The sequence below is a fragment of the Dermacentor andersoni genome, chromosome 11, assembly GCF_023375885.2.
Source record: "Dermacentor andersoni chromosome 11, qqDerAnde1_hic_scaffold, whole genome shotgun sequence".
NCBI lineage: Eukaryota > Metazoa > Arthropoda > Arachnida > Ixodida > Ixodidae > Dermacentor > Dermacentor andersoni.
This window is the reverse complement of record NC_092824.1, coordinates 31,076,188-31,148,276: the sequence shown is the minus strand read 5'-3', so window position 1 is coordinate 31,148,276 and position 72,089 is coordinate 31,076,188. Positions and strand designations below refer to the sequence as shown.

General features: G+C 46.6%; 1 protein-coding gene across 3 annotated transcripts; it reads left to right on the top strand.

The window, feature by feature from the left end:
- The first annotated feature begins 34,201 nt into the window (after positions 1–34,201).
- LOC140214262 (uncharacterized) lies at positions 34,202–70,040 on the top strand. Of its 3 annotated transcripts, XM_072285621.1 has the most exons (10): positions 34,202–34,449; positions 36,841–36,911; positions 44,843–44,969; positions 47,941–48,017; positions 52,106–52,232; positions 55,035–55,108; positions 56,700–56,841; positions 57,966–58,039; positions 65,233–65,359; positions 69,130–70,038. In XM_072285621.1, exons 1-10 carry the CDS (start codon positions 34,328–34,330, stop codon positions 69,446–69,448), a joined length of 1,260 nt encoding a protein of 419 aa, XP_072141722.1. In that variant the 5' UTR covers positions 34,202–34,327; the 3' UTR covers positions 69,449–70,038. The 3 variants fall into 3 exon arrangements, with proteins under 3 accessions (XP_072141722.1, XP_072141724.1, XP_072141723.1); XM_072285623.1 differs by lacking the exon at positions 65,233–65,359 and having other exon boundaries at positions 69,130–69,431; XM_072285622.1 differs by lacking the exons at positions 44,843–44,969; positions 47,941–48,017 and having other exon boundaries at positions 69,130–70,040.
- Positions 70,041–72,089: the final 2,049 nt, after the last annotated feature.

Below are 72,089 nucleotides of genomic sequence, written 5' to 3'. Positions count from 1 at the left end.
TCCAAAACTGACAAGTTTCCCTTCACGGAGCCCTCGCTGTCGCCATTTACCACGTTCCTCGCGAGGTAGTCAAACTTACGCAAGCTTTCGGCAGTGAAGTTCGCTTCTATTTTTGTCTGCACAACCCTGACGAAGCGTTGTACAATTGGTCTAAAACGTCTTGCGAATAAGAACTCAGTTGTTGACAGTGGTTTGGCAGGCGTGAGGCCCACATGTGCATAACCATCTTTTTCATCCACTCCGGCATACACGTAAAGAGGCATGTTGAGTCGGAGCTGAATACAAAGCATACCGATCAGCCTTATGACGTCACTCTCAGTATTTAGTTTGTATTCTGAGTGAAACACTTTAAACATATTCTGAGTGACTTCCTCGAAGTTCAGTTTGCCAGCAGCAGCTTTATCTATGCAACTCGAGTAGTACGCACTGAGAAGCTGACTCCTTTCATCCTTAAGGTGACCCTGAAAATAAAGCGTTGGCGGTAATTTTTAAGTTGCACTTAGTCTTCAGTAGAACAAGGATCTCAACTAATGCATGAGCATAATTCTGTGAGGGGTTTAGATTTGGCATGGAGGTCAATTTGGCACTGCAGTGGATGTGTAAATTATGTATATATGTATGAGTTGAAGCTGCGAATATATATTAAGTAAAATGGAGTTACAAGAATGCTTTGGAATATTTTGTATTTTGTTTCCTATCTTTCTCCGGAATCAACCGAGTCGTGTCATTACTGCGCAGCTGTGAAAACACGTAGCGTTAGAGCCTACACTTGCTCGAAGATAAAAAGATCACGAAGCGTAGATGGTCACTTCTGCCTCTGGTGTGCATCCTACAAGAAAAATGAATAAACATATACACATACGTAAACAACATATATACATATACACAAAACATATACATATACACAAAAACATATACATATACACAAAACACAAATATTTTTCTCAGCCTACAAAATATGCTCGAGTTGCACCACCGTAGACGAATAAGCTGCGCATGCGAGCATCATTTGGCAAAGTGGTGATTCATTAGTAAGAAACTAATTGTATACATCGATTCTACCGTGGTTGCGATATTTACGGCACATGTTTATGCTGCAAAGTTCAAAGAAATCGTCATGAAATCTAAGTGCTGTGTTGCTTCATTTGAACACGGCCAGACAAAGCAAGAAAGGTCGCAATTTCAACCGAAACGCGAATCATTGATAGCGATAGGAAAGTATTCAACAGATATGCGAAATAAGGTCGGCGGGTTTTATCGGCTGCATATATCGCAGTAAGTACTTGCTTAGTTATTCATCAAACACGCGTGGTGTTACGCGCGCACAAATAGAAACCTCGCTCGATGAGCGTAACCATAGCTGCCACGACGCTGGCGCGAGGAAGAGCGCAAATTAAGGGGAGCGAACGCTGCTGCTGCCTGCTGCTTGAGGACATCTCCAAAACATCAAACAACGTGACATTCAGCAGGAGGTGCGCTGGAAGATAGAACACGTGCAGTCACCAGCATGAGAACCCGTATCCCGCAGTTACATGATTCTTGTGCCCATGCGTGAAGTGTGAGAGAGAAATGTGCGGACTATTGCTTCTCCAAATGAACCTTAGCCTAGGTATCATACGCAGTAGCATACGCTTTGTCCCGTTTGTCCCTATGTTTGAAATGGTGCCGAGCACAGCATGCGCGGCAATAGAATGATGATAATCATAGCATCATAGAAAGCATCTTCAGATGTCGACGATTGCAATGCGCGGAGCGCTGCAATGGAAAGTGGTTCTGCGCACTAGGCGACATGGGATAGTGAAATTCTCCGCACGAGTCTCGTGCCGCATTGCAATAGTATTGCCCTCGGTTAAGCTAACGTGTTGAACAGGCTTTCTTTTTTAGAGCGCAGCTATTCCGCGCTCGTTGCTGCGCCGACAGTTGGCGTTGTCCCCCATAACCAAGTGAACGAACAAAATGAACGATGAAAGCGAATGTGGAGCGCAGTGGGAGATGAAAGAACATGGAGCGAGGATGAAAGTGGAGGAGGAGCCTACAGTGAAGGCATAAGACGGAAAGCGCAGCACGAAAGTACGCCGAAAGAGTGAGAAGGAATGCAGAGTACCGCACGAGACTAAAAGATGGCGCCATAGCAGTTGTAATCTGATTGTATGTGCGACGCGAGTTGCGTAGAACTTTCTGGACGCCACGCACGCATCAGCGATTACACTGAAAATTTAAACGAACCATGTCTAAAAGCCGACACATTTGACCTACAGATCAGATTTTCTATGATCGCTGACTCTTATCGTCGCTATCATTGTGCTTGATTTTTAGTTGTTTCGCAATGATTCGCTCCGCTTGCACCGTGCCGCACGCGACAGGCTGTCCGGGCCAGCCGATATATGGCTAAATGAAAACACATATAGAACTGCGCTCAAATTTCACATTAGGGAATGCGGTAATTGTCACTGAATTTTGTTCTTATACATACTACAACATTCTAATTTTGCCTCTGTTTGCATCTTTTTAGGTCGATGGCGGCGTAATTAAATTTTCAAAACTGTAGGTGACGACCACCCTGACATTGGCAGTCCATGCGGCTCTGTCTACATAGTAAAGAAACTGAGATGCACCCCGAAGAGCCAAATCTTAGGTTATGTCAGCTCCAGCTCCAGTATGATTGGCGCCGTTGCGACAAATATCTGCTGCTTCGCCATTTAGAAAAACAGATAGATAAAAGCGCGTGCTCCTCCGCTGTACCTAGGTCAGGGCAGATCATAAAAGCAAAAGTTCCTACATTTCTCTTTCGCAACTCTTACAGACTCATGCAGCGCGCAAGAGTCGGGCAAACGCGACAAATAAGCACTCGTGCCAGCAGCCATCCCAGCTCGCCCAAACTTTGCAGCGTCCCCAGATGACATTCAAGATAGGGAACGGGCAGACATGTGCAGTACCGGCTGAAGCAGCGGAACTGACGAGCGCTCTTCTGCAGCCCGTGGCACTTGCTTGCTCATAGTACTGCACAATCACCTCCACACCCTCCCGTCGCTTGGCCCGTGCTTTGTCACGCGATCTACAACGCTGGGCTGGCATCAAGCCACCGTGCTTCTCAGCACACTCTCGCTAGCTTTCTCTCACACCCGCAGAATACGACGCGTGGGGTGCATTCGGATCTTGGTACCCTTGCACTACAACCGAAACCTCACGGCGACGCTGACGCCGACGGCTATAAACAAGTTAACCTGGAGTTCTCATACTACTTCCAAATTATTTGTACATTAGTATGAATACGGCCGTAGAAACGCGAAGCGTAACGCGTGCTTTAACACCTTTGTGATGAAGAGCGGTGCGACGTATGAAGCTGCGCCATGCCGCGCAATTAGTCTCACGCTCCATCCTTTCTTCTTAAGCAACTATTCGACTTCGCAGTTATTAGACGTAAGTTTTGTAATTGTGAACTTAAATGATGCAAGTAGCTTATTAATCAATAAAGGACTTTGTTTTTTTCTTTTGTCAATATAACGATTGGACAGACATTCGTTCAGGAATGTCACTGAAGCAAACGTTTCAACAAGAGGAGTTGTCTTGGTCAACACGCATTTACTTAGTAGGGTTTTTCGGTACGTGTAGCTGTCTCTCCCCCACCCTTAATGAGGAAAAAGGAAGATAATAGGCCGGTGCGCCTGGTAAGCGTAAGTCAGTTTGTTCAAAAAAAGGCCAGCGAGGAGAAAAGAAAAACAAGGGGAAAGAGGGAGGGCCTAATTGTTATAGCACGGCAATATTGCATAAATGAAAATATAAACTGAAACGGGGTTACACAATAGATTTCCAAGACACGGCTTCCAGAAGATAAGTTGTACGAAAATAATCAACTTACGTAATAAATTGGGAATGGGAAATCGCCAGCTGTGGTCTGATAAAGCGTAAGAACGTAAATAATTAGAAGGCCCTAGTTATATGTATGCCGTTGGTGCAACAAATAGATTCTAGAGCTCATTTTCAAACATTTTAGCCAGTTGAGGGCAGTGTATTGAACTTCTGAACAAGCTATGATTTTCTGTATTTTGTGTTCCCTGGGCGAACGAAAGTGTGACTGTAGGTAGGAAGTTCATCGAAATTGTGACCTGCCAAGTTAAAATGCCATGCGATTGCTTTTGGGAGTTTATCAGACGTGTCGATTCTAGGTACGCGAAATCTAACTTTCATTGTCTATCCTATTTCAACAATGTATTGTATGTGGCAGAATGAATATCCTTACAAATAAATGACGCTAGAACGCGTGCATGTAAAACTGGATGTCCCTAATTCCATCTAACTCTCTAAGCTTAGCTAAAGCTATCTAATCTTAACCCAGGCTAACGTCCTTCGAGAGTACCTGCAAGATAGGACTGATGACGTCCTTTGAGTACTTCTGGCGGCCGGCACTGCGGGCGTCGGGGTAGCCACTCTTGTTGCAGACACACTCGTGGAAGTCGGTGCACAGGTTGCTGTCGGTGTCGATGTAGTTGGCCAGCTCCCTCAAGGCGCCCGTGACGCAATTCATGGACTTCTGCGCTGGCCCAGGTGTCGGCTGCTGTTTCGACGCAGCGCTGTAGCAAGTAACCATGCACCAATTCCTGCAACGACGAACAGCGCGCAGATTGAGTCCGCCACAAACAGCGGGAAGCAGTGATGGTGCTTCACTCCGCAAGTTTTGGGAGCAGAGACCGACATTTTTGCTACGGTTGCCATAACACTTACTTCTTCATCGTCACTAATGCTCGTGTCGTCTGGAGTATGGCGCCTCCTGCTTGAGGTGCACCCACTACATTGCCTCGAGAATATTCGCGAAGAAGGAGACAACACGTTATCAAATAATAAAAAAAGATGAATCGGCGTACTCAAAGAAGTATTTGCGGAGGGGGGGGGGGGGGTCCCTCTACTGTTGTAATAAAAGTAGCGCATATTGTTATTGATTTTTGATCACAGTATATTCCTCCAACCTCTCAATATGGTTTAACGTTACTTGATAAGGTCGGCTCTCTCACAAATAGTGGCGGCGCTGTGATCGAGATGTGCCCTGTTGACGTGACTGGCAATAAACGTGTCGTCTGCTTGCCTGCAGTTGCCAGCATTCAACTCGCGTTAACCGCCACAGCCTCTTCAGAACTCCACCAGCTCTCCGAATTTGATTAGCGGGCCTTATTGTGAGAGGAATGTGTCACCTTGTCACCCGCACAGTAACTTTCTAACTCAAGTATTAACGTCTGAGCTGATCTAGGGCAGGAGGAGCTCTCGACTTGCGGACTGTGGCTATTACAAAGTTTTGCGCGATTCCAGTGCTGCTTAGGTGCGGTGTTTATACTGAATAAGTCCTTGTGAACGCACAAATTTATAAATTTTCTATTGAATTTCTTATGTTACTATTAAAATTGCTTGGTCGCATGCTCCACTTTTACGATTAAACACTAAATAAATTGTGCGTTTAACACGAACCCAATTTGTAAATGTAAGAGCATTACAAGTGCCGCAACCAGTTTAGTGCTGACATAACAGCACCATCGTTAAAGTTTCGCCATCTGTTGTTTTCAAACGCCCGGTCCCGCGCGGTATCGTATTTTTGTTGTGTATTAATTAACTGTAAACATTCTGTTTGCGAAAACAAGCCTTAAGGAACCTTGAGAAATATAGCATGAGTGAGCCATACTAAGGAAGAAAAATATGGAAGGTACGCAAGATTGTGTTCCAATGAAACGGGAATGTATTCGCCTTCTCACAAAAGCTTTTTTTTTTTATGACGCGGCCACCCAACTGGCCCGGTGCACCTCACCACTACAGCTTTTCGCTCAAAGTGAGCCACGAGCAGCCATATCCACTCGCATTTGCTCATCGTCTGCGTCTGATCAAAAGAGCAAAACCGCACCAAGAAGTCATCTTCTCAACCTCTGTCGGGTGTGAAAGGGTTGAGCGCGTTTGGTAGGATCGCACCACGGCTTTTCTTCAAATTCTTCTTCAATGCAGAATTGTTCACTTACAAAAAGCAGAGGCCTTTATTTGCCTCCGAAAGAGCTTGTCTGAAGGCGCACGGTAACCACGCTTCGTCGTCTGCTGCACGGATGATGCCACGTGACCTGGTCGCCTGTCGATGGCAGCGACACCCTCGGATGAGTGACCGGTTGTACCCATCTCTCTGAGCGAGTCAACTGATCGCATCTAGTAACGTTGATATTTATCATTCATTGCCCTAGATTATACGATCGAGTCAAGAAAAAGAAAACTTGAGTGTATGGCCGTAAGTACATCTTACGAAACACAACACGAAATGAAACAATTACCGAAAGGCACTCTACCGTCACTTAGTTTTTGGCCGTTCTCAGATCATACCCTTCATCGATAAGGACAAGCAAGCCGGTGACTTAAAATTCCATTGGTTGTCGTCATGAGGCTCTACCACATCAGCGACATACTTAAGGTTCGTGCGGATGCAGAGGACTACTTTGGAGCGCACCGCGTGTGGACGAGACGAATGATTCGTAATCAGACAGTCTGAGTGGACTTGATGTATTTGGTTCGCGGCCGGATCGGTAAGAGTTAAATGCAATTATGCACGTGTGCCGTGCGTTAGGTGCAAAGAAATCCTGTGACCAAAATTAATCCGGAGTTCCCCACTACGGTGTGCCTCATAATCAGAGACTGATTTGGACACGCAAAACACCAGGATCAAAATTCCTAATAGCTCGAACGCTCAATTGATGTTTGCTGTCGAGCGAATACGATGTCGCGTGTGACCTGCTGTCGTTTGCCATTATCAGATCTAAATGGCGAGAATATTTTCACCACGTGTAAGAGACTGCTGAAAAGAAGATTGAGGGTAAAAAGAAAAAGAAATTCACCTGAGGAAAAAGTGTCCGACAACCACTATATTCGCTTTAAGTACATTCTCCCGAATGCTTAAACCCGCTTCTAAACGCCTCTTTCGTTTGAATAGAACATATGCACGTATAATAAGCAGCTCTGTGTGTATTTCAAACAATGTATTCTGAAGGTAACGAGAAGGAGCTAACTCGATCCGCAAATGTGCGATTCATTGAAATTCAAGTATTTAAAGTGTTTCTGAATCAGGCGCTGAAGCTGAAAATTCTCGGCGAGAAATGTTCACCATCCGTTCGTTTGAGAGGGGCTTTTTTATTACCATAGCAATTATGTAGAAACCGCAGGCGCATTTTGATGTTGCCGTCGTCGTGATGTTCCGTATAAAGTTCAAGGACGATAATACGTGTCGCCGCGCGTCGTATGCTGTATGCATGCGACACTTCCCTCGAATACACTTGTGAGCTGTATACGAGGGATGTTGACGCTCGCGGCTCGATCTGGCGAGCGCGAAGCATGAATGCGGCGAAAGGCCGTGGGGAGAGAGCAATAGCGCATTTCGCGACCCAAAAGCGGTGAGGCAGCGCGGGAGGGTGGCTTTGACTTATCCAACATGTGCGCCCTTGCACGTCGGCGCGCGGTCGCGCGTGCCGCATCTGGAAAAGGATCTGCAGACGGCTCACGCTTTTGTAGGCGCTGTGTGCTCGCCGTTCTTGCGTTGAAGCGATGTACAGTACGAAGGTCATTTCGCTTTCTGCTGCCGCCGCGCTTGTTCACACCAGCGTTTTGACACCGAGTGTCCGCGTCTATTGCGTGTGATGTGTTCATATTTGCTTGTGCGCGCTGACGCCAAGCTTGTTAATTCAGTTAGTAAGTGAATGTATGCAAGTTTCTTACGGCCCACAAAACTACTATTCTTACTTCGTATAGCTGTCTACTAAGTTGCTGTCGTAATCGATGCTTCGCCTTTCGGGCGAAACTGCGACTTCTTTAAGTATTCCGCTTTTGCATCTGATTGCTCTGCTTGCGCAAACGCCGAGGCGATCGGTGACAGCCCCGGATTATTCCATATCATCATACCACCACAAAAAGAGGTTGCCAGTAATATTTACAATGTATTACACGTTACTCACAACAGTTGTTTATCGAGCGGGTCCCTTTGCACAGACGTCTTCAGAATGCAAAAGCGAACCACGAGCAGAAACCTGGTTGCTTCTGTGTTCACGTTTGTGTACGGGCGCTCCGTTCCATCTCTGTGTGTGTAGGTTATCCGAGATGCATCAAGCTTTTGTGCCGCCGCAGCTGAGATGTTTGGTTTTCTGTGTGCTGTCTTTCAGGAGAGCCCGAGAAAGACAGCCTGAGTCCCTCCGTGAGTGGAAGATCGAAGCAGACTGCAGCGGGAGAAGAAGGAATGCATTGATTTTGGTGTGATCAGTCGGAACACAACCAGAGCTCAAAGCATCCTTTCTACTTCACGTGCGCGGGTCAGAAAACCAGTATGGCTGCTCATACATGCTTTCAGTCACTCGCTAATGCTTCTTCAAGAGGTACCGACAGGTCGCTTTGGTGCATGTGCTAAAAGAGGTGACGGATGCGTTTAAAGCGCTTCCGTCGAAGTGCATAATGTGCTTATGTGCCTGTAGTGAGGAGCTTGTTGACCGTGTGGACGTTGCTTATCCCTCACCCTCTCGTGGGCAATCTATTACTGGACAGTTCTCCAGAGAGGCTTTCTTGTTTCGTCCGAGACAGCGTACGCAAAAGATGCATAGAGCCGCTAAAACGCTTCATCAAGGTTTGTCTTTGTGTCGGAACTCCATACTTGTGTTTGGTAGGTGCTTTACGTGATCTAACTAAGCACCTGTCTTTAATAATGTTCACAGGAAGAAGTTAACTTGAGAAAGTACATCTTGCCAAATGCAGCAGTCCTAAGTATCCCAGCTAGAGACTTTCACACGAGAGCAGGTTGTGACAGGAGGTTTCCTACGCTCATGAGAGCATTCTGGCATTCTGGTAATCGATAGCGATGCATTCGGAATACATCAGCCTCCATGCCGGGGCCTCTGAATTTAAGGGTTGCGCGCAGAGGATGGAGACACTGCTTTTCGGGGCGGGAACCAAGGCCCATATTCACAAAACGTTCTTACGCTAAAAGTGTTCATGCCAGCCAGTAGTCATGTACGACGTATATTATCGATCAGCCATATGAAAAGCAGCACTTACGAAGAAAAAGCTTTCTGAATTCTGAATCGGTCTCAAATGTTTAGCATTAAGGGAGCGCAGCTGCCAACAATACCAAGCTTCTGCCTGGCTTATTCAGATGGTCAGTTGAATGCGCTGACAAAAAATGGGGGTATTCGAATTTCGAATAGCGGGGAAGGGCTAGTTATTCTGTATAGATTTTATCGATTATACGTCGATGATTTTCTCCGAGAAAAGTTTTAAGTTCGGCGTTTGTAAACTCGTGGAAAATTACAAGGGTCCTGCGACGCACTCGTCATCAATACAAAGTTTCTGAAAAGCCTGTTCGATTACCTTGCCTATAATTACGGTGCCGTTGCTACTGTCTTGTACAGCGCATAGCCAGCATATATTTACAGATGACGGCTGCTAAATAAAAATGTTCAGACAAACTAAAACAATTGCCAGCAACACCACGGATTTGAAGAACCTTTTCTTTGCTTAAACTATGGTCAATAATTAGCAGTAGCATTGCTCTTGAAGGAAAAAGTCACAGTGTCGCCGCAAGGGAGATTCACTGAATGTGATAGCAACACATCGTAATCTTCTACGAAGTAAGGCTAGCAGCTTTAAGACCGACATAAATTGTAGAAACCATGGGCTCGCAATGTAAGCAGGTGTGCCTCGGCGTAGCCACACCGATATGAACAGAGACTGGGTGACCACGGCAGGGCGTGTGTGAAATGGCGGCGTTGGGAAGCCGCTCACGTGGGCAGCGCATGCAGGTGCGAAGGGCGTTCTGTGTGGCCGGTCCAGGATGCATTGCATGTGGGTCCCGCGTCGGAAAATGAGCAGACGAGGAACAGTGGTCAGGCGGTGAGCCACACGCCTTAACGTATTTCCATGAGCACGAGAATCACGTAACCACAGACTTACACTACAACAGTTACACTACAACAACGTGCGAGTCAGAGTGCTAAAGACGTCAGACCTATTCGGGCCGACGGCGTATGTTGAAGAACCGCTTCTTCATCCTTCTAACATCTTCTTCTAATCTAGCACTGCCATGCACGAGATATACGCGCCCGAACGCGCCATATGTGAAAGGCGGCTGAGGAAGATGACGATGGCTGCTAGGCAAAAAAAATATCGTATTAACAATTTTCTCACCACACGATAAACAGCTGATCCCTAGCATTTGTTGCGCTATTTGAATTGGAAACAAGAACTAAAACTAGAAGGTACAGTTGAGCAGCATGACGTGACGAGGTTAAAAAACGCCCACACAACGGAATTAGCACTGACTGCAATCGGAAACTTGTTTGAGCAAACCACCAGCCATTTAAAGTTTGCTAAAGAAAGACTCAGGCTGTGAGCTTCAAGTTGAACCTACTCCCCCAGATGAAGATGCTGCAACTAGAATTTTTTTCTTTTTAACAAAATACACGTTGTTTGACGTAATAGTGGTTCGTTTTGTACCCGCATGCCACCTAGAACTTAAAAATAAAAAAAATCGATAAAAGAAGCGAACAGTAAGTTCATCCACAGCGACAGACATTCTTTTTTTTTTAGTTTGTCCGTCAAAGAGAATAACCCTGGCCCGTAGGCACAGCTGCTTCTACTTAAAACGAAGCATAGTATCCATATCTTTGTTTCTTTTATGTGTGCACAGTCAAATTACCGTTACTATTGTGCCAAAAAAGTAGAGCGTTCTGCGAGGACTTGCTGCTTCCGAAGGCATGTAAGGGTGCCCTCCAAGGGGTTTTATCGATGCCGGGAAATTCATTTGACGTTAGAATATAATATTTCACAAACACTCAGGAGCAGGAAGCACTGCAATTGATTAAAAAAAAAAGACGACTATTGGCAATCATAGATAATTCTGATTCCCTGCGCAGTGCTCCCGCCCCTTCTTTAATGCCTTGCAAGGCTACAGAAGAGCTGGGTGCTACCCACAACTTTCCGTCTCTGAACGTAACCATGAGACGTAGTTTAAACTTGATTTAGAATATTAGAGTTGAGGCTACTACTTTTAATTTTGGCACTGACGTGTAAAACTCTGAGGCTGCTCCTAAACTTACGGTTGTGGTGTCGAGTACCGAGTATCGAGAGGCGATGACGATTGCGCGCTGATCAACGGCAGGAACGCTTGTCACCCAGCAAATCACCCAAGCTAACAAATTGGCGACATTAGAAACGGAAGCGGCAGCAGACCGGTCGGCTCCGCACCTACCAATATTACCGCTGTGGTGGGATCGTCGCAAAACGGAGCTGGCAAACTGCCCTACCAGTGGACGACGACATGATAACTTCATAACCGTACAGCATCGCAATGCGCAAGCATGCCGTAACGCTAAGCAGCTGACCAGAGGTAGGTGGAAACTGCACTGCAGTATTTTTAACAATCGTACGGGCCAAGTGCGGCGTATTCCCTTGTAAATATTGTCACGGCTCACTGGAGACAAGAGCGGAGAGCGGTATTTATTCGAGAGAGTTAGGGCAAGCGCTCAGTCCAGACTTCTTCTCTAGCGCCTCGCTTGCACAGCGAGGTCGTCGTCGTTATCGTCAACGTGGTTGGGCACAGATGGTGTCGCGGCAATAACGTAACATATCTGGTGGAGGTGGATGTTCCCTGTAACTCGTCAAGGAGCTTCGCAGTAGACGGTACGACGAGCGTACCTTATTGGGTCCCGGCGATGACAACTCAACTCAGCCGCCTCCGACGCCTGCTGCCACTTCGACGACCTCCGTCACTCACCCCGCTCCCCGTGATCCTGGCGTATTCTCGGGGACTGGATCAGCCTGTACGAACGCGTCAGCCACAATAACCGGTGGGACCCTACTATCATGCTCGCCAACGTAGTCTTTTACCTCGGTGGCACACCTTGTTTGATTTTGGACGCACGAAGATGAGCTCACCAGTTGGGATTCGCTTAAGCAAAAGCTCCGAAACTTCTTCGGCAACCCCTACGGTCACCAACTTGCCGCTTAGAAGGCGTTATCCAGCCGTGTGCAAACATCAACGGATCCCTACGTCACGTACATTCAGGACGTCTTGGCTCTGTACCCCAAAGTTGACGCACACATAACTGAGTCCGACAAGGTTTTCCACATCCTCAAAGGCATTGCCGATGACGCGTTCAACTTGCTCGTTTACAACAACGTGGCGACTGTTAATGCAGTTGTAGAAGAGTGTCGCTGCCTGGATCTCGCTAAAAGCCGACGTATCGACCAGCAGTCTGCCCAAAACCCTAGCGATATTTTCTTGTGCCGACGCTCCTCATCCCACCAACACTGGCGATGTTACGAAGATCGTCCGGCGTGAGATTGAGGCCGCCTATCCGGCTGACTTCGACTCCAGCTCCTCCCACGAACCTGCAGCCCCGGTTTCCCTGATCCAGGCAGCTGTCCGCCAGGAGTTCGAAAACATGGGTCTTTACACCTATTGCTCGGTCCTTCGCCCTGATACCCACCCGGCTTCTTCGACTCCGCCCCGTCCCACATCTTATTACCCACCACGTTTCCGCTACCCATCTGAATGGCGCACTGTTGACGACAAGTCCATTTCTTTTCACTGCCGTCGAATCGGGCACATTTCTCGGCACTGTCGCAGTCGCTGGAGTTCGTCGACCCGATCCACTTTACTGCCTACTCTCGCCCCTCAAGTGGCCCATCTCCTCCCTATGCCGCACGCTCCGAGAATGTCGCCACTCATTCTCCTGCGCCGAACCGCCCCTATTCTCGTTCGCCTTCGCCCCAAAGACGACAATCTCGCTCTCCCCAGCCCCGTCGCTTCTTTTCGCCGACTCCCTCCGGACGCCGCTCCAAGCCGGAAAACTAGACGATGCAGCGCCTCGAGGTGATGCTGCATTGCTCCCTACGCCACCAAATCCTCTACTGACGTTGCCCACTCATCTGAACCTTCTTGACGTGCAAGTCGACGGTCTTTCTGTATCTGCTCTTATAGACACTGGGGTGCATTTGTCGGTAATGAGCGCTGACCTTCGTAACCGCCTGAAGAAAATAATCACGCCCGCCACGACGCCTGTTCTCCGTGTCACCGATGGCAGAACATCCCCCATAATTGGTATGTGTGCAGCCCGCGACTCCTTCGCGGATCGCTGCACTATGGTGCTATTCACAGTCATCACCCACTATCCCCACGACATCATCCTCGGCTTATACTTCCTCTCCGCACATTCTGCTCTCGATTGTTCCGCCAGTACTCTCCACCTTGACATGCCTGTTTTGGATCCCGCTGAACCACGCCCCAGTCGCCTCAGTTCCGTCGACTTCGTTTGCTTGCCACCTTCGGCGCTGACCACGTTGACTTAGTGTCATCCCCACCAGTGCCCGACGGTCACTACATCGCGGCTCCTATGCAAGACGTACTGCTTACACACGGGATCACAGTACCTCATAGAGTTTTATCTACTACGGAGAGTTGCGTCTGCCTGCCAGTGGTCAATTTTGGATTGCCGACACAAGTGTTGCCACAAGGGATGTCTCTGGCCCAGTTTTGCTCATTCGAGGATCACTCAGTAGCATCTATTGCAGTAGACGACAATTCAGCCCGTCCTCTTCTACCATCGCAGTCTCCAACTTGTACCATCGTAGACTTACAGAAAATGATTGCACCCGACATGCCGTCCGAGCACGTTCGTGAGCTCTACCGCGTTCTGTTTTCCTACCACGATACTTTTCCCTTGAACGATCGTCCTTTGGCTCAAACTACAGCTGTTAAACATCGCATTAATATGGGCGATGCCCCTCCTATTCATCGCCGCCCGTATCGAGTGTCACCGGCTGAGCGTCAAGTTATTCACTCAGAAGTTCGCAAAATGCTTGCCAAGAACATCATTGAACCATGATGTAGTTCATGGGCGTCACCTGTTGTACTGGTAAAAATGAAGGATGGCTCATGGTGCTTTTGCGTAGTTAATTGGCACCTTAACAGAGTTATGAAAAAGGACGTGTATCCCCTACCTCGCATTGATGACGCCCTTGACTGCTTCCACGGTGCTCGCTACTTCTCCTCTATTGACCTTTGCTTCGGCTACTGGCATATTGCCGTGGACGATCTCGACCGCGAGAAGACTGCTTTTATAACACCCGACGGTCTTTATCAATTCAAAATGATGCCGTTCCGTCTATGTAACGCTCTTGCCACTTTTGAACGCCTGATGTACTCCGTTCTTCACGATTTCGAATGGTCCACGTGCGTGTGCGAGTTGGACAACGGTATAGCCTTCTCCCCAACGTTCGCTACGCACCTCGAGCGCCTCTCAGGAGTCCTGAACGTTTTTCGTCGAGCCGGTCTGCAACTGAATGCGTCGAAGTGCCGATTCGGCGGTCGCCAGATTACTGTCCTTGGGCATCTCGTTGACGCGAACGGAGTGCGACCGGACCCAGGCAAGAGCAATCCCGTTACGCACTACCTTGTTACGAAGGGGGTCAAGGATGTGCGTAGCTTTCTCGGCATTTGTTCGTACTGCCGCCGTTCCGTGAAAAATTCCGCTGCCATAGCACGACCACTAAGCGCGCTTTTGAAGGAAGACGCCCCTTTCCAGTGGGGCGATAAAGAGGCCTCTGCAATCTCGCATCTAATGGGCCTTCTCACAACGCCTCCCGTTCTGGCCCATTTCGATCCTTCTGCGCCTACCGAAGTCCGTACTGATGCCAGCGGTCCCGGAATTGGCGCAGTACTGGCACAACGCCAGCTCGGCAACGACCGTGTTATCGCTTACGCCAGCAGGCTCCTCTCACCCTCGGAGCGCAACTATTCCATCACTGAGCGTGAGTGTCTGGCCATAGTTTGGGCGGTTGCGCAGTCCCGCTCATACTTATATGGCCGACCCTTTTCCGTTGTCACAGACCATCACGCGCTTTGCTGGTTATGCTCACTGAACGATCCTACAGGAATACTTGGTCGCTGGTCCTTACGCCTCCAGGAATATTCGTATACTGTCACCTACAAATCTGGCAGACTACACAAGGACGCTGATTGCCTGTCTCGCTACCCCGCAGACGAGCCTGACGACGCCGACAGTACTACCACCAACGGCATTTTCTCTGTGTCTGCCTTCGCTAACGTCGCTGATGAGAAGTACCGAGACCTATCGCTGCGAGCACTCATCGAGCGTCTGCGCTGTACACCTACCGATGCACCCGTTCGCCGATATGTCCTCCAGGGCGGCACTCTGTACGGAAGGAACTTCCTCCCTGACGCATCTGATCTTCTTGTCGTGCCAAAACATCTACGACAGACTGTGCTCTTTGAGATGCATGATGCACCCACTGCAGGACATCTTCGGGTAACCCGCACGTACGACCGCGTCCGCCGCCGCTTCAAGTGGCCTGGTCTCGCTCGCTCCGTCCGACGCTATGTTCCTCGCTGTGATCCCTGCCAGCGTCGGGAAACACCTTAAGTGCTACCTGCCGGTCATCTCCAGCCAATCACCGTCCCTGTGGAACCGTTCTTTTGTGTTGGATTAGACATCCTCGGTCCCTTTCCCACGTCATCCACTGGGAACAAATGGGTAGCGGTAGCACCTGATTACGCCACCCGATACGCTATCACGCGCGCTCTCCGTACCAGTTGCGCCACTGACGTCGCTGACTTTCTCTTGTGTGACATTATCTTACTTCAACTCGCGAAAACTGCTTACTGACCGTTGTCGTAACTTCCTCTCGAGAGTTATCGCCGACATTCTGCGTTACTGCTCCACTCAACACAAGCTGACTACCTCATAGCATCCTCAAACTAATGCCCTGACAAAGCGGTTAAACCGTACTCTTACCGATATGCTGTCCAAGTACGTTTCGAAGGACCACCACGACTGGGATATTGCCCTTCCTTATGTCACAATTGGCTATAATTCCTCCCGGCACGGCACCGCCTGCAGTTCCTGTACGCGGGTCATCCTGGCGTAGAAAAGACCAAGATGGTGGCCCGGTCCCACATTTGGTGGCCCGGCCAGTACCAGGACATTGCTCACATGGTGCAGAGCTGCCAAATCTGCCAGGAGCATCAGCGGGCCTCACGTCATGTGGGAATCACCCTCTGGCCGTTCCCACCGAGACGCTGGTCCCGCATACAGGTGGATTTCGGGGGACCCTTCAAGGGCCATTACTTCCTGGTGGTTGTGGACGCCTTTTCGAAGTGGGTGGAGGTTCTACCTGCCACCACTCAATCAGCAGGCGCGACCATTGCAGCGCTACGACAGGTCTTCGCCGCCAGGGGTTTCCGGATGTCATCATGTCTGACAATGATCCAGCTTTCACCAGCGCAGAGTACCTGGCCTGGCTAACGAAGAACAGAATCCGCCGGATGATAGTTCCGCCCTACCACCCTGCTTCCAATGGTGCAGCCGAGCGGGTGGTGCAAACCATCAAAGACAAGCAGAAGAAGAGCCACACTGGGGATTTCCGGACGCCGATTGCCCGGATACTGTTTAAGTACCGGACCACGACCCACGATGTCACTGGTGGTGCCTCCTGTGAGCTCCTGCTGGGTCGTATGGTCAAGACACCCTTGGACGTCTTGCATCCGGACCTCCGATCCACAGTGCTCTTGAAGCAGCTGAAGCAGAAGCTGGCTGCTGACGAAGGACGTCCCGGGCCTTTGCCAGAGTCGGGAGCTCCAGTTTTCGCCAGGAACTTCCGTCCAGGCCCACCCTGGTCTGCCGGAGAGGTGGTGTCTCCTGCCAGCGCTTCATGGCCGCTCGTCCGCATGCCAGACGGGGCCATGTGGCGCAGACACGCCGACCATGTCAGGCCTCGCCTGGGGACCTGGCCAGCACCCTCGACTGCCATTTCTAAGTTCGAGCCCGCACGAGGACTAGCGACAGCACGAGTCGCTTCCAGAGCACACCACACGCCCCGGAGGCAGCAACCGTTGCCAGTGGTGCGGCGCCCGTTGGACCGGTGTCGAGCCCGGCACCACTCACAAGGCCGATCACTACGAACCTTCTGGTTGGAGCGAGGCTAGCTCAGGCAGCACCCGGCGTTGCCACACCCAACCCATCAACACCGGTGCCCAGGTGGAATACTCAACGACGGAGGCCACCGGACCATTACTCGCCTGGCTAGCAGGTACCGTCGATTTGGCTGGGACGGTGGCAGAGCCTTCTGCTCTGAACGTGGACGTTTGTTTCTTTTATTTAACAAACGAACTTTGGGTAAGTGGGCGTACCAAGTATATGGCACCCCCTCAGGCATAATGTTCGTTCGCCGCCAGGCTCAGTCACCCGCCAAGCTTGGAAGGCAACATTGGTCACCGCACCGCAATAAACATCGACGAGCACGGCTGCTCGGCGGTCAGTCATCGTTCAGCACCACCACGCTGCGGAGCTTCCGTGTACCGGAAGGTGCCTGGAGCCCTCTCTTGTTCATGAACACGGGTGGATCGACACATCCGAGAGTACATTTCCTATTCGTTTAGCTTTAATACATGCTGTCACATGAGACAAAGCTTGTTTTACAACCAAGTGCAATACAGATACTCTGTGGCAATGCCGATGACGAATGAGAAAGTGGGGCTTGATTGTCCATGGAGGCAGCATTTGTCATATTCGCACTCATGCTACGTTACACAAACTCCTTTCGTGGCCTGGGGTCTTTTCATATGTTTATCTTTATATCTCAGGAAGTGTTGTACATGTGCAAACGCTCATCAAACAGTATGATGTAAAATATCCGCAGCGTACATCTTTATATGAACAGTTTCTTTTTGCAATTGAACAATGCTAGTGTCCTCTCTTTTTATTTGGAAAGTATTCTTTGCTATTCACTAAGTACCTTGATCGCGCAAGGTGGGACACGTTCATGATCTTATCGCTAAACTATTATTAAAAACCTGGGCGGATAAAAACCGTCAACTGCAAAGGGACCGCGAAGTTGCTACCTACAATATTTGTGATGCCCAAATTTTGCGAAAGATCATGTGCGAGAGCTAGCATTTTCACGAGCAAGTACGACTGGACAAGGTGCCTATACCAAACCCAAGGGGAGGAATCCGCGACACATTGAAAAGGCACATGGAGTTTCCAAATACCAGAAAGCTTGCGTACCATGATTTATAGGATTACGATACGCTCTAAGCAATGAAGTTTCAGTATAATCAGATAGGGGCGATGTGCCTACTAGGCGGCGGCAGCTGCGCCGTAATTCCGTGTCTAACAATAACTACTTTTCATTATTGACACTTCATTTAAACACACTTCCTCGATTTTCACAACTCTGCATATCACACCAAAGCGCATCTAGCAGCAGAGCGAGACAACCATTCGAAAATTCAAATATGTTTAATAAGTTCCCTTTCTGTGGTAACTACCAAAGTCGAAATCGTGGTACTCCTGAGGGCTGTACATATAGGTGCCCGTAAAAACGACTAAACCTTGCTCACGCTTACAAGACTTGCAGAAAACCTGAACCAGCCGCCGGCATTGGTGAAAAGAAACATGCCAGGGATGGCATTGGTTGTGTTGAACATCTCAGCCGGATTTAGTACCCGTGCGCGACGCGTGGGGGTCCCCAACGAAGCCTAAAGTCACCCTTTTCTCGAAGAAGCGCGACAGTGACCTGTCGGGCAGGGAACCGTCAGATTCGGTGTCAGTGGTGTAAACCTGTCCAGCCTGTTCTACCGGAAAAATTGTGAATAGCGAATTAACATTTTTTATAGCGTGCAGCTACCACTTCTGTTGAAAAGTAACCCGCGTAAATTCTGGGATCCATTTTTCCTCGTGACAACTCTTGTACATCCTTATGCCTGAAGAACGAAATGACTAGTGATTCACTGTTAATCTCCAACGCCTTAAACGCATACTTTATGTCCGTTTTTACTTGCGATAATCATATTGTTCCTCCTTTTCCAAACATTCATCCGACTTGCCCCAATAATGATGTCTTAGTTAGCGCAGAAGGTCTCTTGAACCTCATACTAAATCTTAATACAAAGAGAAGTGAAGGGCCTGATGGAATCCCGAATTTGTTTCTTGTTCGGTATGCCTTATGGACTTCCCGATACCTTACTCTTATCTTCAATAAATCACTAACTTCCGGCATAGTACCTTCATCATGGAAGATGGCTAAGGTGCTTCCGTTACATAAGTCAGGTAGTAAGCAGCATCTTTCTAACTACCGGCCAATATCTTTCACACCATATTCATGCAAAATACTAGAGCATATAACATACAAACACATTATGGAATTTCTTGAATCAAATAACATTCTCTCTAATGTACAACAGGGATTCAGACGCGGTTTTAGCACCATAACACAACCTCTCGAGTTCACGCATGACATAGCTTCTAACCTGGATAAGGGATTTCAGATTGATGCTATATTCATAGATTTTTCCAAAGCTTTCGATACCGTACTTCACTCGAAACTACTGTCCAAACTAAATGCCATTCTTAACAACCCTCAATTAGTGAACTGGATAGAAAGTTTTTTGTCTCACCGCACTCAATTCGTAAGCTTTAACTCCATCAATTCTTCGGTGGTGGATATGTCATCAGGCGTCCCTCAAGGCTCGGTCCTCGGACCTCTACTTTTCTTACTATATATTAATGATTTGCCACACGAGATATTATCTGAAATTCGAATGTATGCAGATGACTGCGTATAGTATGACATCATTTCATCGCCCTCTCAGCATGTTCGCCTTAGTGAATCATTCGTCAGATTTTCTAAATGGTGTAAAACGTGGCAAATGAATATTAACTTCCGTAAGACTGTCGTTATGTCCTTCTCTAATAAAGCTAACCCGTTCCTTTTCAGCTATGGATTTAATGATAATTTAATTCAACGCGTTTCTGAATATAAATATCTTGGTCTCACGTTCACCACTAACTTGTCCTGGTCAAAGCACATTGATTCCATTACGACTAAAGCTCTACAAAACCTCGGTTATTTACGTCGTACTCTGTCTCATTCTCCACGCGACACTAAATTACTGTTATATAAAACTATTGTTCGCCCTATACTTGAGTATGGTAGTATCGTTTGGAATCCCTACAAGCAGTACGAAATAGACAGAGTTGAGGCCATACAAAGGAGAGCCATTAGATTTGTCTACCGACGTTATGACCACCAGTTCTCACCATCGTCAGTCATGTCTTCCCTCAACCTGACATCTCTCGCCGAACAGCGACACGTTAACTCTTTAAAATTTTTTCATGGCATTATTCACTCATCTTTTCGCCTCTCCAGTAATGAATATATCACCTTTGCAAAAATCTCTTCTAGTAGGACACATCACGCGCTTAACATTACACCATTTTTTGCACGCACTAATACTTTAAAGTATAGCTTTTTCCTTAAAACAATTGAAGCATGGAATTCGCTACCAGGAACCAACCGTTCTCTCCCATTAAATGAATTCTTGTCTGTACTCCCACAACACTGCGCCTCAACTTTCTTTGTTGCCTATTGTATTTCTTTCTTGTATTGTATTATCCACTCCTGCTATAGCCCCAGGAGGGGCTGCAGTATGTGTAAATAAAATAAAAATAAATAAAATAATAAAACATCAAATCAGACCATGACGTCATCATGAATAGGAATAACGCGTCGTGCAGTTTCAATATGTCGCCAGAGTTGCGCGCCCGGACGCCGCGTTTTCTGGCCGCTGAAATAATTTGGTGTATGAAACCGGAAATATTTTACAGAAGTGAGCGAGCGGAGTCGACAATTTGTCGCATAGTAACACCTGTCTTGTGTATGTTTGGTAGGCCATAAAGTGCAGGAGATGATTCGTTGTGGCACAGCCGTCAGTAATAAAGTGTTTGGGCTGAGGCGGGATCTAACGGACGGCGTCAGCTCAAAGTTGCAGTTTTCCTGTGGTATCAAGTGTCAGGCCAGTATAGGTTGTGGGGTTACTTACCAGTTTCAGCGTCGTCTTCGTCCAGTTGCCGTAATCAAGCAAAACAGTTGCGCTTCCTTTATCAGCCGGAAAAATGACGATGGCTGGATTGCTTCGAATATGGTGGGTATCCTCAGGTTCCTCTAGCGAGTGCGGAATTTGAAGAAGCGTTTCGAAGCCTTGAAAGTACATTAGTAACACGCGTTCCATTTCAAAAAAACGTTCTAGAAAATCATCGGGCTTCGCTTGTAAGTAGGTGGTTTGAAACTATTGGTGTTTGCACCAGAAAAAGCCAAATTCAATATATGGCAAGCATGACGGTCATGCGTCAAGATTGCGGGGAGTCCCTCAAGGTAGACTAAGGGAACGATGAGATTGGTGAGAAAATTGAGTCAATAGACAGACACTGTGGTTTCCATGCTAGGTTAAAAAAGGGAGGGTGTCCAGGATAGGCTTGTGAAGCGGATCGAAGAGCGGAAAAATGAGCTCAATATGTGGTCTGATGCACGGAAGACGGTAGAAGAAAGACTCCAAGCAGCCGACGAAAAAATGAAGAGGGCCGTCATCACGAACGAAAATGGAAGTGATGGTGGTACACCGGATGTACCGACAAAGTGCGTGGAATGCAAAGAATAAGTTTCTACGGCACGTTTCTAAGGGAACACGGCATTCACTAGAGGCGCTTTTATCCCGCTTTGAATAATCGATCTAGTGGCTCAGTGGTTGCGTCTCCGTCTCACACTGCGGAGACCCTGGTTCGATTCCCACCCAGGCCATCTTGCAAGTTGTTTCTTTATTTGTGAAGTGCCTTCCGGGATTTATCACTCACGGACCGGCTTTTCTGCGACACGAAATCCTTAGCGCTATCGCGTTAAAAATAGTTACTGATTGAGAAGCAGTTAGAGACTGAATAGGTGTGTATGTGATTACAGAAGCGCACGTTAGAGACATGCAAGAGTAACCAATGATTGATAATCGTGTTTGGGCACATTGTAAAAGAACAAATTGGGAAAGAAAGGGAGGGAACAACTTGGGAAAGAAAGGGATGGAGAGTCCGAATGTTCATACATGCTGGAGCCAAATGAGAAAGACTAAATTCAAAGTATCAAGATCATTTTTGGTTATCAGGCGCAATCAGCCGAAAAGATTTGTCTAGCCATGACGTATTTATGGACGCGTAAAAATTGCCATAAATAGAATCAGTAGTTAGTGCAATGCCTAAGCGGTCATTTTAAGTGTTTCGTGAATGAGAGCGGAGTTATCCTGTTGGTTGACATTAATGCTCACATAGAGGATCTAGACGGCATACCGACAACAACGTGAATGTTATGCTAGGTTTATGTGAATAACATAACATCGTTGTGATGGATACGTGGCCAAAGTGTGATGGCGAGATCACGCGGGAAGGTGGATTTAGGCAATTCGATATCGATTATTCTCCAATAATAGTGTTTCTGATCCGTTGGGAGAAATGATCATTGAGGAAGAAGGATGTAGCAGCATAGGGTATGGACAAAAACGCATAATTTTGAAAATTGTATCGTTGTGGGAAAAGAGAGCAAAGAACGAAGAATTTCCTGTCCAAGTGGGAACGCTGAACTAACAAATGTAATTGCAATAGTCGAGGAAAACTTCCCACATGGTCAAGCAATGTGTAGGAATACAGTTAGCTTTGAAGTCTAATGACGACAGAAATGATGACAGGGACGCAACATGCTTGTTGGAAAGGAAAAAGGAAAGCGGAAAGTTAGTGGACCAGGGAGGTACGGGAAGCGATTGACCAACGGCAGATAGGATCACGAGAGCATAGGGAGGCAAAAAACACACAGTTGCTACAGGATGCACCGACAGTAAGTGAGAAATCTACTGAGAGAAAAAAGCTATGATTTGAACACTGTTTCCATCAAACATAAGAATGAAAGTGGAAGTTGGTTGTGAGAAATACGTTAGAAATAGAATGCCGCACCTTGCATATTTTGGAATCGCATTAACTTAGTAGTGAGAGAGATGGGTGCAGTACATTATCTAGACGCGCACGGCAACAAACTGGAAGGGGATGCCGAGTTAATTTAATTTAAAAAAGAACAGCCGAATCATTTCAAGACCATTGCGAGGTGGCTTGTAAGGTAAGCAAGATAATGAGCCAGAACCAGATGGTAAAGCAGCCGTTGCTGAGAAATTTAAACTGGAAGTTAGCTGAAAGAAAATTCCTAAACGCACAGTCACAGGTTTAGACGAGCTTCCCCTTTAGGCTAATTAATAAGCTGGTACAAAAAAGTAAGGAAGCTCTGTTGAAAGTGATAGAAAATCAAGCTTATATTGTAGGCGAATGCCTGACTGTTTGCGATAGAGGAGAATGAAGTTAATCTATAGAGGTAAGGTCGAAACAAAAATCACTCATGTATACCGTTGACCACTACATCGGTAGTGCACAGGTTGGCAATGCAGGCGAGTAAATAAAAACCGCAAACATGGGCAAAACAAAATGACGTATTGGGAGAACTACACGATGGCTTGAAAATCTGTTGGCGTCGGCATGATAACTTATTTGTTCTCCATCTTGGTGTATTGAAATATCGAGAGTACAAAGAAGACCATTACATGTGGCTTTTTTTTTCTACATTACCGGAGGGTATCACAATTCTACGGTATCACAATTACCGGAGGGTATCTACATTACCGGGTGTTATATTCTGGAAGGAGAAGGTGTAGGCCACGACTGTATAGAGCTTTTGAGGGGGATTTAGCGAGAAAATGCCGTTTGCTCTGAATTATGAGAGATGAGCAGCAAACAGGAAGCTGATACCACCAAGGGACATAGACAGGGGCGCCCTCCATCAGCGCTGCTGTTCATGGTGTATGTGGTAACGACGCTAGAAGGAATGACTATTGGTATTAGCCACTGATGCAACCAAGAAGGAACCATACTGGAGAAGCAGGTTCCAGATTTATTCTATGCGGACGACAATGTGTTGCTTTCTAACATGCAATATGATATGCAACGTTGGGCTGATACCTGTCGGCGAGAACGTGAGAATTTAGGATTAAAATCTTGCGTCCAAAAATCAGTTTCTATGGTATTAAATGAAAACAGTCAACGGACAGTGTTAACACTCTGCCGGGAAATACGTCGGGCAAGGAAATACAAGTACGTTGGTGCATCGATAAACGAAGGTGATAGATCTCTGGAGACACAATCATCCCAAACGACAGCTTCCGCGTCTTCGACCTGAGGCAGAGCGTCTCATCGACCGCATCTCATACCTCCAGCTGTCAAGAAGGAAGAATGTGGAAATATTTCCTTAGCATTCTACAATATTATTATTATTATTATTATTATTATTATTATTATTATTATTATTATTATTATTATTATTATTATTATTGTAAGTCTTTGTTCTGAAAATATAAAGATGCTAGAAAAGAAGGCAGAGCGAGGGGCGGGCCAGAGACTGCCACCGAAAGGGGCACACCAGCTGCCTACTCTTAGAAAGAAGGGACAAAAACAAAAACGTGGAAATGGCAGAGAAGAAGGAAAGGAGGGAAGAGAAAATAAGCAGGAATATGATCAAATTCAGAGATACGCAGAACGCACAGAGTGCAGGTCAAGCACAGTAGCGCCAGTCACTGCAAGTTGCGCCAGTAAATAAGGCATAAATACTGGGAATTGTGTTTCAGGGCCGATAGTTAATGTATAAGGACTCTAGAGTGAAAGGTATCAGGTGAAAGGCGAATGAAGCAATAAACTTAGTGACTTTGCACTGCCTGAACGCGCATTACGCGCAAGCGAATGGACGCAGCGAACACGTGCAGCGAACTCCACGGCGTCGGTGCAGAAACGGGAAGTGCGCGAACGCGGCGAATCCCTTCTCCGCTTTCAAGCGCTTTCCTCCTCCGGTGCTCGCTTCTCTCGCGGTGGCAAACGTAATTTTGTCGTTTTGACAGTCGGGGCATCTGCACTTTCTCGTAGAAAAATACGGCGGAGACACTTAAAAATTTTACATGTGCGAACGCAGAACATAAGTCACTTTGGTGAAATGCTTTCTTTTTTTCGCGCGTTCCTGGTCGCAGAAAGGTCTAGCCTACGTTCCAACTACGCCTCGGCAATGGCAAAGGACAGTGTCGCTGCAGACGTTCTCCTGGAAAACAAACACGAGGGAAAATTATGTGCGAATAATAGAAACCGATTCTTAGTTAAGGCAAACAACATGTCAATGGTTGCATAAGCCGCAATAAAAACTCCCCCCCCCCGCAGGCGAACTCTTATTTACTCTATTTCTGCAATGAGGGGGGAGAAAAAATTGTAGAATGTAGCCCTAAAGTAATCCAGTACCTTTCAGCTATTACTCAAGTATTGTTCGACTACTTTTTGGTAAACGTAATCAATAACGAATTGCTAAACAAGTCAGCGTGATCGGTTACATTACTTAGGTCACGTGTACAAGTCTGGCTACCGGACACCTTCGAAAACAGTGAGCAGGAGATCATACATACTAATGCATATGTATCATTCTTCGTGCACTTTTAATGCACAAATATCACTACTTGTTTAGACTACACATAGATAAGTAGTCTTAGCATATCACCATTCATTTCGGGAATGCATAGCTTCCACACATGAACACGCGTCGGTGTCAATACTGAAGCCGTTCGTAGCTGAACGACGCAGTTGTTGAACGCTGCTGTTATAGAAGGGCCCCCACTTGTTGCTCATTTGGAATTCGAGGCAAACATTGCATCTAGGAAGTTAATTAATGAGTAACCTTAACAATACCTTCACTTTCACTTATTGGCGCAGCCAAATTTACTAAAGCAAGTACTGGGAGGGAACACGTGTTGCAGCCGTCGAGAACAGCAATGTACGGATGCTTAATGTCTGCCGTGCCACTACTTCTACCTTTTTGGCTATGAGCGCTACAAAATAAAGAGCGGTTTATTTCAAATCGCTACGGTGAAAGCTGAACTATATGAAAATAATTTTTTAGTGGCACAAGCAACGATTGACCCTCTTGTTTCTTGCCGAGCGCTTCTAGCTCACCTGCGGAGAGGGCACGGGAGAAAATTAAAAATAAATCACACAAAAATACAGAAGACACTGAGGTAAAATATACGCGTTTGGTTATAGTGATCATATCAGAGCATAAGTTTAGCCACAAGTTGAATTTCTGAAGGGCCTGGCAATAAATAAAATTAATCAGAAATCAGTGATCACCGCACACTGAAGCACATAATCGTATAGTCTGGGGACTGTTGGAATCTCAGCGCTGACACCCGTTGTTGCAAATGGGTCGCAAGCCCCAAGGGTAGCGTTGGCCTGGCGGCCTGGGGCACAACTGGAAGCATCCGCAGGTTCCGGCAAAGCATGAGTCGACTGGTAACAGAACAACTTGTTTATTCTAGCATCGCAAAAGAGCGGGCGGTAAGGTCGGCCGAAGTAGAGAGACGGGAGAGCACTTAACTCAACGGAAGAAATCGGAGCCTCTCGGCGTCCGGGGGCAGCTGCTTTTATACTCTCGGAGTTGAGGGCAAGAGGGAACGCCTCGATAGTGGCGCACGTGACGCGGGGCACGGACAGGCTGAGAGACACGTTGAGACGAGTGTAGTGACGCATCCGCCGTGCCGGCGCCGGTCAGACCTCCTCGCTTCACACTTGGGGAGCTCCTCTCCCCGGCTGCCGCGCTTTGACAAGCGTGGGAACCAACATGCACACACACACACACACGCACACTTGAAGACACGTGGCATTGAAACATGCCTGGACGCGCTTGGCGGGGAGGCGTATCGGCGGCGCTGAACGGGCCAAAATGTCCGCCGCTTCGAACGAAGCCCCAGCGTCCGTTGCATCCGCGCCGGCTATACCGCGCGTCGTAGGCGAAACGTAACAGACCGCCCCGCCGGGGGAAGGAGATCCCGATGGTCAGGGGACTGCATCCGCTGTCCCGGAGGGATGTCGCTCGATGATGCTCATAACCGAAGTCGGGCGTCCTTCGGCGTTTCTTGAGCGTAGCGCACAGAGAAGGCCTCGTTCTCTCGTTCAGGTTCACACAGGACACTGCAAAGTGACTTCGGGAGAGTTGACATTTTTGTTCTCGTTCCCTGCAAGCGATAGAACTACACCGAAACTCAACCGCTCAGTCAGCAAGCACGAAACAACCCTCACCAAGTCCTGCCAGGCTCTTTCCCCTTTTATACCACTGCCTAGTTCCTTACAGTAGTCTAGCAGCACTGAGAACGCGTCCACAAATTGGAAAATTGCACTAGAAAGCACGTCATCACTTTGAAACACTACACAAAAGCAATATGTTAAAAATCCTGCCTCAGGAAGAAAACATCAGTAACAAATAACTTTGAGGGTGATTCTTACGTTAGGGGCTTCGACTTAAGCCATCGGCGTTACCGGTGAGACTCCCCTTTTTGTAACGCACCTCAAAGGAATATTGCTGCAAAGCGAGGCTCCAGCGCAGGAGGCGGCCATTTGTGGAAGAGATGGTCTGCAGCCATTGGAGAGGGCAGTGATCCGTCTCGAAGCATGCGAAGCGGAGATCGCAGCGAGCGACCGTACACTAGCTCAGCTGGCGAAAACCCCGTAGCCGAAGTGCCGAAGGGCCTCCACCGTCAACGCGAAATCAGTCCCCACCAAGGAGAAACGACGCGCTGCAATTTCGACGAAGCTCTGAAGAAAAACTACGGTGCCCAAAGGATATCGGACGACGACAGAAAACAGTGGGACAGTGCCATTGTCCCATGATCAGACACCTCGCAAAACCTAAGGTACGATTAGGAACCACCAACATCGACGCTGTCACCGCACTGTGGCCGCTTTCGTGGACAGAACCCGACTACTTCGTCATGAATGAATCCTTAACTACACAGTCGATGACATTTATGACTGCATGGAAAGGACCCCTAAACCGAGCAGCTGGACTTATCTCACAAGGATGACTGGAATAAGCACGTACGTCGAACACAAGAGGTGCTAGACACCCTTGCGTCCCAAGAATCACCCTTGTGTCTGATGATCACGACAACTCGCCCGCCTACATGAAAAGTCAGCGGATGCGTGCACGTCCTGTAAGCCCGTAACATGCTTGTAAGCAAGCCAAGTTGTGCACCAGTAAGCGGTTTTACCGTAGCTAACCAACTATGATTTCGTTGCTTTATTTTTCTTTACTGCGTGCTCTTTTGGTCTTCGCTCTTGTTTGGTGCTCGTAGCCATGGCACGATACTTTTTAAGGTGGGCGCATTAACACGTGTACTTTTTGTCTTTTTCCGGTGAACCGGTTTCACCGCGTAAAGTGTTTCACCGCGTAAAGTGTTTCACCGCCTAAAGATCTCGCTCCGCACATGACGCGCTTGAATGTATCAGAACCTTCTGCGTCATCCTCCCTGATTTTGTCGGCTGTCTATGCTATAGTGGAACCTTGTTTAATGAGATTGCTTGCGTGACGAGAATAGTGTCCCGCATACTGTAAGGAGCTTAAACTCATGCGGCTAGTCTGGAATCTTCGACTAAACATTTTTAATTAACCGACTCGCTTGAGCCACAGATGAGTTTTTCGTAGGTTGACGCATGTGCTCGCTGCTTTCATTCAGCCTGAGTGTAACTCTTTTTGTGGGCATAGCTTCGCTCAATAAAGAGTTACTTTTGTGACTCGCGGTTCTTGCTACTGTGTTTTTCACTGAAGGTCACTGCAACGTAAAAATTTGGAAGATTAAACCGTGTCTTAGTGAAACTTTCGTCGACAGTAACAGAAAATTTTGCGTGGCTCTGCTATCGCAAAAATCGCAGACCAGCGAAGCTGAGGAGAATTAAGGCTACAGAAAAATTGATGCCGTCTTCCTATGTGGGAGGTTTCGCTTCGGACGGCGCGCCATTTAAGGAGTCTGCCCCAAAAGAATCGATTTGTTGAGACGCCATGTGCGTGGGTGCCGTATACCAGAAGCAGCACCACCGCCCCTTAGCTCTGATGCATACTAGCTCCGACGCTGTGTACCAGGTAGCTTTTTACTAATCTAAAGAAAGGTAATCAAGCGTCTTAGTAATCTAAGACGCTTGATTCTGCAACCCGTGAGGGAAGCGTCGAACCAAACAAGCCCGTGGTTTCTGTTTTTTGTTTTCTTTAAATCTCAGAGCAATGACGTCACGCCACCTGTGTCCCCGCAGCGCAGCTCCTTCCCCCTCGCTAGACTCCACCCACCCTAGCCGCGTAGCTATGCTGCGCGAAGCTGTTTTTTATACTCTGCTTTCGCTATCTCTCAGCAATCGCTCCCCCAGCACGGCGAAGCCGCGAACGTCAAGAGAAAACCAGCGAAGTTGTAACAGCTGCACTGCAAAAACGACTTATCCAGGTTGACTCTATCTGTGTTGACTCGCATTACTTTACTTACCGATGTACCATCTGCATCAAACCAAACGCGAGCAGCGGATCCCGTGACCGAAGCCTAACTGAAGGCGCCGTCGAATAGTTATCACCATTGACAGGCTCGCGCTTCCGGTTTTACTGGACTATGCGACGGTGCTTGCCCTATACCGCGATATTTTCGCATCCTTTCTTTTTGATTTATGTTTTCTCTGTTTGAAATTAAAGAGGAACAAAGGAGAAGAGAAATTTCGCAATATAAGGCGAGCATCGTCGCCTGGTGAGGTCAAACCAGATGTATCTGTCAATGCTGATGACTGGCAGTTTTGCACACTAAACTTGCAGTTACACTTAGGAAAGACCCTCCGCTGTCCGGCCTTCCCATTTTCGTCTCCCCTTCTTGGATTGCGTTTTTTTTTCTGACGTGCTTCCTTTTACTCGTAACAACTCCAACCTTCCTATTTGTTTGTAGGGCTCACGTATGCGTTCTTACATGTTAAGTCTTGCAACGTCTCATGGTCATTCCAATCTAAACACTATACAAGGCTATGAGAACCCGATCTTCTCCTTCACTACCGTAACTCTCCAAATAACTTGACGCACTGATGGAGGCTTACGAAGTCGTTAACTCGTCCGAAAGACTTTCCGCCGTTTCTATGTAGCAAACCGCGAGAAAACTGAAAACCAAGCTAGGATACTTTCTCTTTTTGTTACGGGCAATTCTTTGAATTAAACCCTAGGCACGGGCTATAATGTGTTAAAAATGGTCAGCGGAGACCTTCTCTTCTTTCGTGACAAACAAGAGTACGAGATGCTAAGCAGTCTTGTGAAAGTTGGAGGAATTCTGATCACCAGCATACCACAGTGATGCATAAAAAGCGCGCGCGGATAAATATTGCTGCAGTGGCCTGCCCACCTGAGCAAAAGGTGGTGTCCAAAGCCAACGCTCGGACCAGTGTGCTGACACAACCCATAGCAAGAAGTCATCTGCGATGGTGACCACGCAGCATAACCAGGATCACGTGCGAAATGAAAAAGACGGAAAAAGGTCATCACCCTAATTGTCAAAGAGAATATGTCGCTTGAGAAATCCCATAAAAGGCGCAAAATTGTTTACTCACAGCCTTTGCTGATGGGATGCGTAAGGGGGAGGGGGGGGGTGTTTTTGAGACCAAGTGGGGCATTTAAACTCTGACCATTCAAACTTCCGGTGATCGGCCATCTGCAGATACCGTGACGACGTCATTGTCTCATTGGGTTGTATGGCAATAATTTTGAAGACAAGTCTGTCACTTATAATACACAACTTAAAGCCACTCGAATCAGTGTCAGCACAAGTAATTCTAAATGATAGATTGGTCACAATTCCTTCTGTTTACCTTCAATATATATATGCGTATTATTAAATATGCGTTTTTGTGGCTGATGAGTGAATGCTGGAGGTGAATGCTCAACAATTTGTAGCGAGACTCTTGGTGCGATGCCAAAGGTAAGCACATGCAACAAGTTCTTGTAACCTAAGGTGAGTGGTTAATAAAGAGGAGGCCATGTAATGTACCACATAATTAATATTGTTCTGTTTATTAGGCGCATGGCCCATCTGGGCTTCTTCCCTACTTGGAAAGGAATTTTTTAAAAAACTTTTTAGGCAATGACCACTTCACACTAGCGTCTACTTTAATGCAGCAACAAGCCTATCCTCGGCATATTCCTATGTTGAAGCTAGCTTCGGCAAATTGGTCGTATTAAAAAAAAAAATCAACATGTCTAATTCGTTATTAGTCAAGCCAACTTATCATAGACGACGCAATAACATACTTTATCACTTTTATTACTAATGCCATAGGATACGTGCAAGAGTGAGGAAATGAGGACGCGAGAAAATCAAATGAAAGAATGGGGCACACTTCGTTGATACCCAAACACGTAAACTTATATCGCATTGAAGAAGGTAAGTCATAGGATAGACCGACGCAAGGACAAGCTAGAGAACAAGCTCTGGCAGTTTCTCTCTAGCATAAGGTCCTGCATAGAATAAATACAAGTCTGGTATGGGATAACAAGTTTACAATGGCAGGAAACTCATCCGTAGGCCCTGATGAATGACTGAGGCAGGAGCCTAGAAGATCACGCATATACTATTGGTAGACACTTCGAGCATGAGTGTAGCTCTATGCCGAAAATTCAACCGGTTTTAACTTTTGCTTAAAATCTATTACAGCTTCTCTAATCTTCGAAGAACAATTCTCTAGCTCCGGCACACTCATTTTGCAGCGTTTTCAACTGGCTTACTTGTGCATTAGTCAACTAAGGATTTTAAGCAATCGTTCGTGCACCCTGCAAATCAATCATGGTGATAGAGAGAGGGAAAACTTAGAATAAAGTTCTGGTTTGAGTCAAGGGAGACGGGCGGCCGTGATGCTATAGCCCGACCGGAGCCTCCCTTCCTCAGCTTGTGGCCGCACCTTGAGTCTTGGCGGCGTCGTCGTCCAGGCGAGCTAGCCAGATGTGATCCTTCGGGCATTCGCCGAGCAGCATGTCAGAGCTTGTTTACTTATTTATCATTTTAGGTATCAGCTCACTTCACTGGTGCTGAGTGTGAAACGTAATTAACCACTGTGGCGTCATCACTCCCAAGGCTAGCAACCAGGCTTCAGTGGCCACGGCTTGGCACGTGTTGTTGATTCGTAGCGTAAGACACGGATAAACACAGAAACATGACAAGCGCGTCTCGCATGTCCAGGAGCCGTAGTAAAACTTTACGCACAGGCCAAGTAGGCATTCATGAAGCCTAAACTAAATCAAAAGACAGTTCAGGGTGAGCCCATGCAATTGTGGTCTTTTTGTTTTTAAACTGAAGCTTTTTATGCGAACCATCCCGGAATTGGTTGTTGATTGTGGCTGCTGCTGTGTTACCGAAAATGTGCGGGCTTCACGTCGCCTCGCACGCATGCGCTGTGCATTTGCCATTACACGACAAGCACAAGGATGAACCGAGAAAAAAAGGCTACCTTACACCTGTCATTGGAGTCTTATAGTTCATCCTGCACACACCTGTCCTTACACAATGCCAACATGCGTAATGGATGGGCGTAATTTCCTTTTGCTTTACTTCTCTTTAACCATAAGCAGGCACAGCATTGTAGACTGCTTCTGATCAAGATTTGCTAACACCGAAAAAACAAATCTTTAGCGAAGATAACTTCTATGGGCATCGCCGCGTACGCGCGTGGGCGGCGCCAAATACTTACATCCTTGAATATTAGAGCATTAGAGGCTTAAATTTTCAATATAATAAATTTAGCGGCAAAGCATGAATCTAAATAAATCGCCCCTATATGAGGCACACAAAGTAGAAGAAAAGGGAAAACTTAATTTGCGTTAATGTACTTCAGAGATCGCATGCTTTGTCAAAACGGTAAGCTCTTCCTGGAAAGGTCCATCATTTGACAAGGCGGAGAAAGATGTCATTGAGCAAGCAGCAACGAAGTTTACTGAAAGGACAATGTTTACTACAGGTGTATATCGTTGTTTTAGCTTTCTTACGATGAATCAACGTTAATTTAGAGCACCTTGTACCTTGTAGAGCACCTTGTAGATTCGAGCAAGCTCGTCCTCTGGGCGAACTCCGAAAGCTGTCTCATCAAAGGCACTTACTGAGGCAACCGTTTGGTCTTACCGCAAAATGGCCTCATTGAACAACGCTCGCTAAATATACCTGTAGATTTACTTCTTGAGGCTGGCGTACAGAATTCCCGCGTGTAGTCAACTTCGACGCTCTATCTGCTCTGGTTGCCACAATAAATTCCTTCTCTTGTCCGCGATTGGCATGCACGTATTTTGAAAGTTTCTTTCATACGGCAGCTGAGTATGACAAGCATTAAACTTGTATCGCAAGATACCGTTGAGAAATGTGGTGCTATCTGCACGGTTCGGACATCAAGATTTTGCAATCAGGATTGTTCCTCTGACCATATGGAGAGGATTATGATTGTCTAGTAGAATAATGTGGTGACGCAAACACATGAGAAACGTTCATTCCTTGCGCAGGACTTTTGCAATTCACGCAGCAGTGCCTCGTGCTTGACGATGCAAATTGATGGTAGGGCCTGTCATACTAGAAGGAGGAAATTCTGGCAGCCACAACCCATATTACATTCTGAAGTGAAAACGGTGACCGCTGTAACGTGGTGCCAGCTGGTCACATGTGCGGAAGGCATTACGTGGTGGTTGTTGTAGATGAAATATTTTATTATATTCGAGTAACGTCGCTTGTCGGCTCGGAGCACCTATCGTTGACGTTCGGTAAATAATTTTTACTCCAGGGTGGCAAGAAGGGTCTGTGGTGTCTGAGCCGCATGACTGCAAGTGGCCTCGGGGCGCTTACACTTAAGTTCCTCGAACATGGTTGAGTGGAAAAGACTTTTGGGATGAGGCATTTTCGCGAGAAACCTTCCTGTAGCATTACGTGAAGGCTCTATGTACAACCCAAAACACACTGAAACGAGCAGGAGCGATACTGTGCTAACGGAGAGCACTGACGTCACTTATACGTGCCTTAGATGTCTAAAGTCAATCGTCGCTCGAACACCTACACGCCCAGGGATAAAGCCAATGTTGACTTCACGTATCACATTTATCGGCATAATTTGGCCTAAAATATAGGGGAAAAACTTTCGGATTCACCCTCCTGAAAACGTCGTGTTGGCTTTGGCTCATTCTATGTATCAATTACTTGCGCCACGACTGCCAATATCTCCCGGGGAAGCCTTAGCAGTTCTCCTGAAAGAAAGAAACAGTAATAAACACATGTTTGTGCCTTACTGAAATTTGCTTTGATGATTCGGTGTCAATTCAGCAACGGTCACTGGGGCGCCTCTTTTAGTGTTCGAATATTAGCACTTTAGCGTCGACATAGTGGCGCACTCTATCGTCTCTTTTTTCCAGATCTGTTTTACGATTTCATTCGAGTTGCCCAAATGCCCGACGTTTTACTGGTTCTATCATCCTTGGCACAGACTGCGCATGCGTGATAATTCAACAACGTTCTGTCTCAGAAAGAAGCTAGTGCTCCGGAGCGTCGTCACCAGCCATGACTGAACAACGAAACGGTGAACAAACGCCTCCCGCGTTTGCTTTCATCAGAGAAGCAACCCCGGGTACAAGCCGTGAAGGCGGCGAGGATGCCTCAGGCACTTCGGACGATTACCCTGCGTGAGTATTCCCACTTGTGAAAGTTTCGTTGGATATTGTCAGCTGTAGAAACAACCTGGAATACAGACTGTAACAGTTATACATTTGTTTCCACATCGAAGTGGGCGTTTTCGAGGACGACTTAGATTCAGCGTGGCTGCGGCAGTTTATGACCATGATAAAGAGAAGTGCCTGCTTCCGTTTGATGACGGCTTCGCACACTTGTAGCAGTAGCACATTGGCTGGGATGTTGCGCTGCTTAGCTCGACATCACGAGTAATATTCCAGGCGCAGTGGCATTTTATCAGTGATTGTGAAACGCAAGAAGGCTCCGTAACTTGGATTTACGTGCGCATTACCGAAACCCAGGTGGTGAAATTTAATTCCGTCATCCGTCCAAGAGTTTGTCATAGCGAGATCATGGTTTCGAAACGTGAAATACAAGGATATAAATAAATAAAACAGTGTCACACTTCCATTGGCGGTCGAGTGAGCACACTCCAGGAGCTTCACGAAATATCGCACAAATAGTACCATTTGGTAAAAACCCAAGAGATGTGTGACCAAAGAACAACACTACTGAACTTCTTGTTGTTACTTGTTTTTCAGGAAATATAAAAGGTGCGCTTGAAGAAAAGAATTAGCTGGAGCTTAGCTAAGGTTAAGCCTGGATATCTCGAAGCAAAAATGTTCGGTGATGCTTATGGTTTATGTTATGGTTATGCTTCATGATTTAGCCCGTGGTCATGATTATGGTTTAGCTTATCGTTATACTTTGATTTAGCCTATGGATATGCTTACGGTTTACCTTATGTATATGCTTACGGTTTGCCTTATGGATATGCTTATGGTTTAAGTTATGGATATGCTTACGCTTTAGCTTATGGTTATGCTTTATGATTTAGCCTATGGTTACGCTTACGGGTTAATTTATTGATATGCTTTGGTTAGCTTCTGGTTATGCTATACGTGTGCCTTGTGTAGTTATGCAAATTGCTTATCAACGCCATATACCATAAGTTATACAGGGTTAATAACTTTTTTATTCATCATTGTTGGGCACATTGTCTTGAGATTTCTGTACAGCCATAAACACAGCTCTCTGTATCGGTAGTATCACTGTCTTCGCCTTCCATGTTGAATGCTCACCCCTATTCACTGGCAAGCGGTTATATAGTCGGCCTCCGCGATGAACACGCGCTTGCGGCGAACTTCAAACGATGACGCACAGCGCGCGGCAGTGGCCACCTGCACCGCGCGTGACGTCACGCGCGGCAGCAGCAAAAGGTCAGGCGACGGAGCCGGCGCCGACTCCGAACACGCTTACGGTGCCAATTCCGACATACGCCGGCTCGCTCTAAGCGCGCTCTTGACTAGCGTAGTGAAGCTTTGGGCTTTGAAACACCATAGGTCCGATCTTGTAAGCGTTCCAAAATAGAACGGAGGTGGTTCGTTCCACCGAGCCAAATACGATTCGTCAATTTTAACCATGCCGAACGCCATGACGTCAATTGTGACGTGATATCTGCTGTCAATCATTCCGAATCGTCTGCTATCGGACGAACGGAACATACCGCCTATTTTGTGACGTAAAGAACGAACCGCCTCCGTTCTATTTCGGAACGCGTACAAGATCGCACCCCATATGTCTTTGAAGTGAACGCCGTGCTCATTTTCGCGGCATGTTCGGGCGAATCTGAAAGCACTACCGGGACGCCGCGACGGGCACGTCATTTTGGCGCGACTGCGAACGGCCACGTTGGCAGAGCGTGCGAAGGTAATCCTGAAATGGCGAGAACAGTTGCCGACTGCAAATCTCAAGCTGCGCGGTCGCACGCTGGCACAACTGTTGCGAACGTGGCAGGGTGACTGATTCGACTGACAGGCACGGCCCTTGTACGAGATCTAATATAATGCAGCCAAACCTAACATAACCTTGCGTTACCTAAAGCATAGTTTGAAGCTCTCGTCCACCGTTTCCGCATGCCACTCATGGTGCGGCCATCCAGTCACAATGTGTATGACTAGCGCTTTCCAGTTGAGTTGCATGACATCGTAGAGATTTACGCACGTAGTCTAAAATGGGCGGCTTGGAGGGAATGGCACTACATAATTATATCGTAATCTTCCAATTTAGCATCTTCCTAACTTGGTTCTAGCATCTTTCGTTGTTTTCTTATATTTCATGCATCATGTCATAATTTAAGAAATTACGCAATTTAAGAGTGCGCCGTTCACCTATGCCAGCCAGCAAGTTATACTTTTGATAAAATGATACATTACAGGTTTTACCTTAATTAACAAAGAATCACTTCCCTTGTTCCAAATTCTGTTTGCCAAAAACACTCTTCAGGTATATTCTGCCGTAACTAGGAGCACCGAGCCAAAGCCAATATGTATGTCTCATTCCAGGTATATTGACGAGTACATCAATGACGCGTTGAAGGCGTTGAACCGCCAGACCGATGCTACTGACGTCAATGGTATGTACAGCATAGCCTTTAACCATCCATACCACTCGCGAAGATGCTTAACAACTAACAGAGGAGGCATCGTTTCAATCCATCATGACGGCGGGGCATTTATTGATCATACGGACGCCTTACTAGCTTCACCAAGTCAGTTGGTGATGTGCAGTCGTAGTGTGAAATTCATGCAGATGAATTGAGTGCTAACAGAGTCAACACTACGCCTATTCTACGTGCCTCAAGTTTCGAATGAATTCATTTTCAACGCGATGAATTCATTCGTAAAGGCAATCGACGCTTCTCGATATGTCCTGGATGTCGTGTTGGAATGGGGTCAGAGTAACGAGCTTAACAATGCGTAGCAAACCAACCGCATGTTTTATTCCTCACGTTAAATGCTTGCATGAGGATCCTGTCGTTGAAGGGCCTCTTACCGGGTGCCATTGCAAATTTAAATTATACGCGGGAAATCGCCAATGCGCCGTCAAGGGAGGGTTTCGGTAATACAATTTTTCAAGTACATTCGTTATGGAAGATGATAGATGACATCGAGCTGTCGTGCTACTGTGCCGTCGGCAGGCTAATGTTACTGCTTCCAGACAGTCTTCCCCTCTGCCTCGTATGGCGTCCTCAAGCGGCATTCCTTCGTTGCCTTCTCCCATACAGGAGCAAAGGGCCTACGTCATGTTAACGTGACGAGCCCCTTCTCTATTATTTATTTCGACACGTTTTTGTCGTACGACACATCTGTTTGTAGGCATTCCGTCACTAGATGATCAACCAAATTCCGGTGCAGTGGTCGGTGCAAGCAGTTCACATTGCACAGATACATTTGTTAGCGGGACCCTCACCGGCTTTCTCGAAGCGCGGCACCTTCCAGATGAAGGGCACGTGGCCTACTGTTGAAACTTGCAACTGTTTCCTGCCACGCAGCCGCTTATACGTTTCACACGCGGTAGCCACCCCTTAATTTACCAGCCATGCTTGTGTATTTACAAGAGCGAAACCTCGTGAGAGGACCTTTGAGACAGCTCTCTGTCTACCATGCGGAAAACAAGCCACACCTTACTGGTATTCTGGAAAACATGCGGTCGTTATGTTTACCGGAGCGGGGTGAAATTGCTGCTTGTTGCATCTGGGTCGCAAGCCCCTAGGCTAGAGTTGGCCTGGGGCACAGCTGGAAGCATCTGAAGTTCCTGGCAAAGGATGAGTCGACTGCTAACAGAACAACTTGTATATTATAGCATCGCAAATGAGCGGCCGGTCAGGTCGACCGAAGTGGAGAGACGGGAGAGCACGTTACTCGACGGAAGAAATCAGCCTCTTTGCTGGCGTCCGGGGGCAGCTGCTTTTATACCCTCGGAGTCGAGGGCAAGAAGGAACAGCTCGGGATGAGGCGCTCGTAACGGCGGCGCACGGACAGGTTGAGACGAGAAGTGACGCATCCACCGGGCCGGCGCCGGTCAGACCTCCTCGCTTCACAGTTGGGGAGCTCCTCTCCCCGGCTGCCGCGCTTTGACAAGCGTGGGCACGAACATGCACACACACACACGCACACACTAAGACACGTGGCATTGAAACATGCCTGGACGCGCTTGTCGGGAGGCGTTGCGGCAGCGCTGAACGGGCCAAAATGTCCGCCGCTTTGAACGAACCCCCGGCGTCCGTTGCATCCGCGCCGGCTATACCTCGCGTCGTAGGTGAAACGTAACAGACCGCCCCGCCGGGAGAAGGAGATCGCGATGGTCAGGGGACTGCATCCGCTGTCCGGAGGGATGTCGCTCGATGATGCTCATAACCGAAGTCGGTCGTCCCTCAATTTGTTTCTTGAGCGCAGCGCACAGAGAAGGCCTCGTTCTCACGTTCAGGTACACAGGACACTGCAAAGTGACTTCGGGAGAGTTGCCATTTTTGTTCTCGTTCCCAGCAAGCGTTAGAACTACGCGGAAACTCAGCCGCTCAGTCAGCAAGCACAACACAACCCTCACTAAGCCATGCGAGGCTCTTTGCCCTTTTGTACTACTGCCTAGTTCCCTACAGTAGTCTAGCAGCACTCAGAACGCGTCCACAAATCGGAAAATTTGACTAGAAAGCCCGCCATGACTTTGAAACACTAAACAAAAGCAATATGTTAAAATCCTGCCTCAGGAAGAAAACATCAGTAACAAACAACTTTGAGGCTGATTCCTACGTTAGGGGCCTCGACTTAAGGCATCGGCGTTACCGTTGAGACTCCCCTTTTTGTAACGCACCTCAAAGGAATATTGTTATAAAGCAAGGCTCCAGCGCAGGAGGCGGCCATTTTTGGAAGAGATGGTCTGCAGCCATTGGAGAGGGCAGTGATCCGTCTCGAAGCATGCGAAGCGGAGACCGCAGCGAGCGACCGTACACTAGCTCAGCTGGCGAAAACCCCGTAGCCGCATGCGGCGCGGTCCTTAATGCAAACATCACCCCAGGCAGACAGAGCTCCCAGTCAGTTTGTTGTTCAAACCACAATGCTCTCAACACGCGCTTCATGACGGAGTGGAGCTTCTCAACGGAATTCGACTGTGGGTGGTACACTGAGCTGTGTAACAGCTTTACCCCGCTCCTTTCGAGGAAGGCTGTCGTCAAAGCGCTAGTAAACACGGTCCCCTGATGTGACTGGATTTCCGCAGGAAAACCAACTCGCGCAATATGGACAGTAGTGCATTGACTATCTCAACTGAGCTGAGTTCTTTAAGAGGCACTGCTTCAGGGAAATTTGTCGCTGGCCAGATCACAGTCAAAATGTGTCTGTACCCCGTGGGTGTTACCGGCAGAGGTCCCACTGTATCAATAAGGAGCCGTCTAAAAGGCTCCGCAATGATAGGTACCAACTTCAACGGCGCCCTCGATTTGTCCCCTGGTTTGCCCACCCGCTGACAGGTGTCACATGTCCTCACAAACTGCTCTGCGTCACGAAAACATCCTGCCAATTGTACTCTTGCAAGAGATGGTTCTCAGTCTTCTTAAATCCTAGGTGTCCGGACCCCGAACCCCCATGCGACAAGCGCAACAGATCCTGACGGTAGCACTGAGGCACGATCAGCTGATCGAACTCCACTCCCCTGCGGTCTAGATAATTCCGGTACAGGACCCCACTTCTTTCCACAAAACGAGCATTTTTCTTGGCGATACCTTCCTTGACATTGCAGCGCATGTTTTCTAGGCTGCCATCCTTCTTTTGCTCGGCTATCAAAGCCGACCGGCTGACTTTTAGCAACCTATTAAGTCTATCTGATGTAGGCGCGATGAGCAAATCTGCAGATAGCTCTTCTAACTTTCCCGTGTCGGGCATTTCCTCTCCAATATCTGGTGCCTTCAACGCTACAGGCTCAGTTTTATTCAGTTCGGACGTGCTCTGAATATTAGCTTGCTGCTCCTCCGACCCTTTCTTATTGTTCGACAACGTCGGCCCCGCAAATACCGCCTTTGCAGCGAGCTCCCGAACTCTCGATCTAGTTAAGGCCTGAATGCTAGCCTCACCAAACAAAAGCCCCTTCTCGCGCAGGAGGTGATCGGACCTGTTCGAAAATAGGTACGGGTAATGGGGGGGGGGGGCAGCATAGATGACCCTGCGGCCTCCTTCTCAAGTGCTCCGAAAGGTCCTTCAATAAGCATTTTGCTACGGGCAGACACACGCTATGAGCTTTCACGGCTTGCTTGATTCATGCGCACTCGCCCGTGAACATATCGGGTTCTACGTAAGAGGGGTGAACTACATCCATTGTAGCTGCGGAATCACGAAGCACTCGGCACTCTTTCCCGTTCACGAGGAGGTCTCGCATGTAAGGCTCGAGAAGCTTCATGTTCTCGTCAGTGCTGCATAATGACAAAAACATGACTTTTGTTTTTGTTTCTGGACACTGCGCTGAAAAGTGACCCGGCTTCTGGCACGTATAACACACGCGCGCTTGCCTCATCTCGAACCGCTTTCTGCGTTCGGCTTCGGCTGCCGCCATCTCCTTACGTTCGGTCGGACTGCTTTCACTCGCATCCGCATTACGTGTGTCCCCCTTGCTCCCATGGGCGTGAACTTCGCCCTCTTAAACTTGGAGCCAAATTCGCAAGCTCCTCGGCTAGCTCAGCGGCTTTAGCCACCGTACTAACGTCTGGCCTGTCCAAGACCCACTACCGCACGTTCTCAGGTAACCGACTATAAAACTGTTCCAGCCCGAAACACTGCAGAACTTTCTCGTGGTCACCAAACGCTTTCTCTTCTTTGAGCCACTCCTGCATGTTTGACATAAGCCTGTAGGCAAACTCTGTATATGACTCACTTCTGCCTTTCTCATATTCCCGAAACTTCCGACGGAACGCCTCCACTGACAGCCTGTACTTTTTTAGCAGACTTGATTTCACTTGGTCGAAATCCTCTGCCTCCTCTCTCTTCAAGCGAGCGACTACGTCGGCCGCCTCGCCGGGTAACAAAGTGAGCAAGCGCTGTGGCCACGTTTCCCGAGAGAACCCCTGCTTCTCGCACGTTCGCTCAAAGTTAACCAGGAACAAACCAATGTCCTCTGCGAGCTTAAACGGCCGCATCAGGTCAGTCATTTTGAACGATACGCGCTCTCCTGCACATCCTCAGCTTCTAACTCAAGAATAGCCCTTAGCAGTTCTGGTTTTCTGAGTTTGTTTGAGACATCCAGACCCAACTCTCTTGCAAGCTCCAGCAATTTCGGTTTGCGCAAGGACTTCCAATCCATGGCTGCTCTCAATGCTGCTTTCTCTACTGCCTATTATTGTCTTGCCGCAAACTAACCCGGGAGCAACGACAACCACAATTACCAGCTCTGTTTCTGACACTAACAAAAGCCTGGCAAAACTCAGAAGAAGAAAGTCCCGCACTCACCAAACCTCGCAGCCAAGAATTCAGCGCCGTCGTTCCGCTGCAGGCAACCAGTCATCACACAGGGCTCGTTGCACGGCTCCCGGATGGTCGTTGTGCTGCCCCAGCATACAGTCGACCGCATATCTTCGCTGCTGGCCTCCGTTGTCGTGATCTCACCGCTGGCAGCCAGTTGTTGCATCTGGGTCGCAAACCCCAAGGGTAGCGTTGGCCTGGCGGCCTGGGGCACAGCTGGAAGCATCCGAAGGTCCTAGCAAAGGATGAGTCGACTGCTAACAGAACAACTTGTTTATTATAGCATCGCAAAAGAGCGGCCGGTCAGGTCGACCGAAGTGGAGAGAGGGGAAAGCACGTTACTCGACGGAAGAACTCGGAGCCTCTTTACTGGCGTCCGGGGGCAGCTGATTTTATACTCTCGGCGAGGGCAAGAAGGAACGGCTCGGTTTGAGGCGCACGCGACGGCGGCGCACGGACACGTTGAGACGAGAAGTGACGCATCCGCCGGGCCGGCGCCGGTCAGATCTCCTCGCTTCACAGTTGGGGAGCTCCTCTCCCCGGCTACCGCGCTTTGACAAGCGTGGGCACCAACATGCACACACACACACGCACACACGAAGACACGTGGCACTGAAATATGCCTGGACGCGCTTGGCGGGAGGCGTTGCGGCAGTGCTGAACGGGCCAAAATGTCCGCCGCTTTGAACGAAGCCCCGGCGTCCGTTGCATCCGCGCCGGCTATACCGCGCGTCGTAGGCGAAACGTAACATGCTGTTACTTTGTCCAACGGCTAACATGCATGGCTAACTGTAAATACATTCTTAGGAAGTTCAGCTACAGACGTAGGTAAATATATGCATCGCATAGCTGGGCTCTTGAAGAACAGTTCACTATCAGTTGAAGCTTGTATTTATCTCATCATGACATGATTTTCCTTGCTATTCAAGCTTGAATAAAATTTTCACACTTGTTCTGTCACCTTTTCCTTCGCCCACGACTCGATCAGGCTGCCTACTGCTAACAATCAATAGGTGGTATGCAGAACCTGTAGGTGCACTTTTGCACACAACCCGTTGACATATACAAGTTAGTCGATATCGGGGTGCAATAGTAATGAAAGTGTCAACATTCGGGTTGGTGACATCATTCGGCAGTCATCCTTTCGCTGCACCACCCAAGCGTTCGAAACAACTTTCTTTTTAATAGGAAGCTTCGGCTGGAAGCTTCCTATTAAAAGCCAATAGAAAGCTTCGGCATGTTGACCATTTTCATGGTCAACATGCAGAATGCCAAAATGCTTTGAGTAACAGCTCTTAGACTGACATGAACGATGTTCGTTGCATTTGAGAATGTTCTAGTGACTGCAGTCAGGGAATTACACACGTAGGGCCTGGATGGTATGCCGAAATTCCCGAAAATTGGCAATTTTTCCGAAATTTGACACAACCTATTCAATTTAGTAACTCTAATCCTCAAACAAGTATAGCAGTCCTGTGAACCGCAAGATACAGAATATCTAAAGAGGCCGAGTTTGATTTATGAGTCTACAATTTACACAAATGACAAATGCTTCCGGGCATTTTTAAAAGTCCTAGCTATAACATTGCGGTAAAATTTGGACCACTGCGTATCATTATTCCATATTTACGGGTATTAGTCAATTACTTTCTAGAATTATATCGTTTTTATTGATCGAATACACAGTTGCAAGCTTGATATTCCTTTATTACAAATTTTGGCGCATTCAATTTTTTTTTAAGGACACTCACCATCTCAACAATAGGTTAGTTTATGGCAGTTACAAGATTTCATCATTTTTTTCCACATTCGATAGCCTGCATCAAATCTGGCGCAAGCGTGACCGAGAAAAATATCCCTGCTCCTACGTACTTAGACAGAAGCCTCCGAGATGAAGTTTCCTTTTGCGCGTTGCTAACTAAGCAGCTTTGCAATAGCAAGAACGCGTCCTTCTTGGTAAAAGCAAGTATGGCGTGAGCCAAATTGTGCTTATTGAATTTAACATACGTTTTTTTTTGCGACCTTAAGGAAGCATGGAACACACCTCTTGCTTGAAATTGGAAACATAGGTTTGACCTTTGTAGCGCACTAAAACAATACGACCTGTAGTGTTTCGCTTAGCAAATGGGCGTGTTCTAATCTGCTGTATTGTTTGCTGCGTACTTATTTTTAGAAAAATCTACATTCCACTAATTTCAACGTGATTGTCTCTCACGTCAATGTGAATCTTTTTCGTGCACTGAGCTTCGAATTCTAGAATTCCGGAAAGAAAACGCGCACTGCACACGCCAACACAGCAGCCAGCCTTCCCTATCCCTAAAGCCCAGAGAGAGACAGAGAGAGAAACGTTTATTAAACGAAACAGTGTTCCGAGCGAGGCCGGGTATCTCCCTAAGATGGAAAGGCTCCTTAGACCAGGAACCCTCTGGCTTCGACTGCCCTCTTGGCCCTGGCGACGAGTTGTCGTCGGTCTTCCAGGTACCCGAGGGTTAGCTTGGCCTCCCACGTTTCGAATAGGTCGTTTGCTTCTATTGCTCGTTTTGCGTGCGTTTCTGGTTGCATTTCGCTGCCTTCCTGCCACGGGCATTCCAGGAGCAAGTGTGCCAGAGTGTCGGGTACGTTGCAAAGTGGGCAGCGGTAGCCGTGGGGCTTCGAGTAGAGGCGATGCATTATCGTTCCGTGCGTGTACGTATTACTTTGCAGGCATCTGAGGATCAGGCCTTCTTCTCTGTTGAGTTTAGGGTGCGGTGGAGGGTATACTCGACGATCGAGCCTGTAATGTTGCAATATGGCCGAATAGTTGGTGGGTATGGCCTCCGCCTCTTCTATCACGGGTCCGAGAGCGCGGGGGGGGAGAGTGGAGCCCGGCTGACGTGCTCGCGGGCAGCGGCGTGGGCCGCTTTGTTCCCCTCTAGTCCTTCGTTTCTGGGTACCCACGTTACGCAGCTGTACGGGAGCGCAACTAAAATGTTTTGCATGCCACCATTTATTTTTCATGCGCTTTGAATAACCTCTGCATAGCGACGAGTAAACACCTCTGCTGTTTTTTCGGGCGGTGCAGATGACACTGACAGCGGAAGCACGAACTACGCACCTGTGGTGTCCACCACTACTGCCGATCACGCCTGGCCCAGAACGGGCCACGCTAACATCGAGAAACTATGCTCCCCTACGAAAGACACCGCGAGGTGAGCCAACATATCGAAATAATTATTGACATAACACAACCAAGCCATTGAGCAAACTGCAACGGCGACCGGGCCTCTCACTCCCGATTTTATGCCACATAGAAAATAGCAAAATAGATCATTACTGTAAAACCAAGAGTAAATGTCTACTTCAAAGACGCGTGAAGATGTTTCAAAGACGCGTGAAGATGTTTCAAAGACGCGTGAAGATGTTTCAAAGACGCGTGAGGATGTTTCAAAGACGCGTGAAGACATTTCAAAGACGCGTGAATACGCTTCAAGGACGCAAGAAGACGCGTCTCATTTCTCTATACAATAGGGTAGGCTCATGCGGTGTATAAAGGGACAGTGCCGCAGCAACCTTCCCCTCGAAGAATGTGGCCAATGTTGGGCAACAAGCCTCTTCGGCGGGCTCAGCCCAGCGTTGCACCGCCATCCAAGAAAACCTCATCAACATCTATGTTTGTGGCATATAAACATACTGTCACTCAAGGCGAGGCGTTGCCAAATTACCACTTCCAAGAATAGCGCTGAACACGATTAATAGACGAACGGCACCACCGTTTCCCTTCGAGCCGTATAACCCACAGTAACCCTGGGTCATACAGAACCAAAAGGACTCTGTAAGCTAAGTTAGCTGTCTTATATTAGACACGCAGCACAAATGCATTCTCCAATATGTACCCACTAATATTGCAGAAGAACGTAAGGAGACTTTTACACAATTTATATGATGTCAAACAGCCAATTTAGAAACTCAGTGCAAATGTACTGCGAACCGCTGTGGTTGCGTAGTGGCTATGGTGTTCGGCTGCTAAGCACGAGATCGCGGGATTAAAGTCCGACCACGGCTGCTGCATTTTGATGGGCGCCAAATGAGAAACCACCCATTTGCTCAGAGTTAGGCGCACGTTAAGGAGCCCCTGGTAGACCAAGTTATTACCGAGTTCCCCACTACGGCGTGCCTCATAATCAAATCGTGGCTTTGGCAAGTAAAACCCCATAATTTATCAATTCTTAAAAGCTCTGGGTGTTCAGGAAACACACGTAATATCTACACACACACATTCCTAGGGAATGTCATTTTTAAGAGAGACCGCGACGATGGTCTCACCTCGTCGGCTGGTGTGGCTATAATAGTAAATAATGAAATTCCTTGCCATCAAATACAACTCAGAACGACCTTTGAAGCTGTTGCTGTCCCAACACTGCTGCTCGACAGGCTGGTAAAAATCACTTCCGTTTGCGTACCTCCCAACCACCAAATTCGCGAAACAGTTTCAGAGCCTTACGGATGAAATTCCGGAAACCCACAGAGTATTTCGAGAAGAAAATGCACGTAGCCCCCATTGGGGAGATTCTCGCTGGAAGTTTGTCTTTTGTGGATGCCTCTTTATTGATAACGAGCCAAAATTCTTCAGCTTGAGATAAAGCATTCTCCTCGAAAGACAGCAGCACCGCATCATATACACTCTTGCCCTACCTCGAGTGGAACGTCCTAAATAACTCGTGAGAACTCTGCTCCGGCAACTGATCAGACTATGTCCGCAATAATAAAACACATTCACGCTGATACGCATATTTCTCTTGCCAGTTTTGAACGCCATGTGGGCAACAATATAAATTTCCATAGCACTGAAAGAGGTTATTTATGTCTCCATCTTGAAACAGGGCTCGGATACATCTTCTATGGCCTATGGCGTCATGAAGCTGCTCGTTTAATCTATTACAAAAGATGATCACTCGTGGGCTATTACTTTCTTGAACGAGACAAACTACTTGACGTTTATGAACGATGCTTTAAAACAGGCGATCCACAACTGACCACCTCGTGCGGATTGTATCTTACATACGTATAGCTTTTGCTTAAAAACAGTTATTTCTCTCATTATTTCTTGATATCGAAAACGCTTGACGCCTCACCTTGCCTTACGGAAGTTTGCGACAGCTCTCGGAAATGGGCATTCGAGGCAACATGCTTAATGTAGTAGAAAGTTATTTATCGAACCTAACGTACCATATTAGTGCTGGCAACATTCCGTCCAGGCCATTCATCGAGAATACTGGGTTACCAGGGTGTGGGCGACCTATTTGTATCATTGTTGTTGTGAAAAATGAATTTAGCACGTTCATTTATTGCGCAACGTATGCTTTAATCCATTGATGTTGATGACTTGCCGATTCTATTTAACTCGTGTGACCTTGCATGCTGAGAAGACAAGTTGAAATTGGCTTGACCAAAGCGTCAACACCAGCGCAGAATTGATTTAAGCCGCATTTCTTGAGAAGCCCCTCCTTTATTTTTTTCAAGAAATAGAGGCGTCGTTCCGGTATCCCATATTGAGGTGCATCAGCAACACTTACCTGTGAATAAAGAGCACTCAATTTTAAGGCAGCATTTTAGGCCGAAGTTAACCTTTACTCTACGCCTTAGAAAGAGATAGGGTAAATGATAGGCATTGAGGTTACCCAACAATGAGCCCGATTGGCTACCCTGCACTTGCGGAAGGGAAAAAGGGGGGGGGGGCAAGATTAACAGAAGAGGAAATCTACTGTGGATATTGCCGATGCAGCAAGAGTTCTCTGCTCTATATCACAGTTTGTCACTCAGTCCTTAAGTACTTTGAAAAGAAATGCCCCAAAAAACAATGTGCATTCTTAAAATTCTGTCGCAAACAACGTGGGGTATAGTGACAGGAGCTTCCTCAAACATTTACAAATTCCTAATTGGAACACGCCTAGATTACGGGGCCAAAAGTATCAATTGGCTACTTATAGTGCCTCGATGATGCGGATTGTCTATCACCTAGGCTGACCCGTTGTAAGGGCTCTGAGTGAGACCGAAACATTGGAACCATCTTGATTACCAAACAGAGCTTTGGTTTCTCGGAACTTGCTTATAATAAAGGATATTTTCAACTTTTTGTCACCGCTGTAAGTATCTCATACCAATACTTTTTTTAATTTGCAGCTGTTCTGACGACGCCTGGCGTTGCCAGCGGAACGCGCAGCACAGGCCGATAGCCGACCAGACGTACAACCTCGACGGTACGTAGGCGATGGTCATTCGCCTTTGCAACAAACATAGGAGAGATGCCCTACGTCCACCGTGGCAGTGGTGCATTTATTGCGCATGAAGACGCGATTAATCAAAGCCGCCAAGTCGGTTTCCGCAGGAGGCGCCTTACCAATCTCCTTAGTAAGAAATTTGTGCAGATGCGTGCAAATTCATGCACAACCTATGTTTGAATGCATTTATTCTCAGATCAGTGAAGTGCAAAGGCACGCTCCCAGGTGATGAAGGCAGAGGCCCAGGCTGTACATTTTACGCAGTCATCAATTCAGGAGCAATGAAAATCGGCGCTTCACCATTGATCTCAATTTTTATTTGTCAAGCAGAATCTGTGTGTTCGTCGTGCTGGCACCATAATTTTTCTCTTAAGCACGTTGAACTTTGTTGACAAAGATATTGCTTAGATACCAACCGTGGTTGCTTTGGTTACTTTGCCATTGCGCGACTTTGTGGAAGGCATGCGGGTCCCAACGATTAGTCTGGAACATTCGATGACTGCTGTATAAAGGCCGACGCGCTCGACCCGCTGGTCAGATTTTCGACGATCGCCGACCGTGTTCGTCGCTATCGTTGTGCTATAAGTGTAGCCTGTTTTTGTGGGCACAGGTTCGCCCAATAAAAGTTAGTTTTGTGTTTCACAGTATTGCTACTGTATTCTTCAACGTCACCAGCACGTGACAGCATCAAGAAATTCCACGACATGAAGACACCACTGCTTCCCACACTAAATACGTTCCTTTATTTTGTAAGATGATTAGCACTGTTTGCTTACTTGAAGCATTTTTAGTTTTCCCAGTACCTGTGCAACCTCCTTCACTGATCTAAGTGATATTAGTTGCGATTTTAGCGGTGCTACTCATACAAGTATAAACGTTCGACAATGAATTTGCCCCAAATATTCCCGTATGCAACAATACTATAGTTCATTAAAATTCAGAGATGCTAAACTGAAATCTTTAGTACAGGAGGTTGGCAAGCGGCTTTTATTTAAATTTTCTTTATGCCATGTGAAGACGCGATTAGCGTTCTTACTAGACTCTCCCCTCCATTTCACATTGTAAATGGACGTGTATTCAGTTTTGCGGTCTGTCCCTACATTGGCTTAATGCTAACTGACCTATCATCGTTGGTCGTCATGAGGAAGCTTCCACCGTAATTATTGCTAAATCTCGTGCTTTTCTTTTTTTTTAATTTCACGCAATTACTGGGAAGTTAAGATGTGTCCCTAGCTACAACATTTGCAAACCTAGCTATACTGTCCCCACTTGTAACGTACATTTATGCTCTCTGTTGCACAGTTTGGTGTCATTGCCTCGCAAATTATCACTTCTTCATTGGTTTCCAAGCTAATATGAGGACTGCAACACGACTCTTACATATGCTGATTGACTAATATTTTAAATGCAAAGCATTTTTGGTCAAACTTTGCTACTCTGGCAGTGTCTGTCTGTCTGCCTCTGTCTGCCTCTGTCTGTCTCTGTCTGTCTCTGTCTGTCTCTGTCTGTCTCTGTCTGTCTCTGTCTGTCTCTGTCTGTCTCTGTCTGTCTCTGTCTGTCTGTCTGTCTGTCTGTCTCTGTCAAACGCCTTGAATGTCTCACGGTAGTTTTGTTAACTTGGTAGGCACAAAAAATGGCATAATATGACTAGAACGCATCAGCAATGATCAATGATGGGGCATAATTCGGATATGTCATGTAGGTCATGAAACAGCCTCCTACATCTTGGTGCTCTCATGGTCGTTTCGTTCACTTGGTATCTGCAACAATTGGCATAGTATGTCAAGACTGCATCACGAACAGAAATGACAGGTCATAACAGGAAATTCCTGATTTTCGTGTCATGTACGTCATGAATTAGCCACCTACGTCTTGGTATGTACCAAAATTGGTATAGTATAAGAGTGTATGACGCACCTAAAAACTCGGTGCCCTTCCAATCTGTGAAGAATGACCAAGGAGGCTGTGTATGTGGGCCCCTTAATGGCGAACTGTACGCTGCAGCGGGTTGACCCGGCATTGCATTATCTTCGGAATCGTCCCACGTATGGAGAGTCCTAACGCCTGCTTAACCTCCGCTGCGGGTCTTCGGGATTTTTTGTTTCCGTGTGGACCCGATCCTGGGGGAACTAGCGCTTAACAGCACTCCTGTAATTGATTGGTCATGTCAAGAGTGAAATTCATGACATGCGTGTCATGTAGGTCATCAAACATCCGCCTACATCTTAGTACTCTCACAGTCGTTTCATCAACTTCGTAGGCTACGCGCACACGGCTTCGCATAACATCGACTCCCACAGGGCGTGTGATCTGCCAGATTTTAATGTTGTCGTATAGTCTATCCATGGCCTACACAAGGATGTTGGGAATGACAGCCGCTTGAAGCATGAAATACACGTAGCCCGGCAGGGGCGTCCGCGTCAGCAGGCGTTTGGTGTTTTGCGGCACCACGTACCCGAGCACGAGGCTTGGCCCCTCCCACCTTCTCCTTTCCTCTCTCTTCATCTTTTTCTACGCACACGCACGCACACACACACACACGCACACAATACATGCAGCTCCCGTTTTTGGCAACCTTCAGGAGACGTTGAGCAAAACTCGGGAGCCGTAATCCAGGAAATCAAGACGAGAATGGGAGGTGACTGGGCCGAGAACAAAACGAGAACAAGTGGGCATCGTTGGGAGATCAAAACGAGATCATCCGAGGAACCAGTCAAAATTAAGAAAATGCAGTCTCTTGCCCTCAACTCCCTGTACAGGCCCGCAATACGTAGGCTAGTTACTGCTCGAATAAGTTAGATATATTTCTTCCGATTCCAATGTTAGCGAGCAGAAGGAGTCCCAGGTGAAAGGGGTATACATGCTAGTCTCGAACCACTGGGTGCTATGGGAGGTCGCCCTTCTCAGCCACGACCTCGCCTATCAACTTTGGGGTATCCGGCACGCCGAGGATACCACCCGTGTCAAACGCCTCGGGCCGTCACCTAAATTGGGGTGGTTGTAGCTCCACTCAGCAAAATTCGTCAAACGTTTCGAATAGAGTTTTCAATCACTCACTCCTATTTCTTACTCTTGCCTGCTTACAACATCACTCAACCTGCAATTTCTTGTGCGATGAAGTTTACTTGGCCAGTTCGAATAGCGACGTTGAAAACACAAATACAGCGCCCCATACAATAAACTCATTTTTTGGCGCTGAAATATGGTTACCAGTGTTTTCAAAGGCAGAGGCGCGTGAGTTACGCGGCGTGGATTTGGCGCCGCCTCCAAGAGATGGCGCGGCGCTGCGTGGCCAGGCTGGCAGCATCGGGCGAGCCGCGCATGGTTATGAGGGTTAAAATGGTTTAGTAAACGTCGTACTTACTTCAACCAGTCTTTCTTTCTGTAAGCCATTTCATACTTGCATGTAATCGAGATTCCAGAAGCACGGGCAATCTTCATTCGTAATGAGCTCATAAAAATACATCGCTTGTAGCCTGTATTTCCTTAACAACTTCATCTAGAGGAGTCCTCAAATGCGATTCGGATACCGCCTTCTGATATGCGAGTACGTCGTTGACAAATGCATGTATGAATCATAGCAGGTCAACAAATTCTGCAGAGGTTGCACAGGGCACATTTTTTCTTTGCCTTCGTCTACAACGGGCTATGTCGGCTGCTCGTAATACATGAACAAGAGCAAGAACATTGTGAAGCATCTGATGCGCCTATTGTTTGATGATGCAGCAAATATAGTGGGTGAAGGTTAGCGCGAAGGAACGGACATGTTCATTTTAGCTCCGAACAATATCTTGTTCTGCCCGAGGTATGTAATGGAGCGTAATAATCTTCCGAAGAGGCCAACATTGCAGAATCTTGCGTGGACAGCTCCCTTATGCCCACGAAGGCTTGCATGCATTCAATACCGAGTTTCATAAAGAAAATTACACCGCATATGCAAACACTGCAATAGGATTCTTCTACCACTAAATGCTTTTGGCTTGACGATAAAAAAAAAAGTCCTTTCTTATGATTTGGCCTAGCAGAGCTGGGAATTCACACTTTTTATGTTATTTGATAACATACAGGTGTCTATTCCAGCAGTAGCCCTAGTCACCTGCACCTGGGGCCCGCAAGCAGCATCGATCACAAAAAGCCCAGCACAAGCCGCGCTGGAATGGTGGAGGCATCTGCAAGTTTACAATACGGAGCTAGGTAAGGCGACATTAAGAAAAGTTTCATTGCTAAAAACTCGGAGACTACAGGGAATGCTTACCGGAGTTCAATTGTGCCTGTCCCCTCTAGATGTTCAAAGGGAGCGCTAGCTCTGATGTCTGAAACAGGAACTGCATCAGCAGTTTTGAGCATTCGGCAGGCGGAGCTGGCGTTAACATACTTCCTTGTTGCGAGAGAACGACTCGACACGGACAGAGCACAAAGCAATGGGTTTCCTACAGTATACTTGAGAGTACTCGGACACATCAATCGTTGAGCCCTCATCGGAATGATGGCAAGTACATAAATTTGTCTGATTATTCACATGTTGTTGTGGAGCCGTTTATTAAGCTTTGTCTGCCTTCATTATCGTAAATTTCAGAGCAATTTATGCACTTCGAAGTGAGGAATACGGTGCAAATACGCACAATCGGTACTAATGGAAGCCACTGAGCTTGTCCAGGTGGCCAAATCGAAATGCGCCAAGCGTCTCAAGGCACTGGCTTGCCCGCAATAATTATATAAATGCGTTTCACATTGCTTGTCGAAACATGCGTCCGTGGCGTAATAGTTTCAATATTGCACCCATGTGCTTAGATGTCCTGTGTTCCAATCCTGCCCTTAGAGACAATTGTAATATTATTTATTCAATTATTCATTACGCAGGACAATGTTGAAAAACCAGTTTACAAAGTCAGTATGCCGTTCGAAGCCAGAAGGGGGAAGTTAAGGAAATTCCATGTACATCCCATAATTCCCATGCTACCGTAGAAAATAGCACCAGAGTTATTGGTTACTGGTTATTGTATGAAACTGTCATAAAGCAGGGGAACAGCATAGGGCGCCATCATGAAGCCATAAAAACTCGGCCGATGTTCCATGCTGCTAACACGCTGCAATATGCGGCACAGTTGAAGGCTCGTTGCCTGTTTGCTTACTCCAGTTACGGAATTCATATGGATAGTGAGGAGCAAGATGTTAATTTAAATGAAGGCTCATAAAATGAAACAGTGTATCTAAGTTTACCGAGGGAATGTAGCGTGTGCTCAAAAAAAGAAACTTGCGCTAGAGCGACAAAACCGGCGGTGGCAGGTTGGCCGGAACGCCTGACAAATGGCTCTTCTTCGTTTCCCTGATAGTTAGATTTGTGTGCGTGTGTCCACCATGAACAATCGCTAAGTGAAAGGCGTCACTGTTTCGTTGGGCGAGCTTTGAGTTCATAGGCCGAACATATCCCCCAATGTCTCGACAGTTTCAGTGGACCAATAAATCGTTTGTTAGGTTCTGGGCTACTTGCTGCTTGCGTGGAGTATTACCCGGCTTCCCTTTTTTTAACGTCATTGTGTGCACATTGCGTCAGTTCTCTTACCGTATTCAAAGTGTGTTGTGACCCCTCAGAAAAGGCACCTGAATTAACACGACTGTCGGATGTACATAACTCAGTCTATACCCTCGGTCCCGCATCCAAGTGTATTCAGTGTATTCATAAGAGCGCCTGCTTAGGCGTCTCTTGGCACACCCATAAGTTCTGTATATTGACTTTTTTACCCGAAGACACACCTCAGTATGAGCTTAAGAAAGAGCGCGATCTTGCAAAACTGAAGCTATGCAGGTTCCGACTATATTACCTAGAAGAGACAGTGGCGCTGCACTGTTTTGTTGAATGCATTGTAATGCGCGATGGGGTCACTTTGGATCGGCATCTTTCTCGCAGAGCCAGGACAGTTTCAATGCCGGCCTGGCAAGCGAAGCAAAATGACGGTTAAAATCTTTTCCTAAATCAGTACGTGACGAGCTGCTTTTTCTTTATTGCTACATACGCAAAAATATTACTCAATCAGGAGGACATGTGCTTTTATGTCCAAATATGCGAAACCACAGAGTGTCTGCAGGTCGCTCAAGTTTGAGAACAGATTTCCGTAAGCATTGCAACAGTTTGCCAGCATATGTTATGTACTGTAGGTGAGATAACTTCATCGAAAGATATACTGCCGGTGAATAAAAACATCTTACGAATGTTTCATTTGAAGAAATCTATATCAAGGCAGCCATAAACATGTTTCAGGTTATGCAACGTTCTAGATAACGCCGTGGACCTCTATAATATCCCGACATTCCATAGGCATCACGATGTCCGACAGAAAACTCGCATACACAGTGTCGCCAGATGTCCTTCTAGGTAATATTGCGAGAAAATTTATGATAGGGACTATCGAGGCCTGCTCGTAATCATCACGAAGACCCTTATGTCCTAAGTATGACGACACATGTGTAGCCCAGGCAGACTACTGGAAGTCCCGTGAACAACTGCAGTTGGGAGGGCGACCAAGAGGCGGCGAACAGAGAAATCCTTGGTACACACCGGCTTCCCGCTCATGCATGGTTGTAGGTGGCCTGATCAGTGCTTCGGAAATCACTTGTAATAGGGAGTGGCGTCAAGGAACGTTCACTTTGGGACAAGCACCTGTAGCCTTCTTCGCAAGTCTTTATTCAAATATACAGTGTTTGCAATACCATGATACTGACTTTGTTTATTGATCTTATACCTTGGTATAGATGTAGTAGCTTGGCCCTTTGTCTTGCCAAATAACATTTTTGTTCAAATTGATCTCGTAGCTGGCAGTATATTGTATAAGATCAATGTATCTGTGTAGGTTATGGTTGCAGGGCGCAAACGTTTCAAGAAGGGGACTTGTTCTCGTGAGTTGCATCAACTTGCCGAAATGTTGGCCTCGGAAACAACCTTTGTTACGCCACTGTTAATCACCGCAGGCCTTACTGTTCGTTTGTTTTCTGTTCTAGAAATCCTCAGACCACGCGGGTTCACCAAAGCAACACGCAGTACTACCCGACTGCAGGCACATCCAGCATCCAGGGTACGCGTGGGAAGGTTTTTAGACGTTCGTCTACCACGCCTCATCTTGCTGGTGATTGAGGAAGCTGATGTCTGGTATCGCACACGATACATTTAAAGAGCATTTCCGCTTGCTCTCAGATGCACGGTTCTGCGCATGTAAATCTGAGCAGAATATTCTAAATTGAACTGTCGTTCCATGAAATAAGGTTCCCCTGTGACAAGATTGAATAGACTATTCGCTGCGTTGATCAAACTGCACGCACGTGTGCGATTCTGCTCTAATCTCTAGGATAGTTTGTAGATTATACTTGAGCAATTTCTGATGCCCATTTACTAGACTTACGGTAGCTATATGTGCATTTATAATGTTTAGCGTTCCCAAATAAAGAGGCGGAATACAATAGGCGCTATAAGACGCTACCTGGCCATGTGAGATAGGTTTGTCGCAACTACGAGACAGGTTGTCCCGGTTTGCTGTTCAACATATGTCCACGTCACGACGAATGAATACAGTGGTGACGCTGCTCAACCCTTGCATTAGTAGCAATGCTTGTTTTTGGAGCTCTCTATTAAAGTGCATAATCGCATGATGAATTCAACTCGGCTGCGCATCTAGTTGTTACCTTAGACTTGACGAAAAAAAAAATTCTACGAAATAGTCGTAACAATTGGATGGAATGTAGAAATGCCAGACGCCGACGAAGACAACTGTGCATTATTGTATAACAATTTCGACAATTTCTTCTACAGATAAAAAAAGGCTTTAAAAACCTCAGGCTACGCTGGATCCGTCCTCGACATGACCACGTGTCCGAAGCCAAGCTCAATTTCTTGAAGGAATGAATTGTTGTGCCCACGCGTAAACCATAGATGCACGGGAAAACTATGCCGGTTTCTGAGTATGAAAGCTTTGCAGTTTACAAAAGAAATTTGCTTTTTTACCAACATGTCTGATGAGGACAACTCTTTCTTGGCCTGGCGGATGACAATTTTCTCTTTCATGAACCCCTCCTTGCATTTCGAGATAAACACATAGGCAAAAGATGGAGAGCTTATTTTCGGGTTCGCCTAAGCCAAAGCCGTTGATCTTACAAAAAGCTTTCCCATTTAGTGAGATAAACTATAGATAAGCAGCCAATACGAGTGCAGTAAATTACTATAAAACTCTGCGGTTTTCTTGTGGGTAAATTTTTTAATAACGGTAGAACACTAGTTTGTAGCCATTGGTCTATACATGCACGTTCAATCTTATTGTGTGATAAGCCAAAGCGATGGTTAACGCCTAGTAGCCTATAGCGGAGATAATGCATTATCCAAACACAAGAAGCTAGCAAACCAAAGTCAGGCTTTGTAAGATCAACCATGCTCTAGTCTAGGCATCAAAGGCCAAGGAATAAAACAATGAATAACTCCCAATGCGCATACTTGTCTTTTTCGTAGCGCAACGGTGGGCCTTCCAGCTTTTGTTGCTTGCATTTAGAGATGCATTACAGGCGGAAGCACTGCTGTTAAGATTTATAAGCATAAAGACTCTTACGAAAACTTATTGGTCCCCTCGCGTTCCTAGCAGGGAATGTGACACAGTGTGGATCCAACACCTCTGATTTCAGGGTATACACACAACAGAGAAACCGTAAGCACCAGTTTCACACTTCCAGTCTACAGCAGCAGCGGCGGTGGCAAATACGCAGTGGCCAGTACAAGCCACGCGGGCACGGAGGAAGCATCGGGCATTCTGGGAAATGATGCTAGGTGAGCCAAACTTCTGTAGGAATTCCTTTCAATAGAGCAACTAATTTAGACGTCATGGAACGCCGTATATGGCACAGTTATGCTTGAATTGACGAATTTGTGCGATGGATTGAAGTTCTCATGCCTGAAGCTCCGAGTATCAGCTCTTTTCACAATATGGTGCTGGCTTTAACCGGAAGCTTTATTTGGGGATCTGCTACCTAGGGCGTAAATGCGAGAGGGTGAATAGTCTTGCTCCGCAACCACCGCAACAACATTGGTAAACCTTGTGCCGTCTTAAAAAATATGCTAATATTGAAATATAAAGGAATTTTATTTTCGATTTGTTAAGAAAATCGAAACTCAAGTATGGAAATTACAACTTAATTAAGCTTCAAAAAATGAAATGATGATTTAAACCACCCTAATATCACATCTAAAGTGCCTAAAATTGATGTATTACACAGCACTAAAAAACTATTTTATGAGTAGATATCTTGGAAATTCTCGCATAAATGCTAACTATTTTACGCGTCTATGTTAGGATTGGTCATTTCAGATTTTTTTGAAGTTGGAAACCAAAACAGAAATTTTTATTCAGGCAATTCTTGGAATTTAACTGCGTCTATTTAATGCAACATCTTTCAACGAAATTTACACCGAAGATAATAAAAAACATTGTTCCTTTGCCTTGACGCGCTTTCATTATTCATTTGCCCACGAAGCTCGAACCTAATAAGGACATAAGCCAGTCTAGAGGCCGGCAAAGCTGGCATGATTTACAATTTAAACTAGAAGAGTTGAGCAGCACCATAAAATTCCATTAGCCATGTGAACAATAGCCTTAAATATAGGTATAGAAATGGCCCATTACCCACACAATAGCAAACAATGTTCACCTAAAGCTTAGCGCAGATATTTCAAAAGAGCAAGAGACAGTAAAGCATACGTGCACAAAGCGCGCATGAATCTGCTCCCGAGCAACACGCCTGCAACACGCAAGCAAACGTCTCCCTCTGAAAGGGCACTTATCTTCATGAGTTCCGCCCCCTTGTCGAAATGTTGACTTCTGCTAAAATCTTCAGCTACCTTTGTTTACCATCGCAGGCCGCACTGTTCATGTGCGTATCTTTCTTGCATTTTAGAATTCCTGACGCCACCGGCGCTGAGCCATGGAGTATGCAGTACTACGCGGCTTGTGGCACAACTACAGTCTCCGGTAGGTGTGGGAAGATTTTCAGCCGCTGGTATTCAACGCCTCACCTTGCACATGACTCAGCAATCTATCTACAGTCGCATACGACACATTTCTAGAACATCGCCGCTGGTTCACGGGTGCGCGGTTCTGCACCTGTCAATCTGTGCTCTACATTCTGCATAGTTTCTAGTACAAGAAATGTAACTCCTGCCGCGTGATGTTAGGCTCACGGTTGAGATGATCTGATGGGTGAATTGCTGAGGCGATAACACTACTCGCGTGTGTACGGTACTGTACTCCTGCTGAGGACAGTACCAGTAAGCCAGTAATTAAAAGAGTAAGCAGGGATTCCCAGTTTGCTATCTTGTCGACGTCACCAAAAAACAGCAGCAAGGCTCCTTCAGCTTTGCCATTAGAAGAAACGTTTTTTTCTAGGGGCGGCTTATTGTTGATTGAACTGTTTAACTGCATGATGAATTAAACTGTGCTGCGCTTCTTGTCCTTACCTAGGACTTCCCAGCAGTGCTACAATATAGTCTCATATATTACCGAAAGTGCACGCGGAGGAGCCCGAGGCAATCTTCTTTCCTCCTCGTCCTATGTTCCTTCATATGCTTTATGTCACTTTATTCGAACAAATGAATGAATGAACGAACCTGCATGTTCCCAAGCACTCTGAAATTTGTCTTCCGGGTCCTTAACAACAGCGGAGTGCTGCAACGCTAGAAATCCACGAAGAGCGCTTTGTACAGTTGAAGCACGGAACACATCGACGGTCTCCATGTTTTCCATCCATTGCTTTTAAATGGTGACATAGGTTTCATGGTGGTGTCCACAAGAGGTCGCGGTCAACGATGATTTCCAAACATTGATGGGTTCTCTTGTGCATGATAGGCTGGCCATTAGTAGCCACCGGGTATCCGGCCATTCATTTTCGCATTAAGGTGACTAATGCGCTTTCTGCTGTTAAGATGCCGAGGCGCTGCCTCTTAACATAGGCATACATCAGCGTTGCAGCCTTTTGTAATCTTGCGTGAACCTGCGGAGCAGCTATTTCTGAAGCCAAGATGCAAATGTCGTCTGCATAAATTGATATTCTGACCGAGTATGGCAGGGATTCCGCTAGCCAAATCAGAGCTATGTCGAACAATATGTGGTGTAGTGGCCGGTAATTTCACCATCCTCGGTGAATACAAAAAAAAAATGCTCATTCGGGTCAGGTTGCTCCCAATTCAGCTAATAGCGTGACCTCCGATTTGAACGGACACGAGCGCGTGAACGATGGCTTCACGTGAAACGTTGCCATACGCGCCAGTCACGTCTTACGATAGCGCTAAGGAGAGGCATTTGGGTGTATGCTGTTGTTGGATACGCAAAATCAATGACGTTGTCGACCGACGAAAGGCCACGTTAAAAGCGGGTCATCGCGTCTGCATAAACATTGCAATGCTCAAAAAAAAAAACTCGAGGCGCGTGGGGACCATCCTCTCAGTTAACTTGCCAACAAAGCTGCCGAGAGCAAGAGGCAGATATGATTTGAGTTCAAGGGGCCTCTTTCCGTCACTCCAAGGGACGTTGGCATGACCCAGCAGGACCTCTCGCTCTTGATGTTCAAGAAGGCGTACAGCAGCGTGCACTATATTATCTAGTCAAGGGCGAAGAGGAACGCCTGCAAACGGCTAGAGCAGCCTCCAATTCTTCCATGTAGAAAGGTTCGTCCGTTGCCGAAGCTTGCGTGAAGGGAACTTCGTACAATTAAAGATCCTTTCCTAACACTCTGTCACCTGAAATTGTCTCACAAAATTCTTCTCCAACATTGACTTCTCGACAGCCTTGGTGGAGAGCCTCTGCCTTAAAGTGGTTGCGTTGCCGAGCAGAAACGCGTACGTCCTGGAGATTAAGCCTTACGCAAGACAGTACTTTGCGGGGGTCCAACTAGTTACAGAATGAGTTCCATTGTTCGTTGCATATTCGGTCCATGTGGCAATGTATTTTCTTCTGCGTCCGCCTGGCCTCCCTCGGGTATAGCATCGACTTGGTGCGTCTATGTCTGTTCTCTGCATGTCGACGTACTACACGAAACCTACGCTCGAAATGAGATCTAACGAATACATTGCTGCGCCAAAAGGAAAATAAAGACTTAGGAGGGAGAGTAAGAAGCGACAAGTCGAGTGCTGAGAGTAGTGATAGCGGTCGAGAGTAGTTTCTTACTGTCCCTCCAAAGTCTTTATGTTCCTTTTGGCGCAGCAATGTATTCGTTAGATCTCAACCAACTCGCCCAGCAACAAGTTCTGCTGGAAATAAGCCATCGCGGGACCAAAGTGAGATACAGCCAGCTTCTGTACGACGACCCTCTCAAGAATGTCGGGCTGCCGTCTTTCAAGAGGGAGAAGTCATGGCCCAAAGCAAAAGGTACAAGAGTCCTGGCTCCTAAATTCTTAGAAAGACAGAGAGAGAGAGAAAGAAAGCAAGGATAGCAAAGGCACGCAGGTCAACCAGACGAGCTTCCGGTTTGCTACACTACACTCTGTGTAATGAAAAAAGGGGGAAGGGAAAGACTTAACAAGGAGAAAAAATGCCCCTTCATAGTAGGAGCGGCGTAGCTGTTGAAGCAATCGAAATTTACGGGCACCTGTAAGAAATCGACTTAAGGTTCAAACAAGCGACGAATCGCCTCCAAATGGTCTCTCCATTCATTGAAGTGCACAGTAGCAGGAACTTTTGTTGTGCGTGCATATTTCTTTCGTAAAGTGCTGAAAGCGTGCTTCAGTGACCCATCCTACTCTTTAAGTTCAACCGATAAAGAAAAGGCCTAATAAACATACACGTCTGGTGTATAACCAACACAGACGATGCAATAAACTGCCTTATTCGCTTAAGCGCACTCTTCAATTTTAATGCGTAAGCATTCCCTGTAGAGTACCCTTGCAAAATCGGTAATTAACACGCAGTCTTTTGTCTCCAAAAACCTTTTGTCTGCAAAATAAATGCATAATTGGTGAAGTTAACACATGCTACTGTTAAAATTGGGTAAATGTAAATGATTGGTCGCTTTAGAATAGATAAAGAAGCAATGGAAAACGACAAAAAATGAGGAAACCCGTTATTGTCGGCCCCTTGAAAGCTTACTTTTCCGCATTAGAGTTGCGCATGCAAAGAAGCCTGCTTTGGTGTGCGGAGTATGAATAATCATAGAATGGCTGCTTGGGAAATGCGATAATAGTGTAATTTTAGATGATTTTTGGCAGCCTAAAAAATTTTCCTCCTCTGAAATTTGTCTGCGTCATGCCTTAAAGAATAACCAGCTTGGAAGGCCTGTACCTCAGAAATGCCAAGGATGTCTTCACATTTCATCCCACAAAGATAAGCGCATTGACGGAATTCTCGTTTCTGAGACTTCAGACCATGTAGCGTGAGGCTAACCAGTGCATAGCGGCGGACAAAGCAAAAGGTTAGTGGTCGCTGGTTTCCTCCAACATTGAATTTCGTAGTGCTCACTCTACAGACATGTATCTATCCAAGTAACCAACAAAGTATTGGCTATTTCCGAAATGTGGCTTGCTGAACCAGTTCCACTCCGAGAGTTTCACTATGTAGCATGATGCGGCCTATGCAGGACACGGATGATAAAGAACACAACATGCTACCGAAACCCTGAGAATTGTCTACTAATGAGCAAGCATTTTTAGACATCAGAAAAGCGGTTGGAAGGTAGACATGCATAAGGTACGATAAGCAAGTAAACAATAGCGAACTAACAGCAGAGCCAAAGAACGGCTAGCCATTATGAAACAATAGTCAGAATTTCTGCAGCATTTTTTAAATTCCATATTTCATGATAGTGCGTGCAACAGAATTTTTTCGGACTCGCGATGCAGGCAGCACGGCATTTTTTTAGAAGATCACCGTTCCATGTAGCGAGTGTCAAAAAAGTTTACGACAGTGATGCCATCCCCTGGAAAGAACTCCAAATGGGCCGCAGGGTCCCGGACCTGGCATCTGTTCTCCATTCGCATCTCATGACATGCCTGAACCAAGAATCGGTGCATCCACGTGTCAGGCATCCAGTAGAAGCGATAGAACACCGATGAAAGCCACGTAAGCTTCACGGCTATAGCCGGGCGCGAACCATCTTCCAATATTTCCACAAAAAAAATGCACTCAAGCAGTCGATGGTCACCACGTGTTTCCAGAATCAACAGACAAAAAAAAAAACACGCCCGCTGTCCACGCAAGAAGGGTGGAAGAGCTCGTCAACACCAACATCGAGAAAGCACGACCTCCCTACCCTCGACCGCAGCGCCCCTTCACAGACGGGGGACAAGCTGCGTCCGCTTTACGAGACAGAGTTCTGGAAATGAAATTGTTTCATATATATATATAGATATATTCCAGAATTGCTTAACGTGGACCAATTTTTCCCTGGAAGCGTTTGTAAGAGCGTATGCTGTGGATAAGCAATTACAGCTTTGACGACACCAGCCCCTAATATACAGGCTGAGCCTTACAAACTGTGTCCGAGGATGCGCTTAGAAGGCAGACCAGTAGCTTAGTAAAACTCTGAATAACTTAGGCAAGGTACGTGGAGATTCGGATTTGAGAACTTCCAGCGTGATCTCGCCGCTCTAAATGTCTTCGTTATGGCTTCACCAAGTAAATTGTACGTTGATGCCATTGTACAGCAGAGGCTCGACTAATAGTACGCCCCTGTTTGTTCAGCAATATATCCAGACAGCTTCTTTAATTTCGCCACTTTTTGTTCGGCTTTTAAGGGCAACGAAATATTCGTGCAGAATTGTGCAAGTTGCTCGCACGTTTTCATTCTGCTACTGCAGTTTGTCTTAGAAGTGTTTAATTGCATGATAATATAATTGTGAGCACAAAATATAGTGATAATCAAATTGTAAGTGAAACTGCGTACATTTTCTCGATGATACATTTTGGAGTGGCTGTCATGCCAGTAACATCAGAATCCTAGAAAAAGATCGAAAGTCACTTAGGAATGCGAAAACCCAATGACTTCATGGATGTACACTTGCGATTATCACGTGACCGTGATACGTCATACATTGTCACGTGTCCTTCACAATTCTACCTTCATCTGCCGTAATCCACCTTGCTACAGTTTGTACGAACTTTAACCGAATTTATTCCACCCTAATTCACATTCATCATCAGCCTGGTTATGCCCACTGCAGGGTAAAGGCCTCTCCCATACTTCTCCAACTACCCCTATTCACATAATTTACCCACAATTCCTCATAATTAGCGTTGTTCTATTTACTACCTTCTGTATCACTACTGACGTCATACAAGACGCTGATGACGTCACATTTTATTGCTTTAATATACATACTTTGAAGGCCTAGTAGACACAACAGAAAGAAGGGGTGAAAGTATACAATATTTGCAGTGCAGGGCAAGAATAGAAAATTTACCTGTAATACAATTTGAACAGAGATGTTGAATTAGTGCTGTCACAAACAGACTGTGGATGCGGGAAGGCGGTTCCATTCAGTGGCTGTTCTTGGCAAAATGGAAGAATAGTGCATCAATTTTATGTTGATGGTCGATGCGAGACGACATATAACTTGGTACGGTGAAATACTTTCTTTAAGAGAAGGGTTGAAGTACCATATTCTATGAAAAATACACAGACGAAGGTACGTACGACGTAACCAAAGGTAAGGTTGACCTAGTCTTCTTTTCGTAGACGTGACGCTAAAATGACGTGAATAATATGAGAGAATAAAAGGGCGGCGCGGTTCTGAATGCTTTCTGAATGTTTCAAGGGAAATGACAAGATTGGCATGAGCAGGGTCCCGTATGGATTGTTGTTGCGGAGAACGCCATCTTTCCTACCTGAAAGGCCATAAAATGCTTTATCATTAAAAATGCAATACCTACACTCATTGCTCAATGCGTGGACGTGTACACGTTGCTTAGATTTATGCATCAATGCGTTCAACACCCTTTAGTCGTCGATTTCACACCCTTTTAGCAAAGTCGCGCCTTATGTGTAGTATAGACCCTTGTGATAGAGTGTTTTGACAAAAAAGGGTGCTAAAAAGGTGTGAACATGGGTGTAAATACAGAAAGCACCTCTCTTACCACCCATAAGGGTGTAAAAATGTTTAATGTGTAACAGTACTTTGTGGAGGCAAACCACCTTTTTCGCGACCTGCGACAGACGCCAGTTGCGTAGACTCGAGCTTGCGCGAGTCTGCAAGTGTACGCATGCTCTAGATTTAAGAGTTGTCTTCTAAAAGAGTTGAAACAGAATGCCCAGAATTTAGAAACTCTGCTTCGGAAACAAATATCGCATTTGTGTAAACTGATTCCGTTAGGATATCTAAAGCTGCCGATTTCGACCTAAGAATTTAAAATACGCGAAAAGTACAAAAATATTTAGGAGCGGTTGGCAATGTATCACGAAATGTGGTTTCTAGAATTGTAATATTGTTTTTATTCCTCTATAAAGATCTGTGAACTTGATATTGTTTCTTTACAAAACTGTCCCCATCCAATATTTTTCATAAAGACGTTCAGAGCCTGAACAAAAATATTCAGTCATAACATTTTATTATTTTCTTTCGCATTCAATAGGCGCCATCAAATTTGGTGCAGGGATGACCGAGAGAAACGACATCTATTTTTTCCCGTATTTAGACAGGAACATGCGTGCTGCAGGTTCGTTTAGCGCACTACTACATCAGAGGCTTTACAATACCGAGAACGCGTCCTTTTTTGTTTAAGACAAGTTGGGTGTCTGCGAAAGCATGCTCATTGAATTGATCACATCATCCATTGCCACCTTGGTGAAGCATGGAATGCGCCTTTTACAGGAAAATAAAAGCACCAATAAGACTCTTGTACCGCACCAAGAAATTGCGGCCTGTCGTCTTTCGCTTAAACCACGGTCGTGTTGTAATCTCCTGTACTTACAGCGTACTTAGCTTTAGAAAAATTCACCATTCCACGGATCTCATCGTGACTGTCTCTTTATTTACTACGAAGTTCTTGCTCGCACTCAATGCAGAATTTCGGAAAATAAGCACCACACACAGCGACACTGCAGCCATGTTTCCCTACCAAGAAATTTCAACTAAAACGTTTTGCATGCCACGATTTCTCAGCACGAAATTGTCATACTCTACGAATGACCTGTCCAGAGCGGTGAGTAAACATCTCTGCTGCTTTTCCGGGCCACACAGATGCCACTGACAGCGGAAGCATCAGTCACCCACCCATGGTGTCCAGCACCAGCGCCGATCCCGCCACGCCTACTACAAGCCATGCTGGCTTGGAGAAAGCATCGTTTATCCCGGAAGAAACCGACAGGTCAGCCCACATTTGGAAATGTTCATTTTAAAGGGAAGCTGAAAGCTTTTCCCGAAAAAATGAGTGAAGAGCAGTACGCCGTGGTTTTCAACCCTCTGAATTCGAATATCGCATCGAAATTGAGCGAAAGAAAGCGCAAACATATTTTATTTTGACGAAACGTGCCGCAGCAGACACGCCCAGCTCACGCGCCTCGTTTCCGCCTGTGATTGGTCGGGCGCCTCGTGACGTGAACAATGGTGTTCGTCCGGACCGACTGCTGCCGCTACACACGAAGCACGGTGCAAAGTAGTTTGGTGATGTTTTGCTGAGACGGTCATGGAAATTTTCGAGAGCTTGCGCTTCTCTGAGAAATTCGGCGTAAAGTCCAAACTCTACGAGAGTGATTTTGCGCGCGACGGTGACGGGCGATGGCTTCGAGCGACAAAACGGGCCGTCGCTTGAACAAATCGGTCGGTGTTGTCGCTCGATCGCTTGTTTCTAGAAATCTGGAACTCGTCGCTCGTAGCCCGGGAATGCTATGAGCGACTAGCCAATTGTGCGAAGCCGAAACTGGATGTACCTAACTCAAATACTACTGTTTGTCGCACGGAACGAGCAAACTATTGAATTTTACACGTGCAAAAATAAGAACCTAGTGCAAGACCTTCAGAAATATTTTGTGCTCCTTCTTCAGTAAAATACATGAACTTAATTTGATAAAGCATGCGTCGCGCTATAGTTTCGGCGCGTATATTGCTGCCCCCATACTGGGAAGTCGTCGCTCAAAGCCGTCGCTCGCGTGGAGTACGGCTTGCAGACGACGAGCGAACGCGACAGCCATCGCCTCGCTTGTAGCGCTGTCGCTGTCGCGTGCAAGGTCATTTGTAAGGGGTTTATACTTGTACATACTACATGTACGAGCCGATTGCCAAGAGCCAGCCTCTCCAAGAAGCAAAAAATGCTGGTGCAAGCACTGCTTTCCACGCGAACGAAGGCGAAGTGTTAGCATCTCCTTGTGTTGGAAATGTTCTTTGGCGGGTATGTTTTTTGCTAAGCTACATTCAGCGTTCCAGTGAGTACGTTTCCGGGCAAACAACTGTAGTGTTACGTTCCTGCATACCTCCTCGTAGAACGTAAGCGGTGATGCGATCTTTAGCATTTGTGCGCTGCCCCGAAGCTGTCGGCAATCTACACAGACGGTTTAAACGCGGGAAAAGCTTACCGGCTGTTGTAGCACGTGTAGCATAGCACCTTCATCAGCGCGCCATCCGCACGCTACTCGTAACTGGCGAATTCGGTCGGCTACGTGAGATTGCCGGTTTCTTATGTGTGTGAGAGAGGGCGGGGGTGGGCGCAGCGTCTTGGCATGAGCAGGCTTTCCAACACATGGAAACTTTACGCTTGCACTGCGGTATGATAGCTGCATGCAGGCTATTTCACAACACACGTGCGAATAGAAAATTCGCGGCCCTTGGCGACGAAACCTGCGTCAAGGGTGGGCGATAAACATGCACCTTCCGTTCAGCGTGCTAACTATATTTTTTAGGAGAACCCAAAGCACGCATTATTGGTAAACTCCGGAAGTAATCGTCACGGAAGTGGTTAGAGCACAACATTGTTGTTCTTGAGCGCGTGAAGTTGTTTCTCTTCACAGCAGCCTCCCACTTAGCTGAAAGCTTCTTGTCTTGGAGGAACTAATGAAACATCGGAACATCATCGCGGCCGCTGGTGTTCGCGCAAGCGTAGGCTGCACAGAACGCCGGCATGATCGGCCTACATGTTCAATTGATGCTGCGCACGTCAACTACCACTCCTACACACACACAAATAAAGGAATGTAGGGTCGAGCAAAGCAGATTAGGACGGCACGCACGCAGAAATAAGCCCGGTCAGGCACGGTCGCGTAGACTGCGAAAGAGCGGAAAACCAGTGTTGACGTCACTAAGCCGCGGTTTCCGGTCTCCGCTCGCATCGTCAGCGTCAGCAGCAGCGCGCGGCGCTCGACAGGGAGCGGAGCTACAGCGCAAATTTAACCAACGATTGCGTCACTCCTAAGTGAAAAATCCCCCCCAAAATTTTACTTTCATGGTTTATAAGGTTCCCGCATCCGTATATGAGCGTCTTATTGAATTCGACAGACTCTTCAGCTTCCTTTCAACACAAAGCAGCCCAAGGACAGCCCGAAATGCTGCCTATAGTGCAAACATGACTGCACTCACCAACTTGTTCTGAGGAGGGGAGTGCTGATGCCTGAAAGGTGCAATATCTCTGCTATTGCTCATAGCAGGCAGCCCCTCAGGGCAGCGTGTTATGCGTCAGCCTGCGTTAGGTGTGTAGCGACACCACGAAACTAAGCACATGTGGTTCGGAACCTGCCGCGATCAGCCATGCGCGTCTTCACCGGGTCGAGGGAAAAGGACAGCCTCAGGCATAGCCAATACGGGGTGTTTGGACCTGTATGGAGTCCCGGTGGATGCGCTTATGAAAATGACTGTTGAAATGTTGATGGCATATAGTTGACGAATTGTTGACTCAATAGCCTTTCAACAATACCTCAACAATTATTGAAACCACAGAGCAATAATTCAACAGTAAGGTTGTTGGGCAGTTCACAACAAAAAAGTCGTTCACTCAATTCTGTTGGTATACTGTTGAAAAGTATTGATATTATTGAGCCATTGTTGAGTAGTTTTCAACAATAAAGTCGTTGACTAAATTCTCTTAATATATTGTTGAATAGTATTGAGTATTATTGAGCCATTGTTGAGTAATTTCCAACAATAAAGTCGTTGACTAAATTGCGTTGATATATTGTTGAATAGTATTGAGTATTATTGAGCCATTGTTGAGTAATTTCCAACAATAAAGTCGTTGACTAAATTCTGTTGATATATTGAATAGTAATGAGTATTATTGAGCCAATGTTGAGTAGTTTTCAACAATAAAGTCGTTGACTAAATTCTCTTGACATATTGTTGAATAGTGTTGAGTATTAATCCATAGTTGAGTAGTTTCCAACAATAAAGTCGTTGACTAAATGCTGTTAACTTATTGTTCAATAACATTGAGTCACGAGCAATATTGAGTTTCGAAGTACATGTGAAAAACACACGCACATATGTATGTGTGCGTCTTTCGCACATATATGTTGCTTTACTGATCACTTGATCACCATTGCATATATACAGGGTGTTGTTTCACGTTAGTTGAACCATAGACGTATATACACGTGTTTCAGCTAATTTTACTCAGAGTTTAAAAATGTGCCGGTGCACCGTAAGACGATCCGACCAAATGCAGGTTGCTCACTCTTGTATGTGTCACCCTATTCTTGTATTTTTCCTAAGTAGTTAATTATACAAGAAAATTAGTCATCATAAAGAGTCAGTTTTGTGGCTGGCCGATGTGCGCATGGGCGTCTTTCGTCAGCGTCAAAGCAACAGATGACAATAAGGTAAATTAGGGGGCTTTGCAATTTCTGCTGTCGTCTTAGAGGGTTAGAGGGTTTCTTTCCCCTCGTTGATTTTTAGCATCGCTCAACACGGCTCGATGGCTCCAAGCAAGAACGCGGTTTCGTAACATTCCCGATTTTTAAGTTTCCGCGATTGTTCCGGGCGCCAAATCCGTCATCGGAAAGCGTCGGCATTGTAAAATAAAGTGTCGGTTGCAAAGGTGGTAGCACTCTAGAGGAGTAGGTTTTTCCTGTAACCAGCTCCATCATCCCAAATTTGGGCTCCTTACAGAAAAGATTAACTAATCAAGTGCCCTCCCGATCTGTTGTCTCGCAGAGTTCCTGAAGAAACCAGAGAAGCAGCGTGGCAACAGCGAGAGAACCAGGCTACCAACAGAATGCAAGAGTGCCACGTGTGTCGGTTCGGTTTCACCGACGCGGAGGCCTTTCAAAAGCACGCCGCTGACCACTCGCTTGGGAAAAACCACAGCTGTCCCGAGTGTGGCAAACTGTTTAAGACGCGTTGGCATCTCACGAGGCATTTAGGTACGCATGGCGAACCGTCCTTTGAGTGCCGCGTGTGCGGCAAAAAATATTACACCAAAGGTGGCCGCACGAGGCACATGCTTTCATGCCGCGTTGGCGCACAGGACTGAGAAGCCGTCGACGGGTCTCCTTAACAGGGCAGCACCCGCCACGAAATTGGTCGATCAGGTCCGGAAGCACCGTCGCACCTGACGGTGGATTCGGCATCGCTACAGCCGTATATTCACCCGGGAGGAGTGCCTTCTCTGGATGTCACCCTCGCACCAAGATCCATCATGTGCCTTCGGAGAAGAACTTGCGGTCTGGGCCTCAACAGTTCTAGCTGTGAGCTAACTTCCTGACAAACAAAACTGGGCTAATCTTATTTCTTCTACTAGGGCTGAAGAAGGCCTGCGAATAAAGTTCTTACAGTGGTTATCTCGAGGAATACTGTCCGCCAGCTCTGTGGTTTCCTTCGAAGAATGCACCCTTTTTTCGCATTCCTCCAGCCATGGTTAAAATAAATTTGTCTCCTGGATTGAACAAAATAGGGAGATATCTTTCTTGGAAAACATGGTAGTAAGGATATTTATAGTAGAGTTCTTAACAGTGAAGCTGAGTAAAGTCCCGCCCTAATATTCTCGAGCCTTGCTGGTAACGTTATGAATAGTTTTAGTGGCCTGCATTGTACAAACAAAACTGTTAAAAATGGTCCATATTTGTTCAATTGTGGAAGCTCAAGACTCTGCCCGGTGATAGGGGATACTCAAAGCTGAAGAACAGCTACAATAGGTGGCTTCTCTCAGGCATGTAACTAATTATCAAATAAATCATTGCAGTGGCTAATTATTGGACATTAATGACGATGCTTTACTGCCATCCCTTTTATAACGGAGTGGATACAGCCAACTATCTCGTCAAGCAGGCTATAGCCTGCTTGATTGACCAGGTGTACTGTACATCCTTTTATTACAGTGTTCTTGTACAAATCTCTGCAATCCTCTTTTTTTCTCAGCGCTTCTCTGTCTGCCTTCTATCGCTACGTAGACTTGCAACGAATCAGGTCGTATCAATTTCTTTCCTGCTTTTCTTACACTAATACTCTTAACGTCTTTTCGTTATCGCGATTGCTGAGCGGTTGGTGCTTCCAGACATATTAAACTGAAGCGCTTTTGGTAGGTTTGTGTTACCTCCGGGTCTCGCCGAATAAATCCTTTCGCATGCCATTAGGAGGTGGCGAGTGGGCTCCGAATATATGCTGCAGCATTCACATGTCTTGTCTTGTTGCAAATATTTGCTCCGTACGTTTTTTGTTCCTTGACAACGAGCTCGAGCCTCAAGAATAGCAAGCCCTTTTGTGTTATCCAACATGTTTTCTTCCAAATATCTTTCTGCCCGTTCCTCTAAATGTCATTGGTATGTTTATTTACATTCTTTACAGCCAAGTTGGTGTCTCTTTCTCTCTTGAGTGGCTGCGGTGTTCAGCTGCTAAGCGTTAGGGCGCAGGATCGAATCCCGGTTACGGCGGCCGTATTTTGACGGAGGCGAAATGCGAAACCACCCGCGTACTTAGATTTACTTACACGTTGAGGAAACCCAGGTGGTCTCGAATTTCATAGTCCCTCATTACGGCTTACTTCATAATCAGATAGTGGCTATGGCACGTAAAACCACAATATTTTTTTTATGGTGTCTCTATTTCTGGCTCTCTGTCATGGCTCCCACTTGTCGATTTACACTTTAAGTTACACGTTAGTTGGTTGCGAAGTTTCTCACACTCTTCCTCCATTTTGTCTTCACGCATTTTTAAGTACCGATAGTTGAGCATTATTTTACAGTGCACTCCGCGGTGGCGTTGAGGCGAGCGCCATTTCGAGGCGCCGCGATTGGTCCGCCTATTGGGAAAGGGAACACCCATTCTGCAGCCGCGGTCACGAAACCGGGTGAGGTTGGTAAAGAAAAAAAATTCGCATAAAAATTTAAGCAGGTAATAGACTCGGCGAAATAAGAAAAAGAACTCGGTGGTGCAATTTACCCCCCCCCCTCTCCCTCCGTTTCAAACGCACGCTCATAGCATCCATCCATCCATCCATCGATACAACCATCCTAAACGTGCAGAGGCACGTCCGAGTACTTCTGAAAGAAATACCGGGCGAGTGTGGAAAATATTTTCAATAAGCAGGGAGAGTTTGACCTAAGGTAATATTCTTTAGCCTTCTACTCTGCTCCTAAGCGACTGAACCGGAGAAAAGACCAAGAAGGGTATAAGTAATGATATAGAGAATAGGTACAGTAAGGTGCGACCGGGGTTGTTGGAGAAGTATGGAAGAGGCCTTTGCCCTGCAGTGGGCGTAACCAGGCTGATGATGATGATGATGAAGGTGCGATTATGGAAGTATGCCAGTTCTTGCCCATAGGGCACTTTCAGAGTTTTGAATGTAGGCTGTGTTAACAAAATTTATAAAACAGCCCTGATGGCTCATAAAATGTGACCGTGAATGGAACGCATTGGCGTGTTTGATTGAAGTGAATCTTCCTTTGCGTGCACACCCGGGTTAGGCTTAGTTGCTTCTCTGTCATCTGCTCGGTCGGCGACTGTGTGGGCGAGTATATTTGTGAATAGATATACGAAGGTTATGTGAGCGCCCAATAAAACTGCCAAGGGTTAAAACGGCCACGAAAGGTTAACATTGCTTAGTTTGCGGCCACTGTTTAACAAGTGTCGACTCTCGCACTGTTTCGTTCTATACTTGTCTATAAATAAATAAATAA

Coding starts and splice junctions, on each gene's coding strand:
- LOC140214262 (XM_072285621.1), top strand. CDS start 34,328: ATGACTGAACAACGAAACGGTGAACAAACGCCTCCCGCGTTTGCTTTC. Junction 36,912..44,842: donor CGATGCTACTGACGTCAATG/GTATGTACAGCA, acceptor CGGGCGGTGCAG/ATGACACTGACAGCGGAAGC. Junction 48,018..52,105: donor CCAGACGTACAACCTCGACG/GTACGTAGGCGA, acceptor GATAACATACAG/GTGTCTATTCCAGCAGTAGC.